The sequence below is a fragment of the Daldinia childiae genome (genome assembly GCF_008694065.1).
Source record: "Daldinia childiae strain JS-1345 chromosome Unknown Scaffold11, whole genome shotgun sequence".
Classification (NCBI taxonomy): domain Eukaryota; kingdom Fungi; phylum Ascomycota; class Sordariomycetes; order Xylariales; family Hypoxylaceae; genus Daldinia; species Daldinia childiae.
The window spans coordinates 592,324-644,667 of record NW_022984652.1 but is presented as its reverse complement, the minus strand read 5'-3'; the positions used below and the strand labels follow the sequence as shown (position 1 = coordinate 644,667).

Below are 52,344 nucleotides of genomic sequence, written 5' to 3'. Positions count from 1 at the left end.
GCCGAGATACGCTTATCCCGGAACTGAACTATTTATCTTATCTACCTCAAGTATGTAGGCCACCAACTATGGCGGCCGGGTGTATGCCTGTGATACGCCAAAGACTAAGATCCTTTGAGAACAGCCTTACAAATCCTTTTTTTCAAACGGCCCTGAGACGCTCGTTTCTCACATGGCCATCCGTCCATTATGTCATGTATTTTTACTCTACCTAATTCCAGCCGCCGCATCTAGCTTACGTAGATTGCCATTGCTCGTCTTCCCTCGTCCGTAAGCCTCACCTGCAAATATTGGGCAATTGCGCCATTGTGTCGAGCATTAGCCTCAGTAAGGTATTGCCGCACCCAAATCGTGATGTCCTGGATCTCGGCGTAATCATCTCGAGCAGTCTTTTTGCATGTATTGAGAGCAGTGAAACCTAAGCCGAAGCCGATGTCGTCTACGTCCGCCTCATTAACTACATCATCCCCAACCCCTCCTGCTACCTTTGGTGGATTTAGTAGCAACTTCAGCATCGCTTCGCATGTGAATCGCCACCCCTTGAGGTAACGTTGGGCAAAGGCAGCGCTATCTCCCATCGACTTGGCGAATGAGATAACGGCGAGTTTGCGATCGATCGGGCGCACAAGCAGCTCCGAGCTTGGGAGAATGATGCTAAGGTAGATCTGAGTGAATAGATTGTTCTGAATCAGGTCTACTTGGCTGACGAAGAAATCTGCGCCTAAGCCTGCTTCCACCCTGGCTGACACTAGGTGATAGAATCGTACGAATCGAAGCTTGAACGAATCAGACGGGGCCTTTTGGAGCTTTGTGAAAAGAAGAGACAATATTTCTTTAAAGTAAGGCTCCAAAGCGCTTCTAAGGATAGGGTTAGCGGCGTACTACCGATTCTATTGGGCAAGACATACCTCTCGATAGATATAGTAATTGACTCTAGCAAATCGAACGCGTTCTGCTCTGTCTTCTTGCCGGCAAGGAGAGTCTGGAAGATGCCTAGAACCGACTGAATGTGGTTTTCTGCTACTATAATGCGGGATGCTCTAGGTATTATGGCAGCTAATAATCTCGTGAGCGCTGGGACGTTTCCTCTCGTTTCCCAAAGCGTTGGCATCATCAAAGGTCGTACCAACGCCTGGTATTGGTTGGGAAGTGCGCCGGTTGGTTCGAGTTCCAGTAGCTTGGCCCAGAGTTGAAACACATACGGCATGAACTCTAAAATATAATCCATTAGTATCGGGTATCTCGACATGAAAAATCTTCGCACATACCGTTTACATCTTCCGTTACTATTGCATTGAAAGGTGCCCATAGCCGCTCCTCTAATTTTGCCGTCCCACCAGACGAGCCGAAGCTACTTTGTTTAGTTGAAGTCCACAGGGGGGTAATTTGATGATGAAACTTACCTTACAACTGCACCTAGAGCTTCGAAGTGATAATAGTAAAAGCGCGGGTTGCTCGGGTTAGCTTTGATGATATTTGTGATCCCAACTAGATGATCCAAAACCATATCAACAAAACTTGAGATGCCAGTGTTCATAACGATTAGCACCCGCATGATACAACGCATAAGGAACTCATTTTCTTGCATCTTTGCCGGCGAGTTCTCCTTCTCTACAAGCTTGAAGAGATGGTCAAGGAGATCTTTCGCGAAAGGCTCGATGTCAGCTCTACCGAAAAAGCGAGCGCCAGAATCATCTGCTAAGTATAGTAGCCTCTCAACACAGATGGCTGCGTATGTATAAACGACGTAATTCGACGAGCCCATGTTCTGGATCAGGGGTTGGAACGCAGCCTGCCATTGCTCTTTGGACAGTTGGCTTCGGAAGGTGTAGAGGTATTTAATTGCGTCTACCTTGGAGATTGGCTCGACACCCGCATCGGAAACAAGGTCATTAGCAATGTGCTGCTGAAAGAAATCGACTACATTGACCTGCGAGTTGACTGTCCTGACGCCATGTGCTGCAGTCACCGCTCCTTTGGCTGCGATCGATAAGAACAGTGAGATAGCCGTATCCTTGTCCTTCCAGTTCGTCTTGCCTTGCTCCAGATAGTGGTTAATATATCTTCCTGCGACATTGGTGACCAATTGTTCGAATTCGCCTTGAAGCTGTCTTAGGAAGTCGGTAGCTGCCCTTCGTCGTGAATCTGTGTCTGACCCTTCAAGGTCACGACGGATAAATTCGATAGGTTCATCCTCAAATAGTTCAATATCGGACTCTCTCAACGCAACATTGGGTAGCACCACCTTTTCTACAACTTGTCCCAAAACGGATTCGTCGTTGAAAGCTCGGGAGTGCTGTGGGTTTGCAGCAATTGCCGTCAGGAAATGTAGCGCTTTACTGACGAGATTATCGTACTTAGTCTCGGGTCCAATTGCGGAGAGTAAATTCCACGCGCTATTAATAAAAACCTGTGCGAATCGGCCGAAATCGTCGTCAAATTTCGTAACGTAAAGCTGCAAAACTTCACAGATGTCAGCCTTGACTATTTCAACTACGCCAGCTTCTGAATCGTCGTCTGTCTCTAGCAGCGGGTTTTCGTAGGTTAAGTAGTTGTGAAGTAGGGTCGATAGGTGTGGCAAATTCGATTCGAATTGGGGCGGCATATCCTGGCAGGATAGATCGTAAAACACTTTGATGAGTAGACTTAACGTGTCGAAGTAACCCTTCAGGGCCTCCTTGTCGTTGGCATGAGCAGTGATCTGTTGGTCCGTAGCCTATCCTAGTATTAGCTGAAAGCAACCCTAGAGCAACTGGCGGGGATGAGTCCTTACACCCAGAAGATTTAGGAATGGCGCAGCGAATGTGTTTAGAACGTGGTTGATCTCAGTGTACAGATCATCAGAGCGGTACAGCGGCCGCCATCTGACGAAGATAGAGTGTGCGACTTCAAGCACGCCATTGTTGACCTTAAAGTTATCAGGCGAAAAGCGCGATACGAGATCGGCAACAAGGGTATCCCATCGACTCCAGAAATCCGAGTCAGCAATTATACTGATAGCCTCACCTAACTGCGTTTGGATGGTAGAGGGACAAGCAATCATAAGCCCAATAAGTTCTTGCTTTATCATGTTAACTTCCTCGATAGGAAGCTTGTAGTTGCCTTCTTCATCCTAAATAGTGTAGGAATTAGCATTAAACGTATCATAGCGTTAGATTGTACCGCTCATAACAACATACCACATAGTTGTGTCGGATGTAATTCTTGAAGCAAAGTGCTGCGGCAAGGCGGGTCTTGGGTTGAAGATTCTCGGTCGCTACTATCTTGAGCAGCTGTAGCGAAAACTGAGGTTTCTTTTCTTCAGCCTTGAGATCGTTCTCGGCTATTAACAATTTAAATATCAGTTTGCATGCCAGCTAAAAGCTATAATAGCCGTGGTCGCAGAGTGGGAATAGCGACAACTTATATGCGACACCGTAGGGCGGGGCAGAAGAGCTCTATTACGTACCTTTCCTATGCTTCACAGGGTCGAGAGTCGCATCCAACATCTGGGCTATAAGGCCCAGGTCTGAAGCCATGATGGCTGCTGCTCGTCGTGGCCGAAAGAGTTGGAATGCTAGAGTTGATGCGTGTATGTGTGCGTTTACGGTTAGGAAAAGTTGTTGGCGGGAGATTTGGACAATGTTAGGTTCCGCTTTCTACGTAGTGCATCTTTTAGTATTTAGCGTTAAGCCAATTACTATTTTTTTTTAATTCTTTTATTGACATTTTACTGTTGCCTTGCAAGTGTTTGGCCGACGAGGCAACCACAACCACTAATAAAGCTTGCTAGTGGTCTGTGCATAGGCAGTTTCTAGGTACGGGATAAATGAAAGAGGGGCATAGTGGGGTTGATATGCTTAAATCTGCTAACAGTCCTTTGATAAGCCCAATGCCCCACCATCACTGCATCATTATCATATAAGTGCACAGCATAGATGCTAGGTACCCACAATTAGAAAGCTCCGGCAACTCTAGGACAGGTACGATATAAAGATGAATTACACGTGACTTTCACCTTGTTGTCCTGGGTACCTAAACTTGCTTAAGACGTTCTTTATTAATATTAACGTTCCTAATACCTACCCTCAATATAGTGCTTATTTGATAGGCGAAATAGCTATACAAAGATGCCTAACATCTAAGCATACCTTACGATCTGTCAGGGATTGTTATAGAGTTTACATAATCATGCACGTGCCAGTTACTGCCCATTGAGTTGAGTTACTTTCCTATTTGAGCGAAGAAATATTTCCTAATTGGGCCATAGAAAAAATTCGACACAATAACCCCTCGTAAACTCGGGCATATATTTATTGGGTAACAATGGAGATAACGAAAGATACCTAGGTTAGATGCTTACACCCATGAGATGGTTTCGAGAAAAATATAATTTCCAGCGCAAGGATTAAGTATACATTACATATGTAGTAGTATTCGTCCAAGAAACATGCATTACAGATCGTGTAGTACGTAGTAAGAGGCATGGGCCTAGCTACCTAATAGTATAGTTGGTAATTGTATCAATCTATACACCCAAGAATCGGGGCAGACATATCCTCCTTATATAGACCCCATATTTAGCAGCTACCCTACGGGGTCACCCTATTGTCTCCCAACCCACGATACCACAACACCAGCGTATTAGAATACGCCGCTCAGAAATATGATCTAATTGTAGTTCTTGATGGTATCATCATAAGAAGGGGCATAACTCCGGTTTAAAGTGAGCTCAGGTTGTTGTAACCGGATCGGAGTCTAGTTCGGGGCTGATGACTTTTATTGAAATCTTGTTAATACTATAGATAGGACATCTTAAACCAAATTATGTATAGCCGTTGGCTTCCATAGTTTAGGACCAAAATTCATCGCAGAATAGCGGAGTTTTTTCATGCTTGCTAGGTCTTTCTCCTGATGGATACGAGCCAATAAAAGTTTGGATGGCGATGTATACTTAGGGATTATATGAAGCTTTTTCATTAGAAGACTATTCTTAGGACTGAGTGGCCATCTCATCATCTGGATTTTAGGATAGCTAACTAATACGTACCTAATTTATAGTGCTATCACTTGCACCTTTTTCCATCATGAGGTGAGACTACCGGCAGCGTATAACTTCCCCCTCCCCTCCCCCTTTTTTCATTTTTTTAACAAAAAGAAGAAGAAAAACCAGAAGACCAAGAGTAAGAATGTTCATAAAACTGACGCCAACCTAGCAAAGATACGTATATTAAAAATGCAAATTCTAGACCATACTTACATACCTAAGATGTATCCTAGTTTTACCTGGCAATAATGCTTATAGTTGTCATACCAGAATACTAGCTAGGTAGGGAGTCTTTAAAATGCCCACTCCGCCTCGAGTTCAAGCGTTAATAGGTAATGCTCTTGAGAAAAGTCATCTTATCACGTTCTTATTAGTCGCTTATTAATTATTTATCAAGTGTTTAGCAATTGCTTATTGATTTCCGGGTTTGAGCGCGATAGGTTCCCTCGAAAAAACTTTTGGGTCTTTCGGAGACATAATATGGGATTTCGGAAACACAATTATTGAAGTCTGTTCATCTTCGTAGCTCATTACATGGTATAATGATATTTACCTTGTATTGAGAGCAGAATCGGCGCGCAACTGAGGCGTATTAAGACAGATGAGGATTCAACAATCAATACATAAATAGATTTGGCACGCTTAAGAATAAGAATTATTGATCGTGATGATGGGACTACGCGTCCAGCTTGGGGGTAAGAGAGACGACCGGGCGGCTTAGAGACTTCCTCCGTCCCGCCTGTTTGCTCTACTCGCACACCGAACTAGAGTATCATTCGGCTCGTTATTGAGCCGGTATTTAACTTTGTGTCCGGATTGTGGCGTCCAGTCGATGAGATATTACGGGCTTCCAAAATCCCGGGTTGACCAATAAATCTCTTTTATATCGTGAAGCCGGGGACATAATCACCGCCAGGCCGGGGACCCCACAACGGATATTCTCATCTACCGGGCTTTGTCCTGTTTCTGCGGGGGACAATTTTACATAAATACGTGTAGTTGAGAGCCTCGTCGGCATGGGTACGTAATGAAGCATAGAAACTACCTTGTGTCATATTATTCTGTCTTAGACATAGGCTGGGTTGAAGAGTTGTGGCTGCTGATCGCGTAATCTCGGCAGCTTTGATTTGTTAATACGGAGGCTCTGCTGTAATTTCTGTGACAGGTAAACTGTCAGCATTATATAACACCTATAATACGGAAGTCTCCAATTACAAAAGTTTCTCAATTCCTCGAAGATAAGTTCCCGAAATGGTCATCGGCGATAAGGAAAACGTACCTTGTTCGGGCGTAGGGTAGCCCACCCATCGGCGTTGCTTTCCTTCCCCACATTCCGTGTGCGCAGTAAGTACCCACGTATTTATCGGCCCCGCCATTTACTCAATTTAGTCAAAAATCTTGCTTTTGTCCAATCAGAATTCAACGAGCTGTTCTAATGTACAATATCACCATGTACATGTGCCATGCAAAGACATTGAATATTTGTCGCAAGCCGCGTCCGAACGGACCCAGTGCCCGATGGACACGGGTTACGAACTCCAGTGTAGTAGTGAAGTAGATAGTAGAGTAAATAAGTTGAAAAAGAAGGATCCGATAGTCCGACAAGTCTCTGGCCTAGAGACTAGAGTATTCCGTAATAGGAAACAGACAAGAATTCATATAGGTAGCTTATTTCTCATCACGTACTTAGCTTACGATATCATTTTTTTAAGATGCAATCCTCCTTACAAATCCAATACCCCGGTGCCGGGGCGGACTTGTCACACATCCGAGCCTGCGAATACTGCATGTGCTCTAACACCGGGTTATAATGTTGCGACCTACTGCATTGATACCTTATATACATAAGAGACCATAGCTCAACAATAATTAAGGGACCCGAAGCCGGATATATCCTTGAGACGTACATGCCCTAGGGTGAAATATATCGGACTTAAAACACCACGCCCACCCTCCTACTAAATCTTACTCTCTTTCGTAGACATCTCTCTCTCTTAGACATCTCTCTCTCTCTTGCTCTCTTGGCCTAACGTCAAGAAAAACTTCAAGATGGCTCCGAAATCAGTCGCTGTTATTACAATGAGTACCCGGGGTACCCGGGCTGGACCCAATGTAGCTAGCTTCGTCCGGAATATTATCGAGAAGCCTCTGGCAGCAGACAGTATATCCGTTACTGATGTGGACGTCGTCAAGTTCAACCTCCCCGTCTATAACGAAAAAGTAGCTCCCATCAGTAAGTAGGCTCTTATATATATAGCATTTTCTCTTCTCTCATTATTACACTCTCATTTTTACATTGCTATGCAACCTCAAAGAATATAAAGAAATAGTTTATAATCTCTCTTGGGAACTCGGCCTAACACAACTGGCAGTGGTGCCCGAGCAGGCCTCTTTCGAATATGAGCACTCGAAGGCCTGGAGCGCTGAGATCATCAAGTACGATGGCTATGTCCTCGTCATCCCCGAGTACAACTACTCGATGGCTGGAGGCACCAAGAACGCCATCGACTACTTACTGCACGAGTGGAAGGGAAAGCCGGTTGCCATCGTCAGCTACGGTGGTGGAGGTGGCGCCAACGCTAGTGAGCAGGCCAAGGGGGTTCTCACCAACATGGGCCTCAAGGTTGTCGAAACGCGGCCTCAGCTAGCTTTTGCTAAGCCGGACTTATTCGCCATCATCGGCACAGGGAAACTAGGAGACGAGACCGTGAAGGCCTGGGAAGCAGAGCACATTCCGACCATACAGAAAGCTGCTGAGGAATTGAAGACCTTGTTATCGCAGCCCAGCGCTTAAGTCGATGCTCCCAAGGAAGAAGAAATTGAGTTGCGGTCGGTTAGCCGGATGATGAGGGCAGATGGTATCCAAAATGCCAGGATTAACAGTCTTGACTGAGCTTTCTTTTCACGGCAACAACTAGCTAGCTAGACACTTATAGACCGTTTAACGACATCTCATTTTCTGAGGACCCTTTATTTATAGAAACGGGGTCCATTTATAAGTGGCTAGGTACACCTCCTACAGCTTTAATACTCACGGCATGCTTGGTTTGAATAAGTAGACCTTAATTTGTCGTATAGACAGCCGTGAATGGGGTTGATTGGTAACTGGCTCGTATTTTACGCCGATACCGTCTACCATCTGCCCATAGGTCATCCCTCTCTGGTCTCTGGCGCTGCACAAACTGATTGGATGTCTAACATTCTTTATAGCCGGATTACTTTGAGCCCCTTGACCGTGAAAGCCCCAGGTAGCTATCGTAGATCCTTCGGGATAGTTTGTTTCTGCTGAGCCACTGTCTAGAAGATGCCAGATAGAATGGCCAGCGCTCTTCCTAACTTCTTCAAATCAATGGTATGTACATAGCGTCCTCGACATGAATATCGCCTTTGCTACTCTTCTTCCACTTTTCGGCCCGGGAACGCCAAACTGGAGCGCCTTATTTATCGTTAATAATTACCCCCCAATACGGACCTCTTGCCCTAATCGAAAGATAGACCGAATTAGTATCTGGTGTCCACAAGGAGGATAAAAGGCAGCCACCAAATTGATCGATAATATTATATTGGTCTTGCTGGGCTAATAGCCAGTTGAAGTGCGCACTGGCTATCCTGTGTAAAATATCCATATTGATCTCGTCAAACCGGTTTTCTATGCATGAGGCGTGCCATGTCTTTTTATCGAAGTCGCCAGAACTACCACGGCTACTTATAAACAATTCCATTGCACGATGTCCATCAGCCGGGGGCATATAACGAGAGACAGCTCTGGCTACGCCAAAGAAGCAGCAGATATTGATCAAAGTGGTAAGAATATATATAATATGAGCTGTTAAATAAGTATATAATGTAGATATAGGTATAGGGTGCTGATCAGGATGTAGGACTCTGCTTTCTCTTATCCTATTTAGTCCTTCCATTGAGTTATATATCTTGCACGAACTCTCTACGTACATAGATTAGTGTTGGATGGATAGTCCAATACTCCCTTCCCCCAATCCTTGTGACAAGAAATATTACATGTTAGGATATATTTTAACACCAACCTGGCGGTTATAGTGAACACTACATCATTGGAGTCAGGGTGGTTATAGATGATCTACCAACAATGCCACTATAGCCAATAAGTTCCCATATAGTGATCAAGGTTGGAAAGGCTTGAATGATCATATATGTCTCTTTAAGGTAAGACTTGTAAGATACTAAGATCATTAGGTAGCCTTACGCGCCGTATGGCTCTAGGGAGGTCAGCCACGGCGTTAACTGCGCACGCACATATCGTAATCAACAAGTCGTAGCGACGATACTTAGAGGCTAAAGATCAGATAAGAGATTCTAATCGACCAGTGTTATAAATAGTAAATAGAGAAGCAGCTAAACACAATAATTTAATCAAAATCAGCTACATTTAAATGATGTTAGTTGCATATTTCGGGGCTCCTGCTTTAGTAACAGAGAGTTGATAATTCCCAAGGAATCGTAACCGCCATAGTAATGAGCCCTTACATGAAAGAATGTCTTTTCTTCCTCTAACCCCAAACGAGCTTACAACACCACTCCCTAGCGTTAGGTACCTGTTTGGTGTTACGAAAGCTTCCAGACTTTTAATTAGAGAGGCTAAGAGGTATAACTTGAGATTGAGGTTGAAGCTTACCAACAGAGGATTCTTGACTTACTAAATGTTTATCGATCTTCGAAGTTGAGGACCAAAGGAAGTTACAACCAGCTTATTATTAATAGAGTTAGAAAAGTCACTTTTTAACGACACGTGATATTAGATAGCTGGAAGGAACAAACATAACTTGAGGTAGCCAACACCCACAAATCCATTGGTCACATTTGACGTAAAGAGAAAACTTTCAACTCTACAATAGAATACTCATAATTCATCTTATCTCATCTTACTCGCATCTCATCTAACAGAACCATTTCCTCTACTTTCTAAGCGAAGCAAAATGGAACAAGCTATGCCGCGATCATTTCTAGATCTCCCTGCCACCATTCGACATCGCATTTATTACTCAGCTGGCCTAGTCACCAACACCGATATCTACATGAATCGCGAAGAGCGTAGGAGAATCCGTCTGCGTATGGAACCAGAACACTACAAAGACATACCTGACCTTACATTTTCTCTCAATCTACTTATCACCTGTCGAGCTATCTACAAAGAAGCATCCCATCTACTATTCTCCACCAATCGTTTCTGCACAAAATATCCGCAGTCCTTATATCAGCTTCCTACTTCTTTCATACCGTCTCTATCATCCTTAAAGTTCTCCCTGAACGCTATGTATTTCAGGAATTGTTGTGGCGAGCTTCCAAAATGTCGCAGCGATATCAGACCAATAGTTAGCACTATCCCCGATCACCATACTCTACTCGAAAGCTGGGAAGATACAGTACGATTTATCAGTTCGCAAATGAAACCTCAAAACCTTAAGCTCAGCCTAATTTGCGATGTGGATGATGAAGAGACCGCATGCCTTGCTGTTACACCCCTTCGTCACCTACATTCCTTGTCCAGCTGCGAAATCCGACTCAGTCACAAGCCTAATAGCCAACTTAAAGACATAGCTCGAAAGGCTGCCCTACATGCCCTAGGACAGCGGGAACTCAAACCCGGAAACTTTCCCTTTCTACGTCTTCCACTGGAGATCCAGCTGGAGATATTAAGGTATACTGACCTAGTTACGCCTTTAAATCATGTTCAATGGATCTCAGATCATAAATACTGTCTCCAGCACTATTCTTGTGAAGCACCATACGAACCTCCGTTTCATACATGTCACCCTGATGCCCACAGAGCATGTATTGGTGATAGAGATCAGTGCCGAATATTATGCCCACATCAGAATTGTAGCGACTGTACCCATTATGCCTGCCAGTTTCAAGCTTGTGGGAGAAATGTGGAGGGCAGATATGCTTGTATTACGGGTTGCTTTTGCAGTGTAAGACATGCCTCTTACTCACCACATTGCCGTTGTTGGCAGCCTCCGACACCATTGTTACTGGTCAGTAAGGAGTTTTATGCAGCCGCACAGAGTGTATTCTTCTCCATGAATCACCTCACTATAAATTACGACCACTACATGTCACCCAAACTTGGAAAAGAAGTAACCGAAATTTTTACCAGCTTTATCTCTAGCCATACATTATTACACAATATTCGATCACTGCAAATCCATCTATGCTATTCCGATTTCAGCCAATGGATGCAAATTGTCCAGTGCATCAAGGATAAACTTATCAATTTACAATACCTGTTCCTCATAGCTTATCCTCGCTTCTTACCGAGCTGGCCAGACTTCCCTGATATCAACCCATACCCACGACCCACACTTGCGGAAGAAAGGGGCATCGATATCGTGAGAGAATCAGTCGACTTGGTATGGCCAGTGAGACATATTGGTTCGCCAAACAGTACCATCCGTTTGTTTTTCGTAGAGTTTTGCTTCGAGGGCACGTCAGTGTACTACTATAAGCGACATAAACAAGAACATCTTCCTACTACTATGATCAATATGGATATCACCAATATCCAGTCTGTGGAAGTTCATGTTGAACGAGAGGTTTGTAGTGATCTCATATGTGAGGTAGACGACAGCTTGTTAGCGTTGAAGTCGAGGAGCGGTGTATGGGTAGAAGGTATCTTAGCGCACCCTGACCCAGACGGTTATGAGGAATTTACTCACGAGTAATCTACATTGAGCTTTTCGCCGTACAGGTGGTATTTTTAAAGGCTATCTTTCCTGTAGCATACATATGTATGCCATGTATCCAGGGTTGCCATTCGGTATGAATGAAACCTAGGTATTATATATAAGTAGAATCCTTCGGTAGTCTCGGTTAGTTCTTACATGGGGGTCTAGAGAGATTCATAGAGCCGATTCGTGTTAGTTAGATGGTAGCTAAGTTATCCTTACTCAATACGTTAAAGGGGCCGATGGTGAGGTACTAAAATTCCCCGTATAAGCGGAGTGATTAAGGGGTTATAGAGAAATACAGGGGATAATTCGTAGCTCTATTGCATCTTGGGAGATAAAAGTTACGTCAAGGAGATTTATATTATAACATGTTCCCTAGTTATACTCCAAGTAGCGCCTGAGTACATAGCCTTAAGTCAAGTAGACAAGTGTAACGCAGCTAAATAGGGGCTGATAAGGCTGGTTTATTAGAGAGAATCTTTGATTGATTTCATACATAAAGTAAATTTCGGGATAGTTTAATTGAACTATCAACGCTTAGTCTTCTGTCCTCTGAGGGTGCTGTGCGCCTCTTATATAGGAGTACATCTACCCCTGAATCCACCCCTAACCCACTTATCCCCTAACACAACTCAAGAAACGCAACATCAATACCAACGCCAAATTAAAAATCAAGAAAATAGTAAACCCAAGACCAATATATTACAGAAAAGAAAAAAAAGCCCCTCAGAAAAGAAGGGTATTAGAAGTAAAAAAATAAAACATAAAAAATAAAAATAAACAAAAATAAACGTACAACACCAGGGATTCGCTGGTCGTCACCGACCCAACTACTAGTCCGGCGGTATCCGGCTTGTCTAGGGGAGAGCGGACGGGATCCCGAATTTTCCAGATCCTATGGTCGTACGTGGAAGAAGTAGGTACTATTGGGATATATATCGATACTCTCGGCCCCGGGTATATGGCCCTTATGCGAGGTAACAAGAACACTTGTAAACCCTGCGTATAATCCACTAAGAACATAAGGGGCAAAAATTCCAAACCCTCTTCGTGCTAGAGGTCAAGTTTGTTTACGTCAAGCTTACTTATATTCGTGTACTTTGACCTATCCTATCCTATCCATGGACAAGAGGAAAAACTTCTTGATATAATATTCATAAAGTAACTAGTATATAAGACATCCCCGTCTTAATTTCAATGTTTTACAAGGCAAGGCAGTCATAGGTGCCTAACTATCGCACCGTCCAAGTACTGGCGAAGGGGAAGAAAATACAGAAGTAGATAGTTATGTATAGCTGGCAAGTTTCCACGAAAGTCCCCGGTACCGCTCATATAATAGATCATGTTCATAAAATAATTATATACGACATACCACCAAAGACATAGATTCATTATTTATTACACATTACCCTAACGAACTCATCAGGAGTGTTACACAGACAATATGGCTAAGGATTATTGGTTAGAATATAAAATAGCCAAAAACCAATTAAGTAATTAAGATAACTATTTTTATAACTATTAAATAAAATATATTATAAAATAATATAAATAAATTATATTATAAAACTAATATATTAATATAAAAAAATTAAATATAAAAATATATTTTTTAAAATTATTTATAAATAGGTTAAGATTTTTTAAATTAAATTAAAAATTTTTATAAACTTTAAAATTTTAAAAAATTATTAATATATTAAAATTATTTTAAACTTTATTAAAACCTTATTATAAATAATTTTTTATTATTTTAAAAAAAGTTAATTTTTTTAAAAATATACGTATATTTTAAATTATTAATTATTTTATATTATTTTAAAATTTTAATTTAAAAACCATATAAATTTACAATTTTTTTTTAACTTTATTATTTTTAATCTTAATTTTTTTAACTTTTTAACCTTTTTTTTTTCTTTACTTTTTTAACTTTTAATTAAAGAAATTTAAAGGTTAAATTATTTTTAAATAATTAAACTTATATTTTTAAAAATTATTTCTTTTTTTATATAACCTAAAATAAACGCTATTAAAAACTGCAAAATTATATTATTTATTTTTAAAAAAATTAACCTTAAAAAAAAAGTTAAATATAACTTTTATTTATTTTTAAAAGGAAAAGTTTTTCTTAAAAAATAAAACAATTGTTTTTTTATTCGACCTAACATTTTAAAACTATTATTATTTTAATTAATTGATATAAAATTTACGTATTTAAATAAAAATAATGTTTTTATTTTTTATAAACTTTAAAATTATAATGTAATTATATATAAAATATTTAAAATTAAAAAAATTAATTTTATTATATAAAATTTTTTTAAATAATTAATTTAATTATATTTATAAATAAAGAAATTTTATAAATTTTTATAAAATTTTACCAATTTAATAAATAAAATTTATAAAAATAATATAAATTTTATATAATTTTATAATATAAATGTAATAGGTTAATATTATAGTTTTAATTAATTAAATTGTTTAATTTAAATAATAAATAAAATAATTTAGTTTTATTTTTTTTAAAAAAATTTAAAAAATTATAACCTATTTTATTTAAATAAATAAAATTTAATAATTAATAATTGTTAAATTAAAAGAAGTTATTAAAAAATAATATAATATTTTTTTAATTTTTTAAATTTAATAAAAATTTTAAAAAAATTTATTAGGATAAATAATTATTTAGGTTATATAAAAAAAAAATAAATTAAAAACCTTTTTATTTAAAATTATATTAATTTTATATATATAAATAAAATTTTTAAAAAATAAATAAAAGAAATTTAAATTTATATAAAAATTGTTTTAATTAAATTTATTAAAAAAATTAAAAATAATTAAAATATTTTGGTTAATTTAATTATATAAAATATAAGTAAAAAAATTATATTTAAATTTTTTATTAATTATTTTTTTTAAAACTATTAATTAATAATATTTAAAAGATTTTTAACCAAATATTTTAATTTAAAAAAAAATTTTAAAACTTACTATTTATATAAATATTATAAAATATATAAATTTAATAAATATTGAAAAATATTTGTATCTAATTTAAAATTATATAAATAAAATTTTTTATTATATTAAAAAAAGTTAAATTTAAGTTTAATCCTTTTTAAAATATGCCAAAAATTCTTGGAAATAATTTAAAAAATTTAAATAATAATGGTAATAATTTTAATTTATTTAATTTTTTTTTAAAAATTATCTTATAAATTATTATTAGGTTAAAAAAAACCTAAATAAAATCTTAAATTTTAACGTAATAATATAATAAAAAATAAATTTTTATAAACATTAAAAAAATTTATTAAATTTGTTTTAATAATTATTAATTTAATATATTTAAATAAATTATTTATTTATAATGGTAAAGATTTATTTAAATTTTGCGTATAATAATTAAAAATTAAATTATATTTAAAAATATACGTTAAAAATTTCTATAAAAATTATATTTATATTAATTAAGTAAAATTATTATTTATTAAAAAAAATTTAATTATAATATTAATAATACTTAAATTAAATAAAATAATTATATTTTATAAATTAATAAATTAATTATATATTGGTTTTATAAAAATATTTTAAAAACTTTTTTAAAAAATATAAAAATTTTAAAAAAATATATAAATTTAAATATTAAAAAAATATAATTTAATATATTATAAAGTTTATAAATTTTAATAAAGTAATTTAATAATTTGAAATAATTTTTTAAAATTATATAATTAAGATTTTTTTTGATAAAATTATTAAATTGGTTTATTTTAAATAAAAAAAAATTTTTAATATTAATAAAAAAATTTTAATAGTAATTTAAAAAATTGGATAAATTTATAAAAATATATTTATTAATTTAGGATTATTATTAATAAAAAAAGATTTTTTTTTAATATTAAAATATTTAAAATTAAGTTAAAATAATTATAATAAAAAAATTTATTTTAATTTAAATTTAAATTGATTTTTTAAAAAAAAAATAGATTAAAAATAAATAAAAAGTTTAAATTAAATTTTAAAAATTAAAAATAGTTTTTTAATAAAGAAATTTTAATAGAAATTAATTAAATAAATATTAATTAATATAAAAAAGATAAAAAAATATATTAATAATATAATAAAAATAAATATAATATATTAATATATTTTATTAAAAAAATATTAATAATAAAGAATTTTTACTTATTTTAAAAAAAGTTTCTTTTATTAAAAAGAAATAAAATAATAAAAAATAGTTTTTTTTATTATAATAAAAAAAAATTAAAATTAACGTAATAATAAAAAAAATTAATATTCTCCGTTTTATTATTAAAATTAAAGATTTTAATTTAAATTTTTTAAAACCTTTTATATTATATTTTATAAAATATTAAAATTAAATTAAAATAATTATTTTATTAAATTAATTATTATTAAAAAAATAATTAATAAATTTATAAATTTTAAAAAAAAAATAAAATAAAAATTTTAATTAAAAAAAATTTATTATTAAAATAATAATATTATATAATAATAAAAAGTATTTAAGTAAAATATTATTTAATATAAAAATATTAATTATAATTTTATTTATAATAAAAATTAAGATTTAAAAATTTTTTATTATTAAAAAAATAATATTAAAAAAAATAATAATATTTAATATAATTATTATTTAAAAAAAATTATTATTATATTAATTTATTAATATTAAAATATAAATTAAATTATTATATTTATTTAAATTTCAAATTTAATATTATAAATAATAATTATAATTTTATTTTTTTATAATGATAGTTTAAATTTTATTAATTTATTAATATTTTTATAAACCTAAATAATATATATTTTTTTTTAAAATATTATTAATAATATTATATATAAAATATTATATAATATATATTAAAAATTACCAATAAAATTAAAGATTTATTAAATAAAATTTTTATAAAATTTAAAGAATTTATTTTTATTATAATAAAAGAAATAAAATAATAATTTCTTAATTATTAACCTTAAAATTATATAATAAATTTAATAAAAAAAAAGATTCTTTTTTAAAAATCTTTATATATTATAAATAAAATAAAATTTAAGGTTTTAAAATTATAATTAAATAATATAATTAAGATAAGAAAAATATATAAATTAACCTTTTTTTATATATTTTTAATATTTTTTATATTAAAATTAAATTTTAAAAATCTTTTATAATTAATAATAAATTATTATAAATTATATACTATTATTATATTAATTAAATATTTTATTCCTTTTATTTTAAAAATATAAAATTAATTTTAAATTATTAAATAATTTATTAAAATAAATTTTAAAATAGGATTTAATTTGGTTTATATTAAAGAAGGAAATAAATAAAAAATGGTATTTAAGTATAAATATGGATTTTTTAAATATTTTATTATATTATTTAAATTATATAATGTTTTTATTATATTTTAAACTATAATAAATAATATTTTTAAAAATATAATTAATAATAGCTTTTTAATATATATTAATAATTTATTTATTTACGTTAATATTAAAGAAAAATATAATAAAATTATTAAAGAAATATTTAAAAGATTTATAATTTATAATTTTATAATAATAATATAAAAATATAAATAAATAGTTAAAAAAATAGAATTTTTAAATTATATTATAAATATAAATGATATTTTTATATTTTTTAATAAAATTAAATATATTATTAATTAAAAAATTTTAATTAATTTTAAAAAGTTATAATAATTTATAAATTTTTTAAATTTTTATAAGAAATTTATTTATAAATATTTAAAAATAGTTAATTTAATTATAAAAATTAATAAAAGAAATAAAAAGGATTAAAATAAATAAAAGAAATAAAAGTAATTTTTAAAAAATTAAAAGAAAAATATATTATTATTTTTATTTTAATTTATTTTAATTTAAAAAAAAAGGTTTTTATTAAAATCAATATTTTAAATTAAGTTATTATTAAAATTATTTTATAAATAAAAAATAATAAAAAATTATATCTTATAATTTTTCATTTATAAAAACTAATATTAATAAAGATAAATTATAAAATATATAATAAAGAATTATTAATAATAATTAATTATTTTTAAAAATAAAAATATTATTTAAAAAAAGTTTAATATTATATTAAAGTATATTTTAATTATTAAAATCTTACCTATTTTATTATTATAAAAGTATTAAATAAAAAGTAAATTTAATAGGTATAAAAATTATTTTTATATTAATTTATTATTAATTATTATTTAAAATAATAAAATAAAAAAGTTAATATTTTATTTAAATTAATTTAATATTAATTTAAAAAAAGGGAAATTAAAAACCAATTAATTATAATAATTTTATAAAAAAAATATTTTTTAATATCTTTAAAATTTAAAATAATATATTTAATTATAATAATTTTTATTTTTAAATAATTAAATAATTTTTTAATTTTATAATGATTATTTGAATTTATAAAAAAAATTAAGATAAAAATAAAAAATGATTTTTTATATATAAATAAAAAAGAAAATCTTGGAAAAGATTTTAAATTAAAAAAAGAATTTTTATATAAAAAGGGTTAATTTTAAATATTTTAAAATATTTAAAAAGATGTTATGAAATTAAAATATAATATATTAATAGTAAAATATATAGGAATAAATAAAATTTTGGAATTTATTATATAAAATTTTTGATGGTTAAATATTAAAATTATAATAAAAGAATATATATAAGGATATTTTAAATATTAATATAATAAAATTAATAAATATATATTTTATGGTTTATTTTAATTTATGGAATTATATTATTAATTATGGTATATTATTGTTATAAATTTTATTATTAATTTTTTTTTATTAAATGGTTGTAATTTTATTTAAGTTATAATTAATTTTTTTATTAAAATGGCATATTTTGTATTTTTTAAAATAAAAGAACAAAAAACCTTTAATTTAATTAAGATTTTTATTAAATTTTATTAAAGATTATATAAAATTTTTTTAAATATTATTTTTAATTAAAATTTTAAATTTATTATTTATTTATGGTAAAATTTTTTTAAATTTATTAATATTAAATTATAAATAAATATTATTTTTTATTTTTAAATTAATAATTAAATAAAATAATTTAATTAAATATTTAAAATATATTTTAAAATATTTATTAATTATAAAATAATTAATTAAGAAAATTTATTATTTATAATAAAATTTATATATAATAATATTATATTATTTTTAATATATATAATGTTATTTTATATAAATTATAATTTTTATTTTATTATTTATAATTTTTTAATAAATTTCTTTAAAAATTTAAATAATTATTTATATGTATATTAAATAAAATAAGTTTATATAAATGTATAAATATATTTAAAAAAAAACTAATAATAAATAAAAAAATAAATAAAAAAAAAAAAAAAGTTTTAATATTTAAAAAAAAAATAATTAATAATATTAAATATAAAAAATATTAAAATTAAATAATTAATTAAAAAGTTAAATAAAAAGATATTAAATAAAGGCAGGGTATCATGTGATCTCATCTTTGATCATATGATAATAATTTTAGTATAAATACCTTTTATAGTTATATACACTTATTATAGATAATTTTTTTTATAATAAATATATTCTTTTTATTTCCATTTATATATTTTATAAAATTATATTTATAAATCTTTGAAATTAAATTTATAAGGGTTTGATATCAAAGCTAAAACTACTAGCCTTATTTAATAACAACTATATAGCAATTTAAACCACAACCTTAATTTTAAAAAGACCATATTATTAAAAATGCTTTATTGTGGTTTGATCAGGTTAAATAGCCACCTTAATAGTTAATACCCAAGCTCACCTATTAATTAATAATTAAATTTATAATGGCTTTATTAATATTTTTAATTAATAATTTAAATAAAGTTTAAATAATTTAATTAAATTAATTATTAACTAATTTAAAAATATTTATTTACCTAATTTAATTAAATTTTAATATTTATATAATATAATATAATATAATATAATATAATTTTATTTATAACCTTATTAAAAACCTTATTTAAAATTTTAATAATTACATTATTTATTAATTATTAAATTAATATAATTTTTAAATTTCCAATATTTTTACCTAATTAATATATATAAAATATAATAAAATTTAAAAAATATTATTATAATTATTATAATTTATTTAATTATAAAAATATATATAAAAGTTATAATATTATTTTAATTAATTAAATATTAAAAGATTAAATTAGCTTTATTAACGCATAAAAAAATACGGTAATAAAGTTTAATAAAAATATTAACAATTATTATAAATTATTTTTAAAAATATTTAAAAATAATTATATAATGTTTTTTAAATTATATTTTACCTAATATATAAAATAATTAGAAAAATTAAACATAAAAAAAATAATTAATTAATTTATTAATTAATAAATTTATTATAAAGGAAGTAAAAGTTTAGTTAATATTAAAGTTTATTTAAATTAAATTAAGATTAAAATATTAAAGAAAATAAATAATTAATTATAAAGGTTATTTTAATATAATATTAAAAGAGAAAAAAAAAGAAATTAACTAAATTTATTGTAAAAAAAACTTATATAATTTTTTATATGTTTATTATATATTTAATTTATTAATAAATATTATAATTAAACTTAATATCTTAAAAATAACTAATTAATAAATCTTAATTAAATTAAATTATATCGTATATAAATTTAAAATATAATTTAAAACTTAATAAAATTAATAATATTAAAGATATTAGGATAAATATTAAGATAACAGTATTATATAAAGCTTGATTAATAGCTTTAATAATTAAAGTAATATTTTTTTTTTTTTTTTCTTTTAAAATTTTGGATTCGATCTTTGTATATATTGTTATTTTAAGGTTTTAACCTTTATTTTATGGGTTAAATTTAATTTCATAACTTTGATTAAATTTAAAAAAAAAATATAAATAAAAGTAAGATATTATATAATTTTATTTTTAATCATATAATAATAATCTTAATATAAATACCCCTTATGGTTACATATACCCATTATAAATAATTTCTTTTATAATGAATACATTTTTTTTATTTCCATTTATATATTTTATAAGATTATATTTATAAGTCTTTAAAATCAAATCTATAAAAGTTTAACACTAAAACTAAAGCTATTAACTTTATTCAATATTTAATTTTTTTAAAATTTAAAAAGTAATATTTTTTATTATTATTAAATTTTAATTATTTAAAAAGTAAAAAATTTATAATTTTTTTTATATTTTATTTATTAAACTTTATTGCGTTAATAATTAAATTTTATTTAATATTAATTAAATTTTATAAAAAATAACTTTAATAAAATTTAAAAATTATAAAATAAATAAAATTAAAAATTTTATATAAATTTAAAAAAATGTAAAATATTTAATTAAATAAAATAAATGGTTAATTAAAAAATATTAAATTTAAGAATTTTATAAATATTTTAAAAATAAAAGTGTAAAATAAATAATTATTATATTTTATTAATAAAATTTAAATAAATTTACAGATTTTTAAGTTTTATTAAAAAACGTAAACCTTTTATTATAAATTTAATTTTAATAATTTAAAAATAAATATATTAAAAAAAAAAATGATGTTATATAAATAATATGGTTAAAAATTATTAATTAAAATATAAAATAATTAAAAGCTAATTAAACGGTTAAAATAACTATTTTTATAACTATTAAATAAAATGTATTATAAAATAATGTAAGTAAATTATATTATAAAATTAACATATTAATATAGAAAAATTAAGTATGAAAATACATTTTTTAAGATTATTTACAAATAAGTTAGGATTTTCTAGATTAAATTAAGGATCTTTATGAACCTTAAGACCTTAGAAAATTATTAATATATTGAAATTATTCCAAGCCTTATTAAAACCTTGTTATAGGAGTCATCTGTCATTTTCTCATAAGCCAGTCCTAACTAGTTCCCTCCCTCCATCATTACTCATGCCTATTTTTCAACACTTAATCTCCCCCGTTTTTATTCTGCTAAGCCCTAACTCTATTCTTCTAAGTTCTGACTCTATGTTATATATTGGTACTTATGCTATCCTTATAAAAGGTCGTCGTTTTACATGACAGAACATAATGTAGGTTGGCTGTCGGGACTCGTGAGTATGAGGCCGACTTCGTCCCGGTTTCGTGTGTGATGAGTTCTTGGGGTGCCCTTCATAATTATAATATCCTTTATAGTGTTGATGTAAATTAATAACTAGTGTAAATCGTAAGATGTTATGGAATTTTAATCTGGATATTGTAGCTTGTGAATAAGTAGTTTGAGTAGAGTAAACCTACCTCACCTTAGATATGCTAAAAGCTATATAGTAGCCAAGTATAGGCGACTTACTAGATGAGTCATTAGGGCTCTTTCAATGAATGTGCATCTCTTTCTTCCGGATATGTTAGCTACTAGCTGAATTCATTTGTCCAGTTACTAAAAATAAGCATTCAATTTCCCCGCTTCTTTATAAAATTTAGGACATGCACGACACTTCAAAAGACATAGAATGGTTTGACGACTAGCATATTTTAGGTACTACATAGAAACCTAGTGCTACTTATAAGTTAACCTCTTTGGGTCTGGTATTCATTATCCCTATCCCTAAGCCGGCCCTCTTTGCATAAACTCGTTAGCTCATAACCATACATCCTCATAACAATGCGATAGCTTATTTGAAGACCTTGCCGGAAGCGTGCTTGTACTCCTTGCCGTTGTGGACGACAGGCTTGTCCCATGTCCACATGGATTCGACAAAGGCCTTGTCCTCAGCATTGGTAGGGTCCAGCTTAGTGAACTCGTAGCTCTCGTAATCGGGAGCGACGTCAAAGACAGGGAGGTATTGATCGCCTCGGATGACAAAGGCGCCCTCGATGACCGAGTCGTTGTTCTCGCCGTACACGGAGGCACAGCCGAAGAGGTACTTGCGAGAGCCCTCAAGACGGGTGTTGAATCCACCAATCAGGTTGTTGGACATGAAAGTCAATGTCAACTCATCGTTGTACTTGTACTTGACCTTCCAGATGGAGTAGTCGGTGAAAGGGACGTTCTCCCAGAACCACTTTAAGGAAACGTCCTCGTCATTGTTCGAGTAGAAGCGCTTGAAGTCGTCAAGAGCGAACTCTGATCGCGGAAGAGCCTCGAGAGGGTGCTTGGGCTTGGGAGCAGGTGCGGGCTCCTCTTCCTCTGCGGGCTTAGGGGCAGCAGCCTTGGGAGCCTTAGGCTTAGCCTGCTCGGTCTTCTTGGGGGCGACGTTGGTTAACTTGGGGGCGTCAAGAAGCTCAAGAGGCTTGGAGACATCGGCGTAGATGGGCTGATTGTAGACAGTCTCGTACCATCGAGCGACGTTGGGGTGCTCAGAGCGCCACTTCTTATCGAAGAAGTACTGGAAGCCGCGCGAGATGATACCAGCAGCGAACAGATCAGCAAGAGTGATGCGCTCGCCAACAAGGTAGGTGTTGTGAAGAAGGTGCTCTTCGACAACGGAGATGACCTTCTCCGAGTTCTTGGCGGCATCTTCAACACCCTTCTTGTTGTATGGCTCAAAGCCCAAAAGAGGGCGGTACCAGCCAGCAAGCTTGGGAAGGACCTCAGTGTTGAAGTATGACGTCCACTTCAGAATGGAAGCGTAGCTATGCAATGTTAGTGCGTGATTCTATAGGTATTGCTAGTAGACTATGACTTACTCTTGCTTAGTCTTGCCAAGGAGGGTGGTCTTCTCGTTCTGAGAGGTGACTGAACAATGAGAAATTAGTAATTTCCCACATCATTTTAATTGTGAATAAGCAATAAATAAATAAAAGGCAAGATCAGAAAGTAGAACCATGATCAACAGAGATTTTCAGATAGGGATAACTGTTAGAATAATGTCTAGGTCATCATTTGATGCCGTTGGTAGAGGTGTTGGGAATACGAATTCAATTTAGAAAGTATCAAGTACATACTGTAGATGGCAATGGCCATAGACTCAGTCAAGGTGTAGCCATCGCTGCCAACGAAGGTAGGGATCTTGGCAAGGGGGTTCGCCTTGAGGAACTCAGGAGACGGGTTAACTGTGTCGGCCTCGACGATGTCTAGGTCCAACCCATTGGCCTTCGCAACCGCGAGGATCGCGGTAGAGCGGGGGTTAAGCTGCGCGACGGACACAAGTCAGTATTTGCGTAGAAAAATAAGATAAGACAGCTTTAGTTATTGTTACTTACCTCCTTGGTAAAGATCTTTCCGAATGGCGCCATTGTGATTTTGAGATCTGGTGCTTGTCAAGTAGAAGATGAGAGGAGGGGAAAGTTGAAAGTTAACTTGGGAGTCACAGATTTTTTTTTTCTACTCTCGCAAAAGTAAGAAGCGGGGCAATTTCTCTCTGGCTTAATTCAAATTTCCATCAGGCACTAACACCCCCACTTTATGTAGAGTCTGGTCGAAACAATTTGAATTGCAGGTTCGGACCCCTCCTTCCCACGCTATCAGGGTAGACGGTAATCGGAATATCTAATACACCGTCCAATTGAATTCCATCGGGCATTGCATTTGAAAAAGTGCTTCAATTGATGCAAACCAAGTCCCCATCAAGCCTATCACACCTATAAAATACGCCCAACATTCCGACCTATTGATCGATCGATTTAGTAGGCGCAAGGCCATGACGAGGTTACGATAAATATAATGTCCTCTCTAAGATATGGCCTTCGTTGTCTTAGAGACCTCCGGGCGACAGCGACCCGACAACCGAGTCTCTCAGCATCTATAAAAGCTTGTATGAGCTCGGAAACACACCGAACATTCACAACAACCACGACTCGCCAAGACGATGATGCATTTGGTCGATTGGAGGCGGCTCTAGCACAAAGCCCCGATGCAGCCGAATTACAAATAGCGCATGTTCGTCCTATGCCGCTGTCACCTTCCTACTTCTCGCGACATACGCAATTCAACGATAGTTTCGTCCTAGTTCAGGACCTCGCACGGAAATATGGGCGACTTCCTTTTCTCCCTCCTGGCCAAGCGCCGCGGGTGGCATGGAAGACAAAGGAGCAGTACCGTCTGGCAGTTGGTGAAGCAGTGAAAGCAAGAGATTACGCAGCCTGTATTGGGCTGGCCAAAAGGTTAAATCAAATTCACCCTGATTTAATGCCAGAGGAGGTCCAGCAAGGTCTCCGACCGTTCAAAAGAGACATCAACTTCTATCTCAATCGAGCAAAACCTATTCCGATCGATAGGTTTGGCAGGTCGCATGGTGTTGGGAGGCGGAAATCTTCAGTTGCGCGAGCATGGCTTGTACAGGGAACAGGGGAAGTTCTTATTAACGGAAAGACCCTTAATGATGCATTCGGAAGAGTCCACGACCGAGAAAGCGCACTCTGGGGACTAAAAGTAATGGACAGAATGGACAAGTACAACGTCTGGGCTCTTGTAGAGGGTGGTGGAACTACTGGGCAGGCCGAAGCGCTCGCAATGGCTGTTTCCAAGGCCTTAGCCGTCCACGAACCGGCATTAAAAACGCCCCTTAAAAAAGGTAAGTCGAAACAAAATCCATACAAATTTTGGCCTAGTACCTTTCTAACATGATCCATCAAGCCGGTTGTCTCACTCGTGATCCGAGGAAAGTCGAAAGGAAGAAGGCTGGTCATGTCAAAGCGAGAAAGATGCCCGCCTGGGTCAAGCGATAGAACAAGTCAGATATGGTATTTTGCAGTGGGACTCGTGGATCGCTTTTCTGCGGGACCTTGGAGCAGACGAATACCTATCAGCCTTATTGGCACGAGTCTAGGCTACATCGTGGCCCATATTATCCAAATAGTGGACTATGTGTACAAGGGTTACTGTATCATTATGTATCTGCTTCGTATGTGGAATGTATATGAGATGCCAACAACAGTAACAGCTAAGACCGAGACGGCCCGTGATTCGCTCGCTATTTAGATCGAAGTTGATCTTAAGGCTACTTCGTAAATGAGCCTCGCCAACGCGACCCCCTTTACTTATATTAGTCGACCAATCAGAATCCAGAGACGCTGATTAGACTAGACACGAGTCGAGTAACCGGGTATTCGGGTTGTGTTATATCATGTATGACGGGTGGCTGTAGGATCGGCATTATGTTGTGTTTGGACTCCGTGTAATACAACGACGGTGATCAATGCAACTTCAAATCCAACAAATGAAACTAGCCCTGAAATCAACATAGTATAGCTAACTCATGAGGTATTTCTAGAAGCCAAACAATAACCCCAGGCGCAAAGACGCGCAGCACCATCACCATTTTTAAAAAGCAGGATGCTTATCCAGTAGATATCAAGCACAGACAACATATATCAGGCATCTCATATAGCATAAGCATTAAGTAATATTCCATTCCAGAAATTGAGAAGAGCGACTATGCCGAATATCGACTAGCTTCAGACAATGGCAGACGCAGAATCCTTCTAGAAGGGAGTTATCTGTCTAGGAAATTCATTTAGGAGATATTAGATTGAGGTCATGGTTAGTTTTTGAGCATATAGCTATATGCCGCCTACTTTAGTTGAAAGACATGAGCTGAGATCTTGCATCCTCCGCTAGTGACTTACATAGCAATTAATAAATTAAGGCTATAAGTTAATAGGTACGGTAGACGATGAGGATATTGTTACCTAAGACATCTACAGTATATGCTGGTCATCTCTCACAGAAATTTGACTTTGAATTTGACCGATCCCGTATTAATAAATGTGATACATCTTAGCCATCCGACTACGTGTCTGGTTAGTGAACCAAGATAGACGTGAATCAGCGTGACCTGACTCTTAGTTGTGACCCAATACGAGAAGTAGTGTTTCTGCGGAGAAACGGTGCAAGCCTCATTTGGTCCGGATGAGGCTGAGAGTGACAAACCACACAGCATCCAATACTGTAACGTTAGTCACTTTATATTGCCGATCTTTCCTGTTCTGATGTCCTATTTGTACGCACTTATGTTGCGCAATTTAGGCTTTAGGTACTTAGACGATCCGGTATTGAAGGAGATATCGCCGGCCGCCTAAACCGACCTAACCAAGTTGGCTAACCTCAAAATATGCCAAGTCTGGGAAAAACTGGTATAGTATACTGTAGATCGTCTAGTTGGAGAAGCAGCTAGCGAACTTAGGCCCTAGGGTTAATTTGTTATAGGAGAGTCGGTGTCGCCGATGTATCAACAGTATCTAAGCGTACTTAGGTTATATCTGTGAAGCCACACGGTACTTACTACTTCCTAAGATTTAGCAAGGGGACCACGTAGCAAGCCATGACGACTATGGCGATCCATTGGAGAAGCTCTACTAGGCATTGTAGGGGGACCAAAGCTCATGTGGGTCCTCCAGCGCCCAGTTTCTATTCTTTTCGAAATCTCGGGGACCTGCGCTAGTCAACAAAGCCCATAAAAATGGGGTGATTTCTTGTACATAGTACACTAAAGAAGAATCAATTTCATACCTTGATCTAGGCCTATCATCTGCCTCATGTGTGTATTACATGCGGGGGATTCTAGCTCACAAATATCCCGTGCCTATCATTTATTTTAGTGATACGCCGGGCCTAGAGGTAGGCACATTGGATATCAAGTATCTAGGTCGTCTTGCGCATGCGTTAGGTATGTGTTAGCACGACCGACCAGTATCCCGCCGAGGTGACTGCCGAACTGTTCGCTCAAGCTCTAAGCTAGAGGCCTCTCGACGAGCTATCCGCATACCAATAACTACCGCAACCTTGGCGTCTAAGTACCTAATTATTAGTGTCTCTACTATAACACGTGTAATATATGCTATAATAAACTTAACCGTTAAAATGCTTACCAGGAAGTGAGTAGTTGATATTGAGTAAAAGAGATCTGAGAATTGATGACAGGCTACAGCGGATAGGTTGATGTAACACCCCGGCTGACTCCGGGACAATGTCAGACGTACCCTTGTCGTTCTTTGACGACATCCCAACGCCCCTGTCTCTAACAAGGTTCAAGGATCTTATTTAAACGACCAGACATCCGCCATTTCTTGCTGGAAGGCCTCCTTGCGGCCTAATAGGTACCCCGTACTGCCGTGCCCTATTCTCAGCACATACCAGACAAGAATGGAAAGTATGGAAGTATGAAAGTACCTACTCTTAAAATATTCACTTTGTAGACAATGTTGGTCTATCTCGGCCCTTATTCGTAAAGATTCGTAAATATGAATAATCTGCTAGCAACTCGTGTAGTAAGCATGGTCGAACTACTTCGAGACGGTCTAGCAAATGGTCGGGCATCAATTGATTTGCAGTTAGCTTGTAATGGAAGCTGTAAGCAAGCCAGGTTAGAAACGTATACGTTGGCCACCTAAGTATTTAGGTAGCCAATTCATGGCTAAGGTCAATTGTATAGTCTCATACTTTATTTTTAATATTTATATCAGCCAATAGTCGACAGTATCGAGACAATTAGAAATAAATATTCTTCTATCGGCTTCTTGGTCTATTTGGGTGTGTGGTCCGACTCATACTTACCGGCTTGTTTCCCCCGGGGGGATTGAATCAGCTCCCATCACAAGCTCATGACAGACAATTAGATCGTTTAGTGGCGCCTTCTAGATCTTTGACTAAACATGCAGAACATACCAATACAATGGATATCGTATCAAATCCTAATTAGTTAGGTGTGTAAAAAATATGGGTTTATTTTGGAAATTGATGTCTTAAAAAAACCAAGCGGTAAACGAGCCGTTCGCAACCTGACAGAAATTTTGGAGATGGGGGCCAAAGCTAGTATCAAAATGATCAAAACGATTAAAAATATATAAGACATAAATTTACAAAAGGCAAGAAGTAGAATTGTACGCATACAGAAACCGGAAAGCACCGGGTCTCATATTCCCAGCATCTGCATGCATATAGCATCTCCTTCCTTCCTAGATCTTACCTTATAATTGGGGACAATTGTTTTCTATGATGTCTGCTTACATAGATGTGGCCAAATTACCTAATATTAGTACATTTAATCAAGTATATATATTTGTAGAGGTAATTGTGTTTGAAATGTATTAGATTGTATACTTACCTACGTTTCCTCGTATCTATCTCATCATTCAATATTCTTAATTAAACATACAAACTGAATTAATATGTCATAAGAGGACGCAGCGAAAGACAATTGCCGTTTACAATTTTACAATTTTACAATTATCCTCAAATGACATGATTAATGACGAATGATGAATACTTGCTTCATGGTAGGTTCTAAAATGACCGATCCGTGCAGAATAAGGAATTATCTCTCAATCAGCATCAGCCACACAACAGAAAACTCGGCGCACAAAATGGGAAAAGCAAAACTTCATCGTGTGTTACCTCTAACCTATTAAGTTCTTTATTTGGTAGGCAATCAAATATTTATCCCCCCTCCTCTTTTCCCCAATCTATCTTAATTACCCTTTCTTATCTACCTAAATCGTTCGCTATAACACAGCACTTGGGCAATCATGTCTCTTAGCACGTAACAAAGGCTGATGTTTGTTAGGGGTTAGGGGTTAGAGAGAGGGAAATGTCTATACAGTACCTAATGTCCATATCAACTTCGTACAAACCAGGCACTATCGTACAAACGAGCCCTAAGATCTGGTGGCCGTTTTCTGATAGGCTGATCTGCGCTAGGAACATGCGCGGTGACCCGTGACACCCTTCGAGTCAAAGATCTATGTTGAGGCTGGAAAAGGGTTTGTCTTATATGCCCCTGGCCAATATACCTTACCCCGTACCACCCAATAAGTCTATTCTCCGGCTCTACACTCTCTTCACCCTTCCACTAAGGTATCTATCTAGGTATCTATCCAAGTATCCATCTAAGTATCTATCAGCTTCAGGCAAGGTCAGGCATAGGTAGTCCGGTAGGGTATTGAACAGATCACCCGTCATGTCTCGTAGAGGCACACCCTTGGGGTATCGGTAAGGGGACTCATGGGGACCTCTCATTCGGACCCGCTCTCGATTACCTGTGCGCACTGCGCAGATCTTGTTGACCCTGTCGCAACCAGACAAGCCCTGCCTAGCAAGCCCAGGTAAGCCCCAGGCTAGGTACTTTTACGCACGGCGCGAGTTAAGGCGTTGGTGGTAGTTAATGTGTTTTGGAGAATCTAGTTAAAACTCGTCCCTATTCCGTTTTTCATTGGAAGGTCGTCGTCTGATCTCATGTATTACATACCCACAGGTTTGATGGGGTGCATGCGAAAAAGGGATTCGAACTTCTCATTCTGTCTACTACTCTTAGAGTCTAATTGGGTATCCACTCCCTCTCTTACTACCGGCTCCTCTTGACCTTACTCCTCGACATCCACCTAATAATATATCATGAGGCAAGTACCTACCGGCTAACCAGTCAGTTCCTTACTATTCTAAGAAAAAAAAAATCTTAAATTCTTAAAATCTTGCTATCTTGCTATCTTACCTCTATCTGCTTGCTGCCTTCCTTCTGCTTGCTTTACTGTCCACTTGCACTGCACCACATATACTTGCTACATACTGTACAAAATCCCCGGCCACCTTTAAAATCCTCCGGTGTCAGCAACTCTATTCTCACTTACACCAAAATACACCATTATTCGGGCATATACCCTATTCTTATTACTACCTAGTCACCTTTGCCATACTTACCTAGATACCTTAAATATCTACGTACGACCTCATTACAATATTACTTTACTCACTCATTAGTACTCATTGGTTTATCTCTTTAATTGCCCAGACCAAGATCAATCTTATTTTTTTTTTATCTCGGCTTAGCCTCGAGCTACTCTAAAAGCTATCTACTCGCAGCTCGAAGGGAGTAAGCTAACCTGAAATCTCAGTTACGTCCGGGCGAATTTGATATCTAACCTGGTATCTTTCAAAACTGCTGAAGAATTTGAGGTATTACTCCCCGGTCCTGGTGTGGCTTGCTAGTCGATTGGGCTGGGCAAGGTCACTATTTGTCGGTTTAGAAGTTAGTTACAAAAGATACTGGGATCCTCCCGGTACGCGTAGTGACGACAGTTGGCAAGTCAAATAACCTCCCCTAACCTACTGGGGATTTTTGTGGAAAACTCCATCCCAAATTCCTACATAGTCGGCATCTACTAGGTAAGGACGAACTCAAAAATCTGGGACCTCGGAGGCATCGTCATCCCAGTAAGGGCCTAGGTTGGGGGTACCCGACATATGCTCGGGCGGTGTTTGCATCAAGAAGACTTTTTCAGCATTCAAACTTTCGGCATCTCATACATAGTCGGTCTTCCCTAGCAAGCTTTAACTTTTCGTCCTGTCGTATTCCATCCATTAAACGAAACGTTTCGAGACGCATTCCCGGAAAACGCGTCGTTTCATGCCCAGATCATATATATCGCTACTCACTAGCCCCTCACGTTAGGGTTTTCGTCCGAAAAAAAAAACAGTCAGGAGAAAGCCTCGTAGCTTAGGGCAGCCTTACTTCTTACTGTGGTCGGACCTGTCCCCTGTCTAGGAACCTGAAGTGAGAATTTTATCCGACCCCGCGTATTCTGTTACTACCGCGACAAATTACTCTCGGCCGATTTCTACTAATAGCGTCTATTTCGGATCCTATCGCACGCGCTACTTGCACGCGGTGAGGTTCTCGGAAGACTCTAACGGGCCGGCTGTACCACGGCCTAAGCGAACCAAAGTGGCCCTTCTTTTTCTGACTCTAGCTCCGTTGCCGGAGGCGCATCGGTTGGACTCGCCTCTTAAAGCATCTTGCGACCCGTCTCCCGTGGTATGGACGATCACGGGCGGCGGAGGAGGCCGAACGAACCGCCCGTCAACGCCCCTTCTAATACTAGGTACCCAATCCATGATCCCAATGCGCAGGGACGGTCGTACGGCGCAAGCGGGTCTGACAGGTATCGGCCCGCGCCTCTCAATACATCGCCTGCAGCATCTAGAGGTATAGCAGGCACGGCTAGCTACAGTGGATATTATCAAGAGCCGGCAGCAGCGTTCTCCACCGCCATGCAGCAGAATACAATGCCATACCAGTCTGAATACGGACAAGATGCTCGACAAACACAGAGCTTTAGTACGTACAATCCGTCCATGATGTACAACGTGCCGCAAGCGAGCGCGCAAAGTGCCGTCTACGATACGAGTCAACAGTTCCCGTCACGGCAGCCTGCAGCACTGCAGATGATACAAACGGACGTGTCCAACCCCTATTTCCCGAGCGAACCGACCAACGCGGCCGCAGCGACTAGTTTACAGTCACATGCCGGTTCTTCAAGTACATCAGCAGCAGTATATCAGCAGAGTCCAGTTGCCCAACGTGCAATGCTTCAGAACTATCCAAGTGGGATACCGCCAGTGGGCATGGCACAAACGAGCACGCCCGAGCAGGCTGTAGAGGAACCCGACTACTCACAGACGGCAGAGATGAGTGAGGCCTATGCGCGATACCAAACTGCTTTGGGGGAGGTTTTCACCAACATTCGTAACGGGGTGCTACAAGCTGCAAGCGAGTCGCTCTTGAACATTTCCGAGTGGTTGCTCTCCAAAGTTGTGGAACTAGGTGAGTCCATTTATCGAATAGCGCCATGACGTTCGTGAATTTAACTGTTGAAGGCCTCGCAGCGGACGATGAAAATCTTTACAGAGATCGCATCAAAATGTGGCAGGATTTTAATCATGCATGGCTCTCGTTATTCCAAAAACAAAAGGATATGATGGAATCTGGCGCGCCGCCTCAACGAGGCCAGACGCTAATTAGCGAAGATGGATTGAGAAAGATGGGGAAAGAGATTGTGAGGCTTTGCGACGGGATTGATCGGCACGGTCTAGTAGACTACGAATATGGAGTCTGGGAAGAGTCTATTGTTACTAGTACGTTCCTACCCGATAGTGATATCGTGCGCAGTGCGTATTCTCAGTTTACTAACTAGCTGTACCAGTCATCGAGGATTGTCTCGATCTTTATGAAGACGAAGAAGAGGCCGAACCTTCCGGTTCCTCCGCCGCGAATCCTGCCGGAGCGGGCCGTCGTAGCCATCGCACTTCTCGATAGTGATTACGTGTTTCGACAGGGATAGGATGCGTGGCGGGGCAGTGCCGGGGAATATGGATCGGTTATGATTTGAAATATATACGGGGCGTTCCATTCGGTCACGGCGATTATTTGCATAGCAGGTTGTGATACCCATCGATTCCACTGACGGCACGGGAACGTCATCGGTCCATATCTCGCGCCGGTACGGATGACGATGATTAACCCGGGAGTTAGACGAATTACGACGTAGTATTTAGTTGCATGCTGGCCTAACTTTATGAGGCGGTACGCCTACCTGGATTGGTTACGGAATATAGTCCCGTTCTGCTAGAGTGGTAATATATCGAGTTGGGGGATATGTGGAAGTATTCAGGACCTCTTAAAGGGAGGGTGGGTATACGTTACGGCTGTAATGAGAGATATGCGATGGGACGACAAATGGCAGAAAAGGGGGGGAAACATGGGGGATATGGGATGGGCTCATTAGAGCGGAGGTGTACGACTATATGATGTTGTTTTCGGATACCCATGGAAACTGGCGCGAGTGTAGGAATGGTCAAAAGAAGGTATAGAATAGAAAGGCATATACTGCTCTCGCGAGCTTGTTCGCTTAGTTTCATTAATATGGATTATTCGCGTTGATACTATAGAGGTATCATACCAGTTTAGCGACATCTGTGTTTAGATATATGTATATAATTACCTATACATTCTTAAATGCGTGATCTCAATAAAACAACAAGTGACAGGTACTTAGGTACGATTTCGGTCTGAATATGGAGTTATACAATTTACATAAAATAAACTTCAGTTAGGAAGTACCTTAGGGAGTTACAGAAAAATAGGCTAAAGTTTAATGATTTAAGATTTGGTGTGCTGATTCATCCATCGAGCTCTTCTTTTCTTTTCTTTTCAATCATTTATCACTTTATATTATGTACTCTCCTGTTTTCATCTATTCCTGACTAAAGAAACATATTTGTAGAACCATTCAGGAATTAATATCCATCTTACTGACTCATTTCCTGTGGATATCCAATGTATATTATATTGATTAAATTTCGGTCTGCCGTCCTATAGGCACTTACCACCACCCTTACGTATATCGATATAGGCTCTTTAATCTCCTTTCACTGCATTATTTCGAAACGCTTTTCCTTCATCAGCTGCACGCATCTCTTATAGGAAAGGCATATGTCAATTACGAACAAATTGATACCAAAGAGTAGCAAAGAAAAGCCTCGAGGCTTAAAGAACCCTGAAGAATTACTATTTACGGCGAGATGTTAATATTGATTGGTCGGTCGCAACAGCCGCAATGATGCAAGTCGATCTCGGAAGTATTCCGATTCAGCTGGACGTGTTTTCTGACAGGTAGGCGGCGAAGATCAATTAGCTGCCGTCTTGCTTAGACGATGGGCGTCTTTGTAAGACAAGTCACGACAGCCATTGATTGATATGATCGGACCCGACACCATGGAATCCTTGGTCGTGGCTCTGCATCTCCGGTTTCGCCTCATCTGATAGGATCTAATAGATGAACCGTGCTACCTTTCCAATCTCAACCGTTCCATGGACGGATTAACTAAGGCTCAACTGCAAACATGGAAGATGCATTACGCTATGCTACCACTCGGCGAAGCTTCAATTTTATGATGTGTCACTTTTTGTTAGACTTGCACCCTGTCCGATTTAGACAAGGATTTACGATACGTTCAGATCGAGCGACAAGGGTTCTAATACACATCAGACGAGTGGATTTTATTATCAAATTACCCTTGATTTTAATATTACTTACTATGCTATACTCTTTTTTTTCTTTCCGCTTTTTTCCTTCCATGTCTGTGTCCAATCGCGTAACACACAGAGAGGCACGGATGGGCCCTTGTGGTGTTTGCAGCTGAAGCGCTGAAACAATCTCAGCAAACAAGCAGTTTGTTTATTACTCATTTCTAAAGACATTGAAGGGGTTCGGGTCTAGGGGCTTAAATATATTTGTACGACATTCAAGGACCCCTAGTCATGTCTCATCAACCGACTTCGACATTGTCATCCACTGTATCCTACCAGACAGTCGGGCCCGACAACGCCGAGGCCGCCTTCGCCTTCTAAGTCCTAAGTCCTAAGACGCTAGAGAAGCCAAAGGGTACCTATCCATGTAGGGCTGGGCTGTTGAGAACTCAGTGCTACCCTATCCCAGACTATTGGAAAGAAGAGGCTGAGGGAGTCTTGACGTCGCATCAGCGAATGTTTCGCAGGAGCTGAACTTGAACGGCTAGACCTGCAGTTGTGCACGCCTTGTATGTTCTAAGATCTACAGTAGAAGGTGGTTTCGTCACCGGCGTCGATCCCGACAGGTCATCACTCACATGTGAGAACCGACAGAAATTTCCCATCTTAGAGAAAAAGAAATGTCACCAATGCAGCTACCCGCACGGCTCATCCCCGAATACATACAAACGCCATAACGGTCAGTACCCAGTCCAAACCCACTCCCCATTTCCGCCTACATGAACGCAGGGAAGTTCTTTGACCAACCAGTTCTGCTACCACGGCGTTGGTCTTACACGGAACATTCGGCCAACCTTCCAATTCCTTTCCCGAGCCTTTCATCTCCACTCTACTCGGTGTAGGCCTAACACAAGACATAACCAACTCGACGAGGCGTTCATTGGCCTGGGATATGAAACCCATCTGAAGGAACCCCCACCCATATCCTCTATCAAGTAAAGCTTACAGTCTAGGACGTTGTGCAATATGCATGCAGGCTCCATCTTGCATGCATACATTAAATGGGATATAGGGAGAGATGCAGGTTCGTCACATGTGTCATCTCACGGGACGCTCCCGCTCCAGGACCTGCAGAAGATCAACTGTTTCATTGCCGGCTGCGGAGCCGGTCTGACCCTCCCTCAGCCGGAGCGTTACTAGTTAGGGCAGAAAAGTTTGATCGCCATCGCTCCTTGCGGTTTGTGGCGTCGGTCGATTAGCTTACCTAGCTTTTTTCGATACCCTTCACAAGTCTTTTCCTTTTGCGTCGAGGCGTGGGTAAAGATTCCTATGCGTCTTATCTTATACCGAACTGTAAGTAGCCGTGGGGGAATGAATCATCCCAAAGTGATCCCTAAAAGGAGTTATACGTTCCTGTTTAGGAAGGGGGACGGGAGGAGGATAGGTAAGAAGGGGGAATCAGGTCCCGCCTAAAAGTATTTGTGCTACTTACTTTATGCGGCTGACCGTGGTCCTACAACTGGTGTATGCAGCGGTGAAGTCGAAGTTCTTATCTCCAGAATGCCAATGTAAATTCCCTTATCCAGATCCTTCGAAAGGGCTCACGTTAATTTTTAAGTTATATCATTCACTTCTTACAGTAGTTACGAGCATTATATCACGTCCACAACTATCCTCATGTGTTGTGATTAAATCACTTTAGGGAGGTAATTACAGAAATTTCAACTTTATATTTGACGTCCTCGAGCCCATGCGAACTTTGTGTCCCTTGCATAGTATATATCTAAATTAGCATGATTGTAACGAGGAAACTGATCTTTTTACTACTTATAGGTGCAAAAGAATTTACAATATATTTATTTTATCAGACTTCTATTGCTTGGGTTAACAGCAACAAACGCTGGCCGTTCACATTGCCTAGCTGCTATGCTACGAATAAGTAATTCTATAAAAAGCTCAGTGGCATTTAATTTCTTTTAGAGGTATATAGTTAGGGAATTCTTGTTCACGTACCTGACTATACATAACAGGCATAAATCCCAACTTACAGTAGTTATAACTAAGTTAATTCACACGATGTGTTCATGTAGTATATGGTTTGTGAGCAAGATGATTTAAGTTTCTTCATAGTAGTTGAACGCCGCACAACTATTTTGTTCGGCCGTACTCGGTAAATTCAACAAGAGGTAATATATAGGTGGGATAGTATTCCAAGTCTTTAGAGCCTAGTATTCATACTTCAGGTGGAATTTTAAGGATACCAACAAGTCTAAGTATTTAACTATAACATATATAAGGGTTGTCACCTACAATTGGCAGGTACCTAGTAAGCCAAATGCCACAGCCTACACTATTAATGTTCGGTCTTTTCGTGGAACTCAGCTTCGATCCTGTGACGGAGTAGTAACTTTCTCTTACTCTTCGAGTCAAATTTTATCAGGGTCGGATTTTTTGGGAGCTAGCATTATGCTATGTTTTGTTTTGTTTTTCGTGCTGTCGTGTATTTTAATGTAGTTATTTTCTTTTCTGATGTCTTTTATGAAATATAGAGGAACCGTGGTGTTTCTCTAGTTAGTGTAAAGGATTGTAAAAGATTATTCTAAAGGGGTAGGTAATATAATGGTTATCGTGATAACCTTGGAAAAGGGTAGGAACTAAGTTACGATTAAAGCCATTCTTTTTTTCCTAGGACTGTAGCTTTAGCGTAGCTCCTTTAATAATAGTACCGAGATTGCTTGTAATGTTGAGAAAAAAGAATTATAGCACATGTTGACGTGTTAAGCAGACACACTCCGCTGGGGATTGATAACATTGCCTATGAATGAATTTTCATACAACTACCTCGATATAACTAGACGATACTGATTGAAGTTTCGAAAGAAGTCGTAGCACCGGCCTGGCTTTTAAAGCTCTGTGGTGTAGAAAATATACGCAAAATAGAATTATCGCCTAGAGCTCTTTAAAAAGCTGTACTCTTATAACCGAGTAGTGGAGAAAGTATAGGTGCCGTTTTCATTCTAGATGGTGCTCTACCCCCGTTATCTTCTCTGGTATATGGTAGATATAACGTAGATTGAGTCTAGGATCACACATCTAACTCACTAAAGATCCTGCCCACATGGCGTAGTGGTTTAACGCCTGGATGTGTGTTGGTCCGTATCTACGTGCCGCAACACAAGTGGGTTCGAATCCCACTGTGGTCAAACCAATAGTCCGACTCAGGTTTTTCTTTAGGCACTGCTAGGCGCTAAGGGTAATTCCATCTCCGTTATAAGAAGGCGTGTTTGACGGTTTTTCCCTGGTAAAAGTCGGCTACCTGGCGCCGGCGCTAACCAGGTAAAATAATGCTAAAGGCAGGTAGGAGCTGGGGATGCTATAGGCAGGAAGTGGAGGATCTTTTATGTTAAGCGATACTCTAGCTCTATTTTTTTTTACCTAAGGAGGTGGTACTTTAGACGTCTAAAAGCGCCATAGATGCGCAGCTGTAAGCTACCTAGTTTATAGCAACCAATAGACGTTAACGTTTTCATCATTATCATCATCACTAAAGATCCTCTAACTAGGGATGCCACATAACCTCATGTCGGAATGAGAAATTCTAATAACAGGTAGACATATTGATAACAACAAGGACCTCAACTTAGATCATTTAGAGAGCCAAGTATTTCAGCCTAAGACGCCCTAGCTAATGAGCATTGTCTACTTGAATGCAATTTTTTATCTAGCATATGGGATTTATTTAGCAACCCCTAGAACATTGTAGGATGGAAACTAATTAAGAAATTAGATAGGTACTCATCGCTACCTAACCTATTCTCCTACTAGTTTACTCGTTAACCTTTCTGCAGTGTTAGTGTCGCGATTTTAGACGAAATATCTAACCGAAAAAAAAAAAAAAAAAGATACCTTTAATATGCATAGGTAGATACCTAGGAGTATAATCCCCCACGGAATAACAAAGTTGTTCATATACCTTCCAGTTCCACCTCGTAATAGCCAAGATATATGATATGCGGGGACAATTCCTTATTGCCCCGCCCAACGAGATATCGTATTTCTTTGCCTAGCAGGATAGAGTATATCGGGCAAGAAGAGAGATCTTGCTAGGTTAGTTTCTTTATCCTAAGACTATAAAGTAGGTAGAATCTGGATTCTCTGCCGAGACTCGAAACGGGCCATGCGGCTCATGACGTATTACATTGGAACAGAGCTAGCCATGCCATTATATTTTCGTTTCCCAAGACGCTAGTTACCCCTGAATATATACATAGGTTAATTACCCCGGCAATAGGAGTTAGAACATCTAGCTATATGTTTATGTTCGAATTTCTGCTGCTGCTGCTTTCTCCTCCAGTCAGTCTCGGGACACGCTCTAACCTCCTAGATTGACTAAACATTATCATTCAGGGAAGAAACACAGCAACCCCGACGGAAATATTCTTAGAATTTAGTTTATAACCCTTCTCTTAACCATCATATCCCCTTAATACCGGGCCGTCTTTCTTTCCAAGATTCTGAAATCGACTGATATAATGTATACCTATGTAACAATTCACTACGAAAACATGGCCTAGAAATAGGGCGTCCTTTAGTCAGGGGTGATCTAAATCCCAAAGTATAAGATGAACTTGGATAACTAGACCGTCTTTTTGGGCACAAGATAATATAAGGACCTAGCGAGTCGGATCCAAACACCAGGTTCTACCACATATCCCCAAAGAGGCGCGCATCTTTAACGAGAGACTGAATCGTAAAGTAGTATAAAGTATAGGCGAGTGAACCTGGTTATTCGCATTGACATCTCAGGAGTTCTTCAGATTGTCTATAGCTCTCATAATGTCATACATTCATATTTACCTAATGCATGGGTACAACTTCTGAGGCTATCTCTGGGGACCCGTCGTGGCGAATACATACTGAACCCATCTTAGTACCTTGTCTAAGCTCCCGCTCACTCATAGCAATACTTCCCTGTCCCCAACTTGCGAGTGAGATTGATAATCAGTAAGTCTTGACAGATGACGAGGTTCACTTGTTAACAAGTATAAGTTCGTCCCAGGCTTCATAATTCATTACTACGGCCACATCGCCGGTGGCACAGCTAGGTATCTAGAACTGATCTGTATCATAGCCGTATTAGCATCCAACTCACATCTACAGCTGAGAGAATAATGAAAAGCGAAACTTACCTAAAGTCATGCTCATGCTAACATCAGTATTCTCGACCATCTTAGTAAACTCCTCGAAGCTGATTTTGCCGTCCTTATCAAGGTCGGCCTCCATAATGGTCTTGTCAACGATCTGCTGGAGCTGCTGGTCCTTCAAGTTACTCCCAACCATCATCTTGAGCACGATGAACAGCTCGCCGTTGCTGATATACCCGTCCCGGTCGATGTCGTATACCTTGAATGCGAACCGCAGCTTCTGCTCCTTATTGCCCTTGCTGCTGAACGCGCTCAGCCCCGACACGAACTCCTGGAAGTCCACATCTCCGCCTCCGTCTTCGTCGAAGATCGCTATCATTCTATTTATGGGGAAAACATTATTAGATTAGTCTTGACTTTCTGCGGGAGGGGAGTATTCGGCAGTAGTGAAGGAGGCTAGGAAATTTGAGTAGGCGGAAGGCTGTACCTCGTAGCGAGCGGGTTGGACGATATTTGCGGTAAGCTCAGAAACTCTTCTCGTTCGATGGTGCCCGAGTTATCCTATGGAAGCCAATAATATTAGCTTAGGCGCATATCGAAAGAGAGAGAGTTGGCCGGGGTGCTGTGTACTTTATCAAGCTTCATGAATCTCTTCCTCAGCCTATCAACCTCCTCGCGGTCGACTATACGGCGCAATTAGGACTATACTCGACAGTAACCATTGGGGGGGAGCTGAATACATACAATTCGACCCCTGCACGATGTTATCCAGCACGGCGCTCGTTGTATTACCCATGTTGCTGGGAAGCCCCTTGACGGAGGCGGACTCGAAATACCGGGACGGGGAGGCTGGATAAAGAGCTGCTATGTATAAGACTCGGTTGTTTAAATGAGTATATTACTGAGATGTGGTTGAAGTTACGTTAAAGGAATGGAGGTTATTCGTCGTGGTGTTTGAAAGATGCTATTATGTTTTAAGTACGTTCTGCCTGCGATGTTCCTCTTGTGATGAGGCTGATGGAGAGTTGGGTGGGAACGCGGCCTGGTGGGGTCTTGTTCTTGACGAGGCGACCTTTAGATCTGAATTGCCTTTTACGTGTAAATGATTGGAGGAAGCACAGCCGCATCTGATAATACAAGCCACATGGTACATAGGTACTTTATACAGCTAAGGTGCTTTGTACATGACTAAATGTACGTAATGATTCAAGGCAGCCACTTACTAAACAAAGAAATATTGAGAAATGGCTATAAACGGCTTAGCAGAGAGAAGAGGTACGTTTATAGATTGTACTTATTGAACTTATACCTAGGTAGGGATATACATCATGAAAGACTCGAGTCTTTCAAAGAGGTATATACATATCTCCTTGCATAAAATTCCCAAGAATTCTTTATCTATCTTATCAGATATTTCACTGTGGCTGATTACATGTGGCTGAATAGGAATGGATCCATGCCATTTCCGATTAACTCGTAGGACGAAATGCTCCTACAACTAAAAAAATCTAGAACTCCAAGATACAACATACGATCTCACGACATCTACAATTAAATTACACCGCCGCATGCGAAGATAGTAAAAAAAAAAATTATCTCAACAAGATGCACGATGCGTTGGTCAGACATACATATTGCTTTAAGTATAGGTAGGCTAGCGTAGTCGTTGTTGTTTGTGAATAGGTACATACTACCTAATTAACATGTATGTCTCGAATGCATAATTCTGGGTAAGGTCCCTCATTTTTTGTAAGTACAGATCCGCAAGGTACTTCAAGTAAGTACATAATGATGACATGACCTCAATAACCTTATCAATACTTATGGTTTATGTCTCGTGTTCGTTCCTTATAAAGAAAAGGAAATAAAAAGGGGTAATCTACAAAAGTACGTAGTAAATGCTAATTAGGAATAGGTTTGTATTTCAATTGGAAAGTACATAGTAGGTTCAAGAATGGAAACCAAAAATGCACCTGTTGCGAAAGTACCACTATGTCTTTTACTGGATGCAGGTGCTATCGCACCCCGGGTCTTTCCCCCTTTTTCCTTCCCCTCCCCCAAAAGTTGTTGCCCAAAATTGCACGCCGCCAAGCTGCAACCAATCAGGATCCAGTATTCTAGATAGTTACGGGCTAGGAGGAAGGCGTAAGTTCTTTTTTGGTGGGGCTTCTTTCACACTCTGACCCTCTGCACAACCTGCACAATCACTATTCTCACTTTGTTGTTGCTGCTCGGGCTGCCTGCGGCGTCCAAGCAAAAATTTGCGCCCCAAACAATTCAACGTCACCTCATCCAAGTCGACACTTTAACCATCAAAACAACCGCCAAAACAGCAATTCTAACTCTTTTAAAATTAATTTTTCATCAGTGCATGATCTAAATTTTTTGGTTCCCGAATTTTTTCGGGGGTTTTCCGACCTCTTTGTCGATTTTTCCCCTACAATCCTTCTACACCGCTGACCGCCATGTCGACCCGGAAAGTGCGATACAAGAAACTTAACATCAAAACCCCTCTACCCGTACTTCGGGAAGACCAAATCGACCCCAACGAATATGAATCTCTCACAACCGAATCACAAATCGCAACTGGTGTCGAACAAGCGGAGGAAAATGTGAGTTATCATTACATTTCTTACCTTTCATATGCATATCACGTGACATGTCACGTGCTACAAACACTCTTGTCTTACCCATTTTGATATAAAGATATATATCGAGATATATCGAGATATATCAAGATAACGTCAACCACTTACCATAGGCTAACATGTCTACCAATAGGAATACCATCTGCAGGCTGCCCTTAGAGGGGTTGGTGCAAGCACGGATAATGAAATTCCAGTGCCGCCGCCGCAGAAGAGCGAGGCGGACTATAATGAGCTGTATCCCACACCATATGTAGAGCCCAGAAATTACATAAAGTTCTCCGAAACTGTTGAAGAGACGCTCGGCTGTCTCTATGATATGACCACAGAGGATGAGGAATACCTCAAGTCCTACAATGCTAAGTGGACAGGAAATACTCAGCTCTCGGAGGATGATTTCGAGCGGATAATGGAAGTATTCGAAGATACCGCCGCAGAGCAAGCTCCCTTTGCTGCAGTTGACAATACAGTAGTGCCCTTTGACGTTATGGCCCAGGCTATGAACCACATAGTCCCCGTCAAGCTCGTTCAAGCGCATGCTAAGAATGTCTACGAGTACTGGAAGACTCGACGGCAGGTGAGCGGTAGCAGGAGCTTGAACCCCTCGCTCAAGTTCGAAACTCATCAAGAGCATGATGATATGGACCCTTACGTCTGCTTCCGAAGGCGTGAAGTTCGACAGACGAGAAAGACGAGGGCGCGCGACGCGCAGGTGAGCGACAAATTAAAAAAGTTGCGTAAGGAACTGGAAGATGCACGTCAGATTGTGGTCTTCTCATACCAGCGAGAGATATTCAAGCGGGAGCTTTTGCGCAGCGATAGATCTATCTTCGAACAGCGAAATGGCCTCAAGGAGAGTAAGAACCGCCTCGGCATTAAAGGTGATGACGAAGACTTCTATAACGCTAGACCGCAGAAACGGCCTAGGACGGAGGCGCAACAACCAGCGCGCGCTGGTCCTCATGGCCAGCTCCGTCTTATCGTCCGCCCTGACGGAGGACGAACTGTGGAACCCGCCGATCTTGCTGTCTTGGCTGATAAACTCGCTGAAAAGGAGAATGAATTGCGTAACGATGTCGAGATAAAGATCCAGAACCATAGAAGATGGAACAACAACTATGTGGATCTAACTGCTGACCCGTTACCTCCCGTCCAGGAGGAGAATGAGCTAAGCTTTAGGCCCGCAAAGACCACCTATTTGATGACTCCGCCGGCATCTGCATCAGATTCCATGGAGCCGGAAGAGGAAAACCAATTAGATTCACTTCAGTCTTTCCAGCAAATCAGTTCCAATAGTATCAACCTAGGTGGTGCAGAGCCCGAAGAGATGTGTTCGTACCGTCGTCGTATAGGGCGATTAAATCGCTTGTTTATCGACCGTCGACCTCCCAAACTTAATGGGCACAAGACTCCTCCGCGTGAGATGGACTTTATCCAGAGTGACCGTTGGAAATATGACCAGGATGATGATGACGATGACCAACCGGTGTATGAAGTGGACCCCAACAGCTCTCGTCAGATGAAATTCCGGTCGACGATACCGCCCTCGCCCTTTTTATTTAAGAGACAGGGAGTCGATGCTGCTACTCTCCAGGCAGGTAGCGTAAGTCGTCAGGCCCTGCCGCAACCCCAAGCACCAACGGCCCAGCCTCAGTCACAACGACCACCTCAGACATGAAATAGATCTCCAGCCATAAGCAGCCCTCACTGGGCTTTTAAGGTTGATCTGGAAGGATTGATGGAAACTGAAACGTAGCGCTCGAGTAATGCTTTTTCTGGGCAATAAAACCACAGATGGCGAACAAACAACCATCTTTGAGTTTCTCAAGTGGTTGCTCGATACACAGCAGTATACCATGTCTCGGAAAAGGCAAGTGTATTTACCTGTTCCGTCCTGCAGACGAGAGCAGGCACGAACCATATCGAACCTAAGCGCACTCCATTCAGCTATATTTTGAGCACAGATAGAGCGCTCTACGGGTTTTATCGTTGAGATCAAAGATCAACCGATATGCCCATCCCTCTCCGCCAGTTTTCATAAGTTCACATTAGCAACCTGTACATACTCCCGCGAGCATATGAGCTGAACGAAGATGGCAGATCGAGATGTGTAGCCGATTAGTGTTTTGATGTAATATATAGTATGCGGAGCGATATGCATAGCCGGCGGAGTTAGGGGCGCGTTCAAACATGACGTTTAGGGCTCTGAATGACGAAAGAGGCAAAGAGCACCAATGTATGAATACAAATACCTCGTGTTCTATTCGTGGCTGTATTTGATTTGACTGGTCTGCGTGATGCTTGTCCTCGTATTCGATGATTGTTTCCATAGAAGTCGCAAGACTATAAGTGTTCGATGTGTTGTTTTGCATAACTTGACAAGCGGGTACGCTTCCTGGAAGGTCGACTGGAGGATTTGCCTCTAGGGAAAGTATTGACGAATTTGAGCTGCTCTTAGCATGCTGTTCGAGTCATGTCCGAGGTCGAAACAGCGACAGCCCTATTCCTCAGTCAAGGATGCTCATCGCAAAAAGTATTGTGCTAGAATACAAATCGCCGTGCGATAATATAGTCTTGGGCGTTTCCGCTTCTCGGTTCCACTGGCTTAGAACGATCGTAGGGTACTGGAGCTAGCTAGGACTGCCACAACTTAGCTTATATGCACAGTATAAAAAGGAAAGCGAAAAAATTTCAAAGTATAAAATCAAGAAGAAAATTAATCTCAAGTATTGGAGTTTGATGTCGCTGGTCAAAGACCTTATAGCTGATCTGGTATCTGACGTCGGAGATACCGTGCGGAGAAAGTGATATACATGGGTGTTGCGATTCTAACCGAAAGCTGGAGGAGGACTTACGAATAATATACGGCCACTAGATTGCTAGAGGCGGATTAAAAGCACAAAAATATTGCGCTTTTCACAGTTGACGAAGTAACTAGCGTAAGATAGGCGTTGCGTTCATGTCAGCGACTCCGGCGCACTGCCACGGCCTCGAGGGAATCCTTCTTGGGTAAGCAAGGTATACTCGGCTGTAGCCCGGTGCAAGACCATAGCAAGTACATAGGCCCGGGGGGGTTAAAAGTATAGTAGTAATATAGAGGTTATCCGTTTCTTCCCAGCGTCAATGATTCTCTAATCGGTGGTGTGTGTGACAGAGATCGATCGAGTGGAGAGTCTGGGATTTCGCACAGTCGCAGGGTTGCTGACCTGCAGGAGGAGCTCGCAACGAGTAAACAGCTAATAGATACGCCCATTGTCTTAAATTGCAGGAAATTTCAGGTTGTGAGAGGGTTGAGAATATCAAGAATATATTATCTGCGAGAGAAAAAGGTCAGCGATGGTTAGAAAGCGGACTAGATGAGTAGTCGTCTCGGATTACCGACCAGAAATGGCGAATCGCTACACATGCAGCTCCTGTTTAAAAAGTACATGGACAGGGGAGGCGATACGGATGTAAGACTGAAGGAATACAAGAAGTCACAAAGAATCGGAAGTATGTAAAAAATAACATGGGAGTATATATCAAGTTTGTGGGAGGAAGGGCAAGCAAGAGGTTAGAAAAGTAGAGTAAAAAAGACGATTTGGTAATATTTCTCCTTGGTGCTAAAGAGGACTGAAGGCTATTATTACCCGTCAAGAAACATTAGGATATTAGGTGAGTAAGTGCGGTTGCCCCACTCTAGTGCAACTCGACAGACGGCCAACTGGTACCTAAACGTTAAGGCGCCGGAGACCCACCAATAAAGCTTGCACACTAGCCAATTAGGGAAGACAATCTATCGATAAGGGTCTTCAGCCTGTCAGCTTAAAGATTTAGTCGTCATTGGAGGGGTCTCTGCACCTGCGTTCCCGCTCTTACATGGCAGATAGGCGAGGACCCCACCGCGAGATAGCCTCATAATAGCTACCTCATACTTTCTTACACGGATCTATTATAACTTTTATACAAGTTTCTATGCCGTATAAACTCTAAATATGATAGTATTATAACCATTTATTTTAAACAAACTACAGTAACCATCCTTCAATATTTTAACGTTAAAATCTATAGACGCTCACTCATATATCAAAGTAGCCCCGCAGCCAACATAGCGTTATACCCTACTATCTCTACTAACAATAAACGAAGCAAAAACAAGAACAAGACCATGGCAAAACAACAGCCCACCACCCCCCTCCTAGCCATCGGCTGCGAAGGCAGCGCCAACAAACTCGGCATCGGCATAATATCGCACGACCCAACGACCGGCAAATCCGCCATCCTGGCCAACATCCGCGACACCTTCGTATCCCCCCCCGGGACCGGATTCCTGCCCAAAGACACAGCGCGACACCACCGCGCATTCTTCGCGCGGGTCGCGCGCGCCGCCCTATCCGCGGCCGGAGTCACGCATCCCGAGAAGCAGCTACACTGCGTGTGCTACACGAAGGGGCCGGGGATGGGCGCGCCGCTGCAATCCGTGGCGGTCGCCGCGCGCACGCTGGCGCTGCTCTGGGACCTGCCCCTCGTCGGCGTGAACCACTGCGTCGGCCACATCGAGATGGGGCGCGAGATCACGGGGGCCACGGACCCCGTCGTGCTGTACGTGTCGGGCGGCAACACGCAGGTGATCGCGTACGCGGAGCGGCGGTACCGCATCTTCGGCGAGACGCTGGACATTGCCGTCGGCAACTGCCTCGACCGGTTCGCGCGCACCCTGGCCATCAGCAACGACCCGGCTCCGGGCTATAACATCGAGCTGCTGGCTCGTCGGTCCTCGGGCCGCGTCTTGCTTGATCTGCCGTATGCGGTTAAGGGTATGGATTGTAGTTTTAGCGGCATCCTGACTGCGGCCGATTTGCTGGCCGCGCAGATGCGCGAGCAGGAGGCGCGCGTTGCGGCGGGCGGGGAGGTCAAGGAAGAGGATAGAATTACGCCTGAGGATCTGTGTTATAGTCTCCAGGAGACTATTTATGCCATGCTTGTCGAGATCACCGAACGCGCTATGGCACACGTAGGTAGTAGCCAGGTGCTTATTGTAGGTGGCGTAGGATGCAACGAACGTCTACAAGAGATGATGGGACAGATGGCTAAGGAGAGAGGCGGAAGCGTATATGCGACTGACGAGCGCTTTTGCATTGACAACGGAATCATGATCGCGCATGCAGGTCTACTGGCCTACGAGACAGGGTTCCGTACGCCCCTAGAGGATAGTACTTGTACGCAACGATTTAGAACAGATGAGGTCTATGTCAAATGGAGAGATTAAGAGCCGTATAATACGCCCCATTGTGATTGTGCCGAATTTCTCTAAATTTATTACCAGCATTGTCTAAACGGATTCCGGATGTTCTGCCTGCGCAGCTATAACCTTTACATCATAACGCATCCTTCTATGGTTTCATGAAATCGTATTATCCTCATACGTAGCAACCGTTTTTATGGTTTTAATCATTGCGCAATGCATTTTACACGAGCAACCCCGTTACCGAATTCATCATCTTCTTGTTGGTGCAAGACACGGGACACTGATAAGTGCTGCACTCCAAATCCGGGAGTTGTGTTCTAAGCACAGCATATAAAGCTTCTCCCCTGTCCTGATTGCAAGCCCATAACGGGACATCTTGCCATCATTGAGATAAGCTCCCGTACAATAGGAAATGTGACGTATCCCAGGGACATCCGACACAATCTCATACTTTTACCACGAACATCGAAGAAAACTATTCGTTCTTCGTAGCCTTGTAAATAATTGTAGTCACGTACTTTATGACCATTAGCTCTAAAGATTCGAGAAAGGTAACAACAATCAACAAGTAACTTACCTTATTTTGGTACCTGGTAGTGGCCGATACGGCAAGGACATTGTTCTTAATACTACAAGTAGCCAGGTGATTAAGCATAGTGTGATTTGGCATGTTCAGGACGCTGTTGTCATCCTTGATCAGTGTGACATTGTTCATGATTGGCTTACTCAAGAAACCAGGTAAGCTGGGTGGTGGTGGGAGTCGTTCGAGGGCTAAGGAAGAAAGTCTATAAGATGAAGAATCTTCGGGCTGGTCAAAATCTTCTAGGTATTGGGGGATTTTCCCCGAGAAGTTCTCAACCGGATCTATGACCTTCTGCTGGGGACCCCTAGCGGAATCGTCGTGTGAAGGCTGCCTTGAAGGAAGAGATAAAGCAGCCTCGTTCGATTTAGGAACACCGACATCTAAGGGAACGTTTCGCGAGTCGGTATCTTCTCCGCTTACTTCAATATAGTTTACCAGATTGTTTCCAAAATCGACAGTAGTAGGCAGGTCTGGCGACGTCTGCATATTGCCATCGACCAAGAATTTTATATGATGCGTGCCTGGAAAAACAGGTATTACCGTCTCCAGCACATTCTCCCTATCCTTACTATAGTCCGAAAAGTGTCAGCAGTCAGACGATCAAGAGTTTTACTTGCTTAACCGATGTTACCTAGCGTACAAGGTCGTCGCCTAGTCGCTAGATATTCGAAGCCGAATTAATAACCGCGAGAAGACATAAACTCACGATGGAAGCAATCGCTGTTTCCTACTCCATTGAAACGGCGTTCCTGTGACATAGACCTTCTGGCCGCCCCGGGACCACTCAATCCGGGTTGGTATCGTAGGTCTCGTCTTGTCGACCCGAAGTTCCTCGGTGTCATCCTCGTCAGTCGCATTGCTAAGTCCTGATGTACGACGAGTTAGACTAGCCGAATCGTCGAGCGATGCGACGTCGTCAACACCCTTAACGTCAGCATCGCTTGGCGCGATGATCGGCGACCCGGGAGTATGGATCTCCTCCTCTATCGGGAGCGGGAGGCGCGGCGGCCGAGGGTGTGGATAGGACATATCCTGGATGCTGCTGGTGGGGCCTGATATTAAGCTGTCCTCGTCGTGGAAATCGTGAATGTAAGATGAGACCTGTTCCGAATGGGAAGAGGAGAAGGGTACGGCTACAGGCTTGGAGTGTTCATCTTTAATCTCGGCAGGCTTCGGCTTCTGCTCGGGAACCTTAGGAGCAACGGTGGAGTGGTAAGAGCTAGCTGAAGGTGAGGACGAGTTAAGTATGGAGAGCGGTCTCGAATTCTTGTTAAGTATCGAAGTACCGGTTGCCTGGATGGTCGAGGCTTCGGGAGAGGCTGGTGACCTAATGTGCTGGTTATGGATGGATACCAGGTTCTTGGGTTGATTCTTAGAAGCTCGCGGGGATTCGTGGGACGAAGACGAGGCAGTAGTGGGGGTAGCCGGCTTCGACACTGAGGAAGGGTTGTTTCCCATTGTCTCGCGTGGGGGGCTGGGGAAGGAAAGGATTTCCCCCCTTTGATAGTTAGGCTAGGCTTGCTTGTTCCTATGGGAATTTAGAAAGGGGCTATGGACTATGGGTAATAGGTAATGGGTATTGGATATCCGGGGCAATAGGCAATGGTTCAATGGCGGGGAAGTAAGAAGCTGACGGGGCGGGATGTGGTGCGTCGTGCGTCGTGGGCCGTGGGCAAGTTGCGCGGGTGCCGCAAGAGAGAGCAGCGGTGTGACAGAAGAGGATTTACTAGAATTTCTTGGATTTGCTTGGATTTGTCGGAAGTGAGTCAAGCTGAGAACGAGTAAACGTGGATCATGGCAAGCAAAAATTGGTCATGAGACCGTTTTCGCGATTTTTAAGTAGTTGGAGTGATGAGACAAGTAAAAAAAAAAAACAAAAGCACGGGTAAGCGATTGGGCAAGCTGGGAGCTGGGGGAAGATCTAAACGAGGAAGGACGAGGTTCAGGTCCAAGTTTAGGTTGTCTAGGTAGGTTGTCTAGGATTGTCTAAAGTTGTCCTTCCCTTCCATGATAACCGCGAATCCAATCAATCGATATCCCCTGCTCCTTCCAGCCGTTCCTCCCTTGCCCGCTTTAATCCCCAGTTAGCAAATAGCGCACGGGCCACAAGCCGAATATCACCGCAAGGGTCCAAGTACCTATGTACTTAACTACCTTAGCGCGCGGGGGGGGTCTTTTAAAATGATTACAGCGATAATGTCAAATGTAAAAATATGTCAGTAAATATATTAAAAAAATGAAATATTTTTATTTTTAAAAATAATGGCTATAACGATATTATATGTAAAATAATATTTAAATATAACATATTATTATTATAAAAAGTATTTTTTATATAAAATAATAATATAATAATATTGCATATATAAATATTTTAAAATATGCAATCATTTCGAGGTGTAAAATCATTTCAAAATTCGAAATCATTTCAAAAATTACCCCCACAAATTTTTTTTACGTACCCAAGTAAAGGTTATATAAGAAAAGAACCAACAGTTTTACATAATCATTCGAATGACTCAATCAAATGGCCTGGCCACCCATTTGATTAGGTTTTTCGTACTAAAACCTTAAAAATAAAACCTTAACTTTAAGGTCATACGTTCGAGCCCTCATAAAAGCAGCCAACCCCGACCGAAAATTTCAAATTTTTCAATTTTTTTTTTCAACTTTTAGTCCCTTTTTGGCTTACGTAAGCACTACTCAAGCCTTACTTAAGCATGTTACATAATCAACATAATTTTAACTTGAAATAATTACATATTAAAATTATGTCATACTTTCAAAATGATTTCAACTTGAAATGATTACATATTAAAATCATGTTATGTATATAAACCCATGTTTATTACATAAATATTTTAAGGTTCAAACCCATTATGTATATAACCCCATGTCAAGTCATTGAAATATTTATTAAATCGACATATATTCAACTAAAAATTATTTCCTTTACACATTCAAACCAATATGATTTCAAAAAGGTGATATTATTGCTGTAAGCATTTTTAAAAACCCCCCCGGCGCGGTAAGGTACGTAATCAAATTAGTTCAAATACTTTATTATATACTCATGATTTCATCATTTATACAAATATTTATATAATTGTGCCTACCTAAGTTAATATAATAAATCTAACGACATACTTATGGATTCAACTAAAAAAATATCTATAAAAATAAAACGAATATTTACACTAATAAAGTGAGTATATACACATTGTTTGTATGAGACGATAAAAGAGACATTTTAATCTATACATGCATCACGAAATATATGTCCTCGTCGAGGTCAGTCAGCGGTGAGCATTGACTGGTAACATGTCCCAGTTCCAACCAGATATTACAGGTAGAATTACATGTACCTATTAAGAGGTACGTACCAGGAGGAGGTACAATATTCAATTACATAACAACCTTAAGCTTCTCCAAATCTTCCCCATGACCCAAAAGTTTCAAATACATTCCCGAAAGCCACATGCAAGCTTCGATCGACTTGATCATCGATTGGAGCTAAGTTACAAACCTGTCTCGACTTTCTAAAACTTAGAGCTTATACTAGGTGACTAGGTACCAGTACCAACTTACCCCAAATCGGATCGGACAACCGCATATATGGTACGCGTTTTGTGGTACCTAAAGTAGATCATCTGAATCTGCACCTGCGCGTTGCCAAGACCGGAAGCGTCACCTTCGTCATACCTTATCCAACGACAATAATATTATTCGGTAAAGAGACCGATATAGTTGACACAATATACCGGAGAGAACAATTCCGCAAACTACAAACTAACTTTTCACCGGTCGACTTTAGAGAGATCATCGGTCACGACGTGGTCACGTCGTGTTCAGGTTATCTAGGCCACGAGGCCAATCCGCAGAAATGGATTGGCTAAAATTCCTAAAGCCCTTGCAGACGTTTGGTACCTCATACCTATATCCCGCGCTGAAGCTTATATTGAAGCTGTGCTATATCGTCACGATACCTCTACACTATCCAATCTATTATCTTTATACTCTAGTAGTATTTCTCTTATCTCCCATCTGGTACATGCTTCACTCGATCTCCAATACGGCCGTAGCTGTTGTTGGTTTGGCTGTTAAGCTCAAGGTATTCTCCTATAGCCTACTTTGTGATACCCCTCATAGTTCGCCCGCGTAGATA

General features: G+C 38.4%; 9 protein-coding genes across 9 annotated transcripts; 5 read left to right on the top strand and 4 right to left on the bottom strand.

Moving 5' to 3' along the window:
* Positions 1 to 230: 230 nt before the first annotated feature.
* GL218_08182 (Importin alpha re-exporter) lies at positions 231 to 3,518 on the bottom strand (the record flags this gene model as incomplete). Its single annotated transcript, XM_033584975.1, has 7 exons — positions 231 to 858; positions 909 to 1,212; positions 1,269 to 1,351; positions 1,404 to 2,716; positions 2,774 to 3,112; positions 3,180 to 3,322; positions 3,449 to 3,518. 7 exons carry the CDS (start codon positions 3,516 to 3,518, stop codon positions 231 to 233), a joined length of 2,880 nt encoding a protein of 959 aa, XP_033440993.1.
* Positions 3,519 to 7,075: 3,557 nt separating this feature from the next.
* Positions 7,076 to 7,820, top strand: GL218_08181 (NAD(P)H-dependent FMN reductase C4B3.06c; the record flags this gene model as incomplete). The annotated part of the gene is made up of 2 exons (XM_033584974.1): positions 7,076 to 7,259; positions 7,399 to 7,820. 2 exons carry the CDS (start codon positions 7,076 to 7,078, stop codon positions 7,818 to 7,820), a joined length of 606 nt encoding a protein of 201 aa, XP_033440990.1.
* Positions 7,821 to 22,511: 14,691 nt separating this feature from the next.
* GL218_08180 (Elongation factor 1-gamma 1) lies at positions 22,512 to 24,075 on the bottom strand (the record flags this gene model as incomplete). The annotated part of the gene is made up of 4 exons (XM_033584973.1): positions 22,512 to 23,472; positions 23,527 to 23,575; positions 23,785 to 23,971; positions 24,043 to 24,075. The coding sequence occupies 4 exons, from the start codon at positions 24,073 to 24,075 to the stop codon at positions 22,512 to 22,514; spliced, it is 1,230 nt and encodes a 409-aa protein (XP_033440991.1).
* Positions 24,076 to 24,595: 520 nt separating this feature from the next.
* On the top strand, positions 24,596 to 25,506 carry GL218_08179 (37S ribosomal protein S9, mitochondrial; the record flags this gene model as incomplete). Its single annotated transcript, XM_033584972.1, has 2 exons — positions 24,596 to 25,352; positions 25,415 to 25,506. 2 exons carry the CDS (start codon positions 24,596 to 24,598, stop codon positions 25,504 to 25,506), a joined length of 849 nt encoding a protein of 282 aa, XP_033440870.1.
* Positions 25,507 to 31,588: 6,082 nt separating this feature from the next.
* On the top strand, positions 31,589 to 32,867 carry GL218_08178 (uncharacterized protein; the record flags this gene model as incomplete). Its single annotated transcript, XM_033584971.1, has 3 exons — positions 31,589 to 32,375; positions 32,429 to 32,686; positions 32,755 to 32,867. The coding sequence occupies 3 exons, from the start codon at positions 31,589 to 31,591 to the stop codon at positions 32,865 to 32,867; spliced, it is 1,158 nt and encodes a 385-aa protein (XP_033440869.1).
* Positions 32,868 to 39,689: 6,822 nt separating this feature from the next.
* On the bottom strand, positions 39,690 to 40,520 carry GL218_08177 (Calcineurin subunit B; the record flags this gene model as incomplete). Its single annotated transcript, XM_033584970.1, has 5 exons — positions 39,690 to 39,700; positions 39,770 to 40,104; positions 40,212 to 40,285; positions 40,355 to 40,407; positions 40,469 to 40,520. The coding sequence occupies 5 exons, from the start codon at positions 40,518 to 40,520 to the stop codon at positions 39,690 to 39,692; spliced, it is 525 nt and encodes a 174-aa protein (XP_033440868.1).
* Positions 40,521 to 42,189: 1,669 nt separating this feature from the next.
* Positions 42,190 to 44,047, top strand: GL218_08176 (Enhancer of polycomb-like protein 1; the record flags this gene model as incomplete). Its single annotated transcript, XM_033584969.1, has 2 exons — positions 42,190 to 42,336; positions 42,506 to 44,047. The coding sequence occupies 2 exons, from the start codon at positions 42,190 to 42,192 to the stop codon at positions 44,045 to 44,047; spliced, it is 1,689 nt and encodes a 562-aa protein (XP_033440867.1).
* A 2,469-nt stretch (positions 44,048 to 46,516) lies between these two features.
* Positions 46,517 to 47,617, top strand: GL218_08175 (tRNA N6-adenosine threonylcarbamoyltransferase; the record flags this gene model as incomplete). Its single annotated transcript, XM_033584968.1, has 1 exon — positions 46,517 to 47,617. One exon carries the CDS (start codon positions 46,517 to 46,519, stop codon positions 47,615 to 47,617), a length of 1,101 nt encoding a protein of 366 aa, XP_033441004.1.
* Positions 47,618 to 48,071: 454 nt separating this feature from the next.
* GL218_08174 (uncharacterized protein) lies at positions 48,072 to 49,637 on the bottom strand (the record flags this gene model as incomplete). Its single annotated transcript, XM_033584967.1, has 3 exons — positions 48,072 to 48,113; positions 48,174 to 48,747; positions 48,886 to 49,637. 3 exons carry the CDS (start codon positions 49,635 to 49,637, stop codon positions 48,072 to 48,074), a joined length of 1,368 nt encoding a protein of 455 aa, XP_033440866.1.
* Positions 49,638 to 52,344: the final 2,707 nt, after the last annotated feature.